The sequence below is a fragment of the Corylus avellana genome, chromosome 1 (genome assembly GCF_965113065.1).
Source record: "Corylus avellana chromosome 1, dhCorAvel1.hap1.2, whole genome shotgun sequence".
NCBI classification, from domain to species: domain Eukaryota; kingdom Viridiplantae; phylum Streptophyta; class Magnoliopsida; order Fagales; family Betulaceae; genus Corylus; species Corylus avellana.
This window is the reverse complement of record NC_142490.1, coordinates 22514315-22569551: the sequence shown is the minus strand read 5'-3', so window position 1 is coordinate 22569551 and position 55237 is coordinate 22514315. Positions and strand designations below refer to the sequence as shown.

Genomic DNA, 55237 nt, shown 5'->3' with positions numbered 1-55237 from the left:
AATATCATCCAACAGCTATTAGATCATCACTATATTTTGGATGACTACGATTACACTTATATACCATAGATCAAATTCAAATCCAAATTAAATTTAATAAAAAATTCAAAATTCAAAATTTATGATTTAGGAATAAAAATTGTGTTATGGAGTATTATTTAGAGTCAGTTTGTTATTTCAATTTCAATAATTACAATTTTAAAAATTGTGTTTTTTTCAATCGCATTTTTTTCTTCTTCTTATTTTAGATTAAATATTTTTTAAATCACAATGTAAAACGCTTTATGTCACACACTCACACACACTAATCACTATTATCATATTACATATAGTATTATTTAGTTAATATGTTAAAATGTTAATGCTTAACATGGGTCAAGTATATAATGTCAATATTAATATATATTGTATCTTATCTGTAAACATTTATATACTTATATAGTTATATGATTGTATCATTATTTAATTTATATGGGTAATGGGTCAATGTTAATTGTTATAACTTATATACTTATATTATATGTTCTCATTATCACGATTCATGATAATAATTTAAATTCAAATTGTTAAGTTTTTACTTAATGTAAATTGTGATTATAATGTATAAATTATAAGAAACACATTAATTACTTAATTATTAATCATTTAATCTAATAGTAATACTCAAACTCTAAGTAATAAATTCATATGACCTAGTGGTCATACACTTATACTTAAATTTTATGGTCATATTATCTCACAATTAATATTAATATTATCTTAGATCTAAGATCATGTGATACATCATATATGTTTTATAAAAATAAAGTATATAATTATAATGTATTGATTAAATAACACAATAACTTATGCAGATATACCATATGATTACTAATTATGTGATATACCGTATACGATTCCAATTTCCAAAGTATAAACTATCTAATTATAATATTTGTATTAAATGACACAATAACTTGTACGGTTGTACTACATGATTATATCATATGATAAAATGATTAATGATAATATCATATACTTCTTCTATATATACACACACATATGCAAAAAAAAAAAAAAAGGTATATAATATATTTGTTATTATTGAGTAAATGAGTAATGTTGATTATATATTGTTATTTGTTACTTAATAAAAAATATACGAGCCGAGCCTAATAAGCAAGGCGAGCCTTATACGAGCTTGCTCACGAGTTTAGCTGAGTCAAGCCGAGCTTGCTTCGTTTAATATTCGAGCCAGGATTTGTGTTCACAAAACGCTTTATTTAATATTTGAGTCGAGCACAAGCCGAACCTGAACTTGCTCGCAAGACGCTTTGCTCACTTAACAGTCCTAACTGTAGAGAACATGATCCGTGGGTCTCGGGTTTTGCGGAGCAGGGCGGGTATTGTGGGTACTACGGGGCGAAGCGGGTATTACAAACGAGCTGGCTTCAAACCATTCAAGGAGAAGAAGATGTTTCAAAATATAAAAATGAGTGGAACCAAATTTGAGAAGGTGGATCTTTGTTTTCGACTATCCTTTTTTTTCTCACTTTCAATCTTCAAAACCCACGCCTTTGTCTCTGGATCTTCGAATTCCTTCACTTACCTAGTGTTTTCCTTTCTTTTTCAATAAATTTTTCATATGGGATGCATCATGCTGGGATTTATGCAAACTAGTGAACTGATGAGAGAGAAAAACCCGAATTTATGTGTTTTTTGTGAGGAAAACCATGCGGGGCGGATGGGGCGGGTTTTGCCCACCCATAAATGTTACACTTACCATTTTTTTTACAACTTGTCAACTCATGTTAGCATGTAAAAATTGGAAACCCAATGGCCAAATTAAAATCAATATGCCTAAGGGTCTGTTTGTGTATTTTAAAAAATTACGTTTTTTAAATCACGAAGGCATTTGGTAAAACATGTTAAATTATTTTTTTTTAGGAAAAATTACAATTTACCCCCCAAAGTTGATAACGTTTTTCAATTCGAATACTAAAGTTTCAATTTTTGCAATCCACCCCTCCAAAGTTTCAAATTTTTGCAATTTGACCAAAACTACCCTTCTATTGGATACTTTGTTTTGTACTAATTTTAAAAAGTGAATCATAATATTGTTTGTACAATTCAACTAGTGGCTTTCCCCTTTGAAATTGTACAAGTTAATGCGTTGTGTGTGTATATATATTATGTGCTTATTGGATGAAATGATTATGTGAGGAAAAATAATATTTCCTTTCATGGATTCCTCTCTTTCAAGTTTCAAGCATGAATACCATTTGCACTAATCAGGTTTTTAGTTTGGCAATCATCATTTCCGTCATTTCCCTTCATTTCCCTTCGTTTCATAGACCACTCGGTCATCATCATTTCCGTCAAAAGTTGTGATGATCCAACGGCCACATCCATCAGCCTTTCGAATTTTTTATTTTTTATTTTTAGTAAAAGTTTAAATATATACCATTAATTATTTTCCTCCCATTTCTTTCCATTCAAATTCAAATTTAAATTTAAAATTAGAAAAGGGAGAGAGTAGAAGGGAGAGAAAAAAAAAAGTCATGTTGCCTGAGCCTGTGCATCTATCGGAGTCGGAGTCAGGGGCAGACGCAGCCTTGCCGAAGCTAGAGCAAGGGGCAAAGGTAACACCGTCAGAGTCGGAGCTAGGGGCAGAAGCAGCACCGCCGAAGAAGGCAACGGCGGCAGAGGCAAAACCGCCAGAGGAGGCGGGGGCAATGGCCTGGGCATGGGCGGAGACGCTACACTGGAAGTTGAATTAGGACCTACCTGAACCACCGCTACCGTGGGACTGGGAGGTGGGACAAGTGTCGGTACCACCAATTCCAGCGACGCTACCACCGGTTCCAGCGGTGCAACTCTAGGAATTAAACTAGTTTGATCCAGTGGAGCATGAGGAGAATGATGAGGAACTTCAAGATTTTATACTGGTATTCCTGATTTGCAACCAGGAGATTTTGAGAAACTGGAGGCGCAGGTGGAGGCCAAGGCGGGCCATGAATCTCATTCCTTGCACTCTACTGTTACTTATGAGGAGACGGCGGCTGTGGAACCTTTTTTGGCCGATGAGGAGGCGGCGGTAGATGAGGAACCTCATCTTGTTTCGGAGGAGGAGGAGCCGGAGGAAGCTGTTTTACATCCCTTACATCCACCAAGTCCCGGTCCAACACTTAGCTCTTCAAAGGAGAAATTTGTAATAATCAACACAGAGGAAAAACTTAATGAAGTTGAAGCAATGGATGTTGCGATGTTGGCTGGGCAGACGATATGTTTTCCAAGTTGTCTTCAAGTAGATTTGAGATGTCAAATTTTGCATTATTGCAAATTTTCAAGGTTGGAGTTTCAGGTGATTGTGGAAAATCTGAGGGTGGATGAAGAAGAGTCGGTAGGCTCGTGTGAGGGTGCATAACATTGGATTTACTTTCTTTGAATTTCTTTCTGGATGTTTAGCAGTTCTTGAACTAGAGTAGATTGGAGATTTATAAGTAGGTTCAATTTTTGTACGTAAATCTACTGCACTTTTCTTATTGTTTTGTTTTTTATTTATTTATTTATTTTTCATTCTCTGTGGAATTGTGTGTTGACTCCACCAGCATTATCCATGTACTTTTAATAGGCAAGATTCAAAACCTAAACAAACTGGATTTTAGAACAGATGAAAAGGGAGAGATGAGAGATGAGAGAAAAGTAGAAAGATGTTGCGTTTGTTCCGCCTTATTGTCGCAGGTAGAGGATTCAGGTGGATTCTCTTCTCAGCAAGAGGGAGAAGGACACTGAGAAGGAGGAGAAGGGCAATGAGAAGGAGAAGACCAGAACCACCACCGGCAGAGCAAGAAGAACTATCGGGCAATGAGGCAGAGGTCAATCCCTGTAAGCCTCAGTCTTAGCTTTAGCCTCAGCCCCAGTTGGAGCCTCAGCTGGCCCAGTCCTACAGGGCAATAGATAAAAGTGAAGGACCGCTTCATCTTAATAGGTCACGGACCGCAATAGCCCATTATTTAGATTCAAAAGTCTCAGGCCCAACAGCTTTGGCCCAGTCTACTAGGGTGTCAGCTAAATGTGAAGGACTATGTTGTGCTAATTACTTGTCTGTTTCAGCCCAGATTTAGGCCTACTCTCTAGTAGAGAGGACCCATTCTACTTCTACTGATATGCACCATTCAATCCATGCAGCGTCGACCCAGTCCAAGAGGGCAATTTCAAAACAGCTAGGATTTTTTTTTCTTTTCTTGAAATTTGAAAACAGTTGACAATTGCATTACCCATTAGATTTCATGAACGGTGAGTATTTGGCAAATATGAGATTCTCATATTTTCTACAATATGAGGGGATCCTGATTCAAAACCTAAACAAACTGGATTTGGGAACAGAAGAAAAGGGAGAAAAGAGAGGGGAGAGAAAAGTAGAAATATGTTGCGTTTGTTCTGCCTTATTGTCGACGGTAGAAGATTTAAGTAGATTATCTTCTCAGCGAGAGAGAGAAGGGCACTAAGAAGGAGGAGCAGGGCAGTGAGAAAGAGGAGAAGGGAAATGAGAAGGAGAAGACCAGAACCACCACCGGCGAAGAAAGAAGAACTAATGGGCAATGAGGCGGACGTTGATCCCCTTGAGCCTAAGCTTGAGCCTCAATCGGAGCATCAGCCAAAACAGTTCAACAGGGCAATAGATAAAAGTGAAGGACCGCTTTATCTTAATGGGTCAGGGACCGCAATAGCCCATTATTTAAACTTAGAAGTCTCAGCCCCTACAACTTTCCAAAACTACACTTATATTTGGTACTTTATTTTGTACTAATTTTAAAAAGTGAATCATAATATTGCTTGTACAATTTAACTGGTGGCTTTCCCCCTTGAAATTGTACAAGTTAATGGGCTGTGTGGGTGTGTGTGTGTGTCTATATATATATATATATATATATATATATATATATATATATATATATTATGTGCTTATTGGATGAAATGATTATGTGAGGGAAAATAATCTTTCCTTTCATGGATTCCTCTCTTTCAAGTTTTAAGCATGAATTTCACTTGCATTAATCAGGTTTTTAGCCTGGCAATCATCATTTCTGTAATTTCCATCATTTCCCTTCGTTTTGTAGGCCACTTGGTCATCATCATTTCCGTCAAAAGTTGTGATGATCCAACGCCCACATCTATTAGCCCTTTGAATTTTTTATTTTTAGTAAAAGTTTAAATATATAGCATTAACTATTTTCCTCTCATTTCTTTTCATTCAAATTCAAATTCAAAGTTAGAAAAGAAACGGGACAGAAGAGTGGGTAGAAAAAAAGTCATGTTGCTTGAGCCTATGCCGGAGCCAAAGCCAGGGGCATACACAACCTTGACGGAGCTGGAGCTAAAGGCAGAGGCAGCACCGCCGAAGTCAGAGCCAGGGGCAGAGGCAGCATTGCTGGAGCCGGAGCCAAGGGTAGATGCAGCATCACCGGAGTTGGAGCCAGGGGCAGAGGCAGCATTGCCGGAATTGGATCCAGGAGCAGACGCAACACCGCCGGAGTTGGAGCTAGGGGCAAACGCACCACCGCCGGAGGAGGCAACGGTAGTAGAGGCAAAACCGCCAGAGGAGGCTGAGGAAGGCGCCTGGGCCCAGGCGGGGCCACTACCCTAGGAGTTAAATTAGGACTTGTTTGAACCACCACTACTGTGGGACTAGAGGTGGGGCAGGTGCTAGTACAACAAATTTCAACGACGCAACTCTGGGAATTTAATTAGTTTTTTATCCAGTGGAGCATGAGAAGGACGATGAGGAACTTGAAGATTTTATATTGGGTATTTCTGATTTGCAACCTGGAGATTTTGAAGAACTGGAGGCATAGGCAGAGGCCAAGGCGAGCCACGAATCTCATTTCTACCAAAATTTGTGATGATCGAACGGCCACATCCATCAGCCCTTTGAATTTTTTACTTTTAGTAAAAGTTTAAATATATAGCATTAACTATTTTCCTCTCATTTCTTTTCATTTAAATTCAAATTCAAATTCAAGTTCAAAATTAGAAAAGAAAAGTGAGAGAAGAGAAGGAAGAGAAAAAAAAAAGCCACGTTGCCTGAGCTTGTGCCGGAGTCGGAGCCGGAGTTAGGGGTAGACGCAGCACCGTCGGAGCTGGAGCTAGGGACAGAAGCATCACCGCCGGAGCTAGAGCCAAGGGCAAATGTAGCATTACTGGAGCTGGAGCCAAGGGCAGAAGCAGCGCTGCTGGAGCTGAAGCCAAGGGCAAAGGCAGCACTGCTGGAGCCGGAGCAAAGGGCAAACGTAGCACCGCTAGAGTTGAAGCTAGGGATAGAGGCAGCATCGCTGGAGCCGGAGGCCGGGGCAGACGTAGCACCACCGGAGGAGGCAGTGGCAGCAAAGGCAAAATCGCCGGAGGAGGCGAAAGAGCCCGGGGCAGGGGTCTGGGCCTGGGCAGAGCCGCTACCCTGGTAGTTGAATTAGGACCTGCCTGAACCACTACTATTGTGGGACTAGGAGGTGGGGCAGGTGCCGATACCACCAATTTTAGCGGCGTTACCACTGGTTCTAGCAGTGCAATTCTGGGAATTGAACTAGTTTGATCAAGTGGAGTATGAAGAGGATGATGAGGAACTTGGAGATTTTATACTGGGTATTCCTTATTTGCAACCTGGAGATTTTGAGGAACTGGAGGCGTAGGCGGAGGATGAGGCGGGCCATGAATCTCATTTCTATCAAAATTTGTGATGATCCAACGGCCACATCCATCACCCCTTTGAATTTTTTCTTTTTAATTTTTAGAAAAAGTTTAAATATATAACATTAACTATTTTCCTCTCATTTTTTTTCCATTCAAATTCAAATTCAAATTAAAAATTAGAAAAGAAAAGGGAGAGAAGGGAGGGGAGAGAAAAAAAGCCATGTTGCCTAAGCCTATGCCGGAGATAGGGGCAGATGCAGCACAGTCGGAGCCAGAGCCAGAGGCAGACGTAGCACCGCCGCACCGCCAGAGCTGGAGCTAGGGGCAGAGGTAGCATCGTCGAAGCTAGAGCTAGGGACAGAGGCAGCACCACCGGAGCCGGACCCAGGGACAGAGGCAGCACCGCCGGAGCTGGAGCTAGAGGCCGATGCAACACCACCAGAGCTAAAGCTATGGGCTAAGGTAGCACCGCCTGAGTCGTAGCTAGGGGCAGAGGCAGCACTGTTGGAGCCCGAGTCAAGGGCAGACATAGCACTACCGGAGCTAAAGCTAGGGGCAGAGGCAGTACCGCCGGAGCCAGAGCCAGGGGCAAACGCAGCACCGCCGAAGGAAGCAACGGTGGTGAAGGAAGAACCGCCGGAGGAGGTGAAGGAGGAGGGGGAAGGGGCCTGGGCCAGGATGGAGCAGCTACCCTGGGAGTTGAATTGGGGCCTACCTGAACCACCGCTACCATGGGACTAAGAGGTGGGGCAGGTGCTGGTACCAACAATCCCAGCGGCGTAACTCTGAGAATTCAACTAGTTTGATCCAGTGGAGCATGAGGAGGACGATGAGGAACTTGAAGATTTTATACTGGATATTCCTGATTTGCAACCTAGAGATTTTGAAGAACTAGAGGCGTAGGCCCAGGCCGAGGCGAGCCATGAATCTCAGTTCTGCCAAAATTTGGGATGATCGAACGGCCACATCCATCAGCCTTTTGAATTTTTTATTTTTAGTAAAAGTTTAAATATACAACATTACCTATTTTCCTCTCATTTCTTTCCATTTAAATTCAAATTCAAATTCAAAATTAGAAAAGAAAAGCGAGAGAAGAGAAGGAAGAGAAAAAAAAAAAGCCACGTTGCCTGAGCTTGTGCCGGAGCCGGAGCTGGAGTTAGGGGTAGACGCAGCATCGTTGGAGCTGGAGCTAGGGACAGAGGCAGCACCGCCGGAGCCGGAGCCAAGGGCAAGTGCAGCATTACCGGAGTTGGAGCCAAGGGCAGAAGTAGCGCCGCTGGAGCTGAAGCCAAGGGCAAAGGCAGCACTGCTGGAGCCGGAGCCGAGGGCAAACGTAGCACCGTTAGAGTTGGAGCTAGGGGCAGAGGCAGCATTGCCAGAGCCGGAGGCCGGGGCAGACGCAGCACCACCGGAGGAGGCAGTGGCAGCGAAGGCAAAATAATATATAAATTACTAAAATTATAATGATAATACATTAATACTTAAATTGTGTTTATAAGTAACGCATCAGTCATTGTTTAATCCAATGTCAATTACTTAATTTGATATTATACGAATCATATTATTATTGTACATTAATAATATGATTCACTTGAAGTCTTGAATAAAGTATTTGAATTGTCATTGAATCATATGATTAAGTATTGATATTATACATTTATATTATTCATATGGATATGTAGACTTATATAGACTTTTATATAGACTTATAAGTTTATAACATACATTGGAAATAAGTCTCTAGATATTTAATTGTTGTATTAGTATGAATTGGTATACTTATAAGTTATGTCATATTATATATGTATAATTTGTTATTATATAATCAAATGATTTAATGATCAATCTCATGTGATATAATCATATAAATTATAGTGATAATATATTAAAACTCAAATTGTGATTTAATTATTATTTTTTTAAAATTGTGATTTAATGATCAAGTGATTATGTTATATGTATAAATATTTTTATAATTATAATTATAAAAATATATTATATAAAAAGACGGTTAGCGGTTAGCAGTTACGGTTAGTAAACCCAATAACCGCTAACTGCTAGGCGGTTATAGCGGTTAGGCGGTTAGTAGTTAATACGGTTAAGCGGTTAGAGCGGTTAACGGTTAGCGGGCGGTTTTTAACCGCCCGCCTTTGCACCCCTACATTATAGTTAATGGCGGAAAAAGGTGGGACATAAAATTTCAAGATGGCATATAAGGCGCACATGACAGGTTGACCGTCTAAAGACTGATGGAATAGGGGGTTTTGAGCACAAAATGGTAGTTTGATAGGGTCAGCCAGTGGGATTGTCAATTCATAGGGGCAAAATAACAATGCGTTGTAGTTAATAGAGGGAAAAGGTAATTACCCCAATCTATTTGGATCATGGAGAACATTAAATTCTCTGTTTTCAAGAAAGAAATTGCAAAATCAATGGTTTCACCCATTTGTAATTAGCTCATTGGAGTATAAAAATTGGCATAAAACTCTTTGTAGTAAGCCAAAAGCATAAACGGACGAAAGTGTGATGCGTCACTAGAATAAAAAAAAATAAAAACATCATATAAAAATCAAAAAACAACAAACAAAAGGAATACAAATTTATATGGTGGTCAAGCTACCCCTTGGTCATGAGGGTGACTCAACAATCCCTCAATTTATTTTTATTTTTATTTTTATTTTTATTTATTTATTATGAAATATGCCAAAATATAATTAGTGCTACCGTGACACATCAACAATTTCCAGTCACAATTTCGTACGAAAGTTGAGTGTAAGACCTTATTTATGTTTTTACCTAAACTACAGAAAGCTTTTGGCCAATTTTTATATCTCAAAAGAGGTATTGCAAATGAGTATAATCATAGAAATTGATTTTGCATGTTCCCCTAAATTTCGATAAGGGAGTTCATCTTGCAACTTCTTTTTTGCCTCCACCAACTTCTATAGCATTTTACTCAAATCACCTCAAAAATTGGGACAGAATAAGTTGTATGCAATGAAAAAAATAGCAGTAAGTTCATGTAGGATGCTAAAAACCCGTGAAAAAAGACCCGATTGTTATGAAATATTTGGTTATTGGGAAAGTTTATTTGCAAGACACCTAAAAAAAATCTTGCCGGCCGAACAAATAATATTGGAAAACCATTAGAGATTTGATATTCAGGTGACTTGTGAGAGGGGAAAGTTCTGTTGAGGGACCTATCTGGAAGCAAACAAGATAAAAGGAAACAAAGCAAGCATAGAGATGTACTCTAAAACAAATCTCCCTCTATAAATTTAACCCAAGAATATCATGTGCTCAAAAATCCATAAACATCATGAAGTCGGCACCTGTATCCAACAATAAAATAAAAAAATATATATTAAAAAAAAAAAAAAAAACTGTTAAGGACACAAAGGTATGCTATAAATAAATGAACAAAAGTGCACCTGGAAAGATCATAAATGGCATAAAAGATAATAGCAAACACCAAAAAGCTTAGACCAAAACTCCTTATTTATAAATTATACAATTAGGTGCATCAGGTTCATGTTCCACAAAGACAAACATTTCATTAAATTTACTACAAGAGTGAGTGTCCTAGAAGGAAGGAAATAAAGTTGCAGGTTCAGGATATTTGGTTTACTCAATTGTTAGAGATATGTATGAATCATTAATTTGTTCTCGAAAAGCAGCAACCTAAAACTAGTGCAATAAAGATTACTTGAGAAAGATACACGACTTTATTGGGAGCCATGAGCAATCACGTCATGAAGTTAAAATGATCTTGTGCTTTTTGGGAAGGACTTCACTCTTAAGATTGAATATCACTGTTGCCCATGGCTTCTGCTCATAGAGTGGTGGCGAAGGAGCTTTTGACTGCGAGTCCGGTGATCATCCTGCAAGACCAAATTCAAATCAATGCCATAAGGTATGAGACAAATGATAAACAAAAGAAAAAGAAAAAAAAAAAGAAAAAAAAAAAAAAGAGAGGAGTTTTAAGGATAGCCAGCAGCATTTCTTTGCATCAACAGTGAGAAATGCACTCATTGCAAAGAGAAAAAGAAACTCAACTTCCATAACAACAGAAACAAAGTTAGTTATATCTGCAGCAGCTTATAAGGACACCTTTCCTTTTCATATATAGTGCTTTATGAAGTAGGGTGTACACAAACTTCCACTCCATCTAACTCGTGTTTAGGCAGTAATTGACAAACCAACCAAGTAAAATTGGGATCTGTGACCGGGGAGTGGGTCAAAGTTATTCCAGTCCAGAACATTATACGTTATGCACGGATATAAAGTCTTAAAAAGCACTTGAGTAAATCCAACAAGTAACAACATTTATTATTATTATTATGCAGTTAACATCTCAAAACAAATGAGAAAAAAAAAAAAACAAACAAACAAACTAAAAAAAAAAAAAACAGAGAGGACACAATTTGCTCAAGGAAAATTGAGAAACAAAAAAATTTGAATTCATAGAAAGGGAAACAAAATCAAGACAAACCTTATACAAAGATGCTGCTGATTCAGACTGTACTGTCTGAACTGCTACATTTCCCATTGATCGCAAAGCATCCAGCGCATCTAGGGTCAGCTGCCACCCACAAAGTGCAATAGTATCAGCACTGGTGCTGGAACCATAGCTACTACAACCAGCGGCGGCAACATTTCCATTCACCCAAGGGCAGAACTGGTTGTGATGGACAATTGGATCAAATTCCATAGGTTCTTCATAATTACTCTCCCCTTTTGGAGGCCCTGAAAAATCACATGGTTTTCATGCATCACTACTAAAAGTAAGAAAAAACAGAAATGAGTATAATCTTGAAGATTTAAAATATTACTACTCATACAAAAGAATTCAAGGTGGTATATAAAATTGACAATAAACTGTACATAGGTGATAGAAGTAGGGATGACAATGAACTAGATTAAATGGAAAGCTATCATTTGATTTCTGAGCTAGGATATTACCAATACCAAAAGTGTACAAGCCAACTGACAACCCAGAATAGAATCAAACAGGGAATGTGTCCAGTTATAATGAAGACACATCTTGGATCTGCTTAGTCAAATGTTCTATGCAGATTTAACATACAATGGAATCAAGAAGGTGATGCAGCACAAACGTTTTTAGTCTTAGGTCAGATGATACATGATTTGACGGTTTACATCATGGTTCATAAAAAGTGCAGTGGTAGGCCAATGCAGTTTAAATTGAACGACAATGCAGAAGCTTTTTCAAACATAATAAAAACAACCCAGGAGAGAACATCAAAACATAACTAAATTGTATGCAGGTGAGGCATTAAAGGCTTTCCAAAAAAGGAAAAAACAAGAAGCAGCAAAGGAAAAGAAAAGGAAAGGAAGAAATGCACGTTACACCCATCAGGTGAGACACTCCACGCTGCAATACTTCATGGGATCTTGTATTAGAGGCTCTTTGCAAAACTATGGACCTTTTTTTTTAATAGGTAAGTTACACATGCACATATTGAGTCGATCTCATCCTCCACCTTGTTTTTACAAGGGGAGAAAGCATCATTTGAACGAGAGCACATTGACAAAATATGTTGATGATTAATACTTAATTATACAAGGTAAAATTCAGGGAAATATGTGTATGACGCGCACGCACACAATAAATACATATGTGTGCGTTTGTGTGGGGGTGTGCCGTGTGCATGTGTGCATGTGCACATGCGTGGGCATGTGTGTGTGGATTTATACCCAAGATAGAGCTGTGGAGGTAAAAACTCCCAAAAAAGGACTCTCCAATCAAACAATATGACATTGGATCTTGATTTACAGAGTATGTCCTTTACCCTATGTATATGAAAACAGATTGTCAAGCCAAAAGATATTTAAAAAAGGTAGTGGATCGCTTAGTTGACAGACTTGATTTGGGTAAGAGTAATATTAGCTCTGTATGGACTGTTGGCCCAGAGAGGAACATTGTTGGTGAGCTACAACCCAATCAAATTGAGAGGACCCATTCTTCCACCCTAGCAGCGTTGGCCCAGTCCAACAGGGCAAAAGATAAAAGTGAAGGACCCCTTCGTCTCAATGGGTCACAGGGCTATTGGGTCACGGACCGCAATAGCCCAATGTTTAGATACAGAAGTCTCAGCCCCTGCAGTTTAGGCAGTCCAGTAGGGTGTCAGCTAAATGTGAAGGACTATATTGTGCTTATGGGTCACAGGCTAATTGCCTCAGCCCAGATCTAGGCCTACTCTCTAGTGGAGAGTTAGGAAGGGTACTAGAGTTAACTGTGAGGGCCCAGGTGGAGCTCGAAAGGGGAACCCAAGCATCTTGAGGACCACTTCAACAGATATTTTTGACGGTGGCCCTTCGGTAACGCCGGCATATGATTCCCAATTGCCGTTGATGCTTCCGGTGCAACCCAACAACGAGCATATCCAGGCCAATGATTCATTCCAAGGGGGACTCGTCAACCAGTTTGAGTGGCCTTTAACCAGTGTTTACAGCCCTAATTCAAATGTTGATCACCGGCTGGTGTGGGAGGAGCTAGCGGGTTTGATTAGTTGGTGGGGTATTCTTTGGTGCATTAGGGCAATTATAAGTGAAGGATCGGGAGCGGCCAGTTTCTCACTTGCTATGGATGAGTTCTTGGACTTATCTTTGAGCAGGGTCTAGTGGATATCACCCCTCCAGGGTGGGAATTTCGCTTGGTCTAGTAATCAGGCTTCTCCTTCATGGTCTAGAATCGACAAATTTCACTTGTCTTTTCCTTTTGGGCCATTCTTCACTTTCCCAAAATTAGATACATATGGAAACACATACACAATACACTATGATACAGACAAATACAACACATTTATACATATATGTATATATTAAAGAGGGAAAAATAAATTGAAAAGTCAACACCAAAACTGTTTGTTTATCAATTTAGCAGAACAGTGCTCTTTATGTGAGAGAGGAGAGAGGGTTCATGATCTTCTCATCTTGTTGTATAGAGATTTCATATAAACCATCAAGGAAGACAAAGAAAGTAAAGACTAAGAACCTGAAAAATTGCAGGGCATGATACCTATGAAACCAATAAGGTCAGAGAATTTACCTAGACCATTTGCAACCACATTATCTGACTCTAGGTACACGCAGTTGTTTGTAAAAGAAGATTTACCGGCATTTGTAACCTCTTTCTTGGTTGTTTTATAACCAGACAGCACATTAGCATTGCAAGAAAGAGAAGGAGGCACATTGTTCTCTGGTAATAACTTGCCGCTTTGACTTATCTTTTGACCACTTTCAACTGATTCAGTTTTAGCAGAACCATCAATTTTTGAGCTGCTATCAGCCCTTCCAACAGATCGAGATAGCATTTCCTGGCTATCTCCATGGGGATCTTCCCTGTTAATTTCATCGGGGACAATCTCATCCATTAGTCCAGGACCTGGAGCAGATTCACCTGTCTGACCCTGATTTTCAGCATCTTCAACTCTGGGTTCCACATCACCAACCACACTATCTGCTCTATGGACAGATACATCAGCCCCGTGAATTTCAGCCTCATGACTAGCACACATCCCAACACTTCCACCACTAATTCCAAAACTAAGCCCATCCCTGGCTTGAGCAGTCACAGTTTCTGCGTTGAAAATTTCTTCCCCATCGTTCGTGCTACTGACACCCATTTCTCCACGGACTGGAGCAGCTGGTTGGAAACCAATGCTCTGCTGAGCTTGGTTACTATAATTCAATTCTGATGTATCATTAATGTCCAGATTACCATATATACTAGAAGAGGGGAAATGAACATCATCAACATCAGCAGGATAATTTTCAACACTTTCCATAGAGTCATTTCCACTATGGCAACCAGTATCCATTGCAATGACCGATGATGCACGTGTAGAATCCCTGGCCGATTGAATCCCTATAAGTTGGTCACTTCCTTGCCGAAACGAAGTCACTCTGTTACCATCTGTGTAAATTTCAAAACCCATTGAATGGCTAGGACCAGCACCAGATGAATCTCTATGATATGATGAACAGTATGTATCAAAAACATCAGAGTCACGAGCACGTTTTGAAGGCCCAGCTGAATCTTGTCTTCCATCTGTGACTTCATCACCATCACGATCAATGACAGTGCCTTCAACGCTATCAGCTTGCTGAATCCTTAAGTTTGGCCTATAATCTGAGCTTCCACCTTTCTCCAAGCTGCGTTTACGAGAACTGGGACCCCGTGATTCATATGAAGCTGCACGGTCACCAACCTCACTGCCTGCAGGCTGCCCAATTACTAGGTCCCTTCCCATTTCTGCATCAAGAATATTTTCAGATAATGTTGTCCTGCCCAATTGAATAAAAGGTAAACCCCCTGCCATTGTAAGATTCAAATCGACATCCGGGTTTGGCATCAATTTCCCATCGTTCGTCGTTGCGACTTCATCACGATCTTCAGTATGTTCTCTTTCCATATCATCAGCAGCAACCCAACCACTAATTCCACTAGCTGCACTTACTCCACGTGTCAATCCCATTTTTTTGCTTGTATCAGGAATATCAATATTGTTGGGAGTGAACCGAGCAGGTCGAGAAACCGTTAAGAAATCTGATATCCTAACTGTGGCACCACATAAGCTACAATCTAGCAAAGGTGACCTGAACTCGCTTCTAGAGTCCTTAACTAACACTTTATTCTTCCCAGTATCTTTTTTAGCTGCAGCAGACAGTGGTTTCTTGCTTGCTCCAGGATCATGCGATAGATGCACCTGGGCCTGGGTAGGGCCAACAGAATAACCATTCCTAGCTGATTGAGCGGAATGTTCTTCGCAGTCTTGAACATTTAAAAGCCATCTTGGTTCCCATCCACAGAGGCTTATAAGCTTCTGGGCCTGCCAAAGGAAAAAGACAATTAGAAATACATGAGCATATGGATAAATGGAAGAAGCAATGAGTCGGTAAGTATTACCAGCCAGCAAAAAGTACATAAATATATCTTACACGAGAATATGCACACAATGTGCCATCGTGAGAGCTTTCAAGTTCTGGTATACTCTCTGTTCTAATATCTACTTCCCCTGACAGAAAGCGATCAACCTGTGGGCCCCGAGAAACCCGCATTTGCTCGATTGCAGATGCAGCCACAATGGGAAGAGATTGAAATTGCAGAAGTCCATCACATCTATCCTTATATCCCCCAATAAGGGCAGGCTGAGGAGTTGGAGGAAACTGCACCAAGCTTTCCGGGCAGCTATTTCCCCTCCAAGGACAATTGACTTTGTGTACAGAATCCAGCTGTTTGGCAAAGGCTTCAGCAGCATTTTGGACTTCAGCCATGAAAGAAAGAATAAAAGAGAGGAAAAGGAAAATAAGTATTAACAAGGACCAGCTCATTCAGACCTAGCTGAATCATCAAGTAAAATTTTCCTAAATAAGGAGAAACTACCACATAGATGAATGTATCTGAAATAGGACATTAATGTTATTATGTATGGGACTAAGGAAACGGGCCAGCAGTGCAACTACTATGACTTCCACTAAGATATAAATTCTATGGCCCTGAAAATAATAAAATAATTCTATGGCCCTGCAATTTCTCTCAGTGTGGAAAACAAACACAGGGGAAAGGGAATTTTGACAGGAAGAAAAATCAAGGGAGGGGAGGTATGCATGGTGAACGAGAGAGAGAGGCAGAAGTGAAATTTTTTTTTTTTTTTTTTTTTTTTTTTAAAAAAAGGATTGGACAATAATATTTAAATAAAGTAGAGTGAAATAAATAATCTGCTAGAGTTTGTATTGAAAAAGGAATAGACAAAAATAAAAGGATGCTTTTTAAGTAGCTAAAATAGCTCTTCTTGGTGTAGAAGCTCTAACATGTGAAGGAAGGCATTTTGCTAATAATAACATACTGCAAAAGGTTATGGTGAGGAAGATTGTCATTGCACTTGTCGTGGAATATTAAGTATAAAATCAGCTTAGCTCGTATGCAATTTAAATATTATTATACCAGCAGTAATGTTTTTTTATTTTGAGTAATTTTCCTTTTGAACAATTGTACCTGCTGCTGCTGCTGCTGTTGTTATTTGAAATGTATCCCACAGAGTGTAATATGAGAATATTTATTAAAAAAAAAATGGAAAAAAGGAGAACAGTTGAATTGAATTTACTAACCTTCTACAGGGGTCCAAGATGGTAACAATGTGAAACTCGAGTATGCACCACATGATTCACATGCAATTTTATCAACATCAGCATTCACCCAACCTCTCTGTGCACAAGTCAATGAATTGACAACCTGCAAGAAATCAGAAAGGAAACAATGAGAATGCCTCAACGTGGTCCTGGGCCTATATCTGAAAGCCCAAAAAAAGGGAGCAGTAATGTTATAATGCCTGCATATGCTAACCATCAACTTAGAATCTACAGTGGCTCCTGACCAAAGCACAAAAAAGTCTGCTCGACGTATAATATCTTTACTTCAAGATATGAACATATAAAAGTAAGGCTCAGTCAAAGAAGAGACTCCCATAAATGTTTCAAATTTTGTTTTTAAAATATCTATTCTTATTAAAGAGTCCCAACTATTGGTATTTCAGTATTTTGCATTAATATGGAGTAAAGTTCTGGTTTAAGAAACAATAGGATTATGGACAATTTTTGATAAGTAATGTTGTATATATCAAAAAAAAAAAGCAATATGCCTCTAAGCACACAGTGAGAGTTTCAAGCACACACCAAAAAAATCTCTCATTGGATAATCTAATGAGAGTTTCAAAGCTTTTACTTGACTTAAAGGCATGAATAACAGACTTAAAATCTCTCTCTCTCTCTCTCTCATACGCACACACCTAAAAAAAAAAAAAAAAAAAAAAAGAGTTTCAAATTTCAGAAGCTCTTGCCGGCTCCTCCTTAGGAGCCGGCACTCCTGTGGAGTGCTGCCCCCAACCCCACTTCTTTTTTCTTTCCTTTCCCATTTCACCCCTCCTCTCCCCTCTTCCAGCCCTGGCGCCCTCCGCCACATCTCCGCTGCTCCCTGCCCCTTTCCTACCGTTTCTCCTTCTGCCTCTCCTTCAACCATCTCCCCTCCTTCCTTGTTCCCCGTTCCACCACCTCCCCTTCCCCTGCTGCAACCCACCGCCACCAACCTCTGCCACCCTTTTCCTATCAATGTACACTCTCCTCTCCCAAATCTAGCCTTCTCTCACTCGAATCCACCCCTTCTTCCAGTCCCAGGATTTGGCTTATATGCTGTTATTAAAATAACAGCATGTATGCTGTAGTTTAATGAACGGTCAAAATTGAATTTTTCAAAATCTCTTTTCATTTTCTCTCTCCTATTAAATGCTTCTAAAAGTAAATCAACTTTAAAATTCAATCTTAACCGTTGATTCAATTACAGAATACATGCTGTTATTAAAATAACAGCATGTAAGTCGGATCCCACCCTTTTCAGGTACTCAAGTTTTTGGCTTGAGAGATCACAATAACTGGCATCCAAATCTACAGCGCATTAGGGCACATTGCATTCACCTCAACACAGGTAGTTTCCCCTCATTACGCCTCAAGACCAGCAAGTATCAGTGCGGCAAGATCTGTTGTAGTGAACAACTTTATTTTGCTCACTCCACCATTTGTCTCCAACAGTCCAATCAGGCTTCCTCTCCAATCGGTTACTGCTTTTAAATCATTGGGTGCTCCTGGGACCCTTCTATTAGACTGGGAATTTTTGCCAATTTCCAGTTGAATTGTGTTCTACCGGTATTGTTTCTGGTTTGTTTGATGTCTTAGTAGGGGTTTCCACACTTCTTGTACTCTAATTTTTAATGAATGTTATCTGCTAATGGTTGATTGTTTCAACTGTAGCTATGCTCATGCCTTCATATTACAAGATCACAAGATCAACATTTCTATATTCATCGAAAGCAGACATCACAAATGGGAGTTAGCAGATCTCCTGGGCTTTAAACCACACACACCCCCCCCCCCCCCCCCCTCCCAAAAAAAAAAAAAAAAATTGACCCATTGTTGTTATACCAAAGCCATTGAATTCCTTCAAGATTCAATCTGTCTTATAACTTGAGCATGCACAAGTCCTTCAACATCAAACCCCATTAAAAAATCAAGAGCTCAATTAAATGCATCAAATTGGAAGTAGAGGATTTACCATGATGTTTTCATATTATGGGAGGTCTTACGCGTGGTGATTGACTAGGGAAGAAGGTAAGCTCTCTTCAAAAAGAAATTCTTCTAAGAGATCTCCAAGATGATCTTCTTAGTCAGCTGAACACTCTTCAACAAAGTGATTTTTCTATGACTAATTTATGCAGGGAAAATTACAAACTATTCGTTATGGACTAGTTTTTTTTTTGATAAGTAAATGTATTATAAAGCAAAGGCGCAAAGGGGCGCAACCCATTTACACGGGCGGTATAAAAAGAGAGCGCCTAAGAGGGAGAGAAATGAAAAAGAAAATCAGAAAAGCTAATCTCTATAGGAGCTAGCCAAGCGGCCGTCCAAGAGTAAAGAGTAAAGAGGAAAAAATGGGTCAGTTCCTCTATAGTCCTAGTGGAATTATCAAAACATCTAGCATTTCTTTCATTCCATATACACCACATAAGACACAGAGGGATCATCTTCCACACAACTGCGCTCCGGGATCGTCCTCCCGACCACCAACTCTCGAACAAAGCTCTCACCCTGCAAGGCATGACCCAATGCAAACCAAACCGACTAAAAATCGAATGCCATAGAGCACTAGCGAGCTCACAATGTAGAAGAAGATGATCGACTGTCTCTCCGGACTTCTTGCACATACAACACCACTCCATAACCACTATATTCCTCTTACGCAAATTATCATGTGTCAAGATTTTGCCTAGAGCCGCTGTCCACCCAAAAAAAGCCACTCGCATAGGAGCTTTAGTGCGCCAAATGCTCTTCCAAGGAAACACCTCTTGACTGGATTGGGACAAAGCCTTGTAGAGCGACTTAACCTCAAACTTTCCTTTCTTAGATGAAATCCAGCACATACGATCTGCCACTCCTATGGAAATCTTGCAAGAATACAACCGATCAAAGAAAGGAGAAACCATATCCATCTCCCAATCTTGGACGGGCCGAACAAAAATGACATTCCATTCAACTCTCCCACTCCTCCAAGTAAAATTATCCTTCACCCAAGCTTCTTTGTGTCTGGCGATATTAAATAAGGACGGAAAAGTTTGCTTCAAGGGACTCTCCCCACACCAAATATCATGCCAAAAACGAACTTTCGAACCCTCCCCCACCTCAAAACGAATCTCTTTGGCAAAAAGATTCCAACCTTGACGAATGTGCTTCCATAGGCCCACACCATGGGCACCCGACACCTCCTTAGTGCACCACCCACCTTCCTTGTCTTCATATTTAGCTTTGATAACCTTACTCCAAAGAGCCTCACTCTCATTCGCATATCTCCAAAGCCATTTTCCCAAGAGAGCTTGATTAAAAAGGTGTAACTTTCGAATGCCAAGGCCACCATAGCGAAGGGGACGACACACTTGATTCCAACTTACAAGATGCATCTTAGACTCCTCACCCATTCCTCCCCACAAGAAATCTCTTTGGACTTTCTCAATCCTTTTAGCTACACTTATAGGAAGCGGAAACAGAGACAAAAAGTAAGTCGGAAGATTAGCCAAAGTGCTCTTAATAAGAGTTAGGCGACCTCCTTTAGAGAGATACATCCTCTTCCAACCCGCCATCTGGCGCTCCAACTTTTCAATCACTTCATTCCACATAACCGTATCCTTGTACGACGCCCCAAGAGGGAGACCCAAATACTTCATAGGCAACTCGGCAACACTACACCCAAGGATACTAGCTAAAACCCCCATATTCTCCACCTCTCCAATAGCCACAATCTTTGATTTTCCCAAATTCACTCTCAAACCCGATACAGCTTCAAAACATAAGAGGATGAGACGTACATACCGGACTTGCTAACATATTCGTTATGGACTAGTTAAAAAGAAAATATGGCTATTACGCAATGCAAGAACTGGTTGAGATCTGAAATCAAAACAAGGTTTATGTATTCAGAAGGTCTTGAAGATGCTATTGAAACAACTATAGAGTTTGAGATGTTCATAAGATTTGTGAGGAAATCTACAATTTTCCATCCTAAACAAAATCCAAAATAGCATGCAGGAAAGCTCAAAAAGCAAGAAGAGGCAACAGCAGAACCTAAACAGAAAGCTGAATTTCCTAAACCACGCATAGAAGAGTTGGAGTCAGTACTTCTCGCTGAAGGTTAAAATCAAAAGTTTTTGATGAAAAGAAGGCTTCCAAACTGCTTAAAAAATAGGAGATTTAACGTGAGAGCAAAAAGAGGAGATCAAATACTCTGTTGGAGTAAAGGAAATGAAAAGTTCAGCTTGTGTCAAATAGACCTCACAATATTCAGGGAACTGCAAAAGATCCAAGAAACCATAACAAAAACCCATCAAGAAAAATAATCTGTTGCTGAATTTCTAAAGATCCTTCAATAGATTTGGTATCAAGCCCAGTACTCTTTCTTTCCTATGTCAAGGATATTTCATTGAAATCTATACTGTGGAAGAAGAGAGATATGAAATCTAACAACGAGCAAACAGTCAAGAAGTAGGACTGGGCACCGAGCCCCTCCAGTCAATAGCCAAACATTTTCAACACTGAGGTGTCAGCCGCCGAAAATTAACCCTCAAACCGATCAATCAAAAAACATTGTTGCCAAACGGCACTGACACTAATGGCTGTTGGTTGATTATCAGTCAGCTAGACGGTTTGGGCCAGAGAAAAATCAACGGATATCAAGTAACGAATATTCCAAATTGAGAGGAAAATTCTTTAAAAGATTGAAAACGAATGATAATGACAAAGGAAAACTCTTCAAACCTAAAGACACAAAGGAAGAAAAAAAGAGGAAAGAAACAATAAAATGAAAGTTAATGAGATCATGAAAATTAGAATCTGGCATCACTTTTGAGTTGTAGAGTCAAGTGTGAATCAAAAAGAATGTGAATACGATGCCATTGGTAGCTGTGGTTAAGGGTGGATCCACAGAGATGTCAGAGGATTTGACACCATTAATAGGACAATTAGGACAGATAGGGTTGTTGAATGAAGGAGGTGGACAAGACCAGAGTCTACAAAGATTATGAAGATGAAGAGATTCAGATCTGGTGGTCAAGGGGATGAGCAAAGGTGATCACTCCCCCAACCACCATGAGGACACCTTCAAACAAGTATGACAGAGACAGAGGCAAGAAAAGCAAGAGGCAAGAGGAAGGTCTAGTGGCAAACCCTAAGGATAAGTATTTATACAACCTTAAACCTTGGCCTAGTTGATATTGGACAGATTTTTGAGACACTACCAAAACCTGACTTCTCGATCTCAAGCTTTTAAAATAATAATAATAATAATAATACTTGACACTAACACCCCAATCATTGTAACCTGACTGGTTTTGGTCAATTTCTGGTGAAAATAAGTTTTTTGATATTTTGCTCACCCCCATCAGCGAGGAAGTATTTGTAACATCCTTAAAATGGCTAAACTGAACTATTATGTTCTCTCCTTACTTTCTTTTCATTCCTGAATAACTTCTCTACAACTTAATTGACAAGGGAAATGTACCCCTAGGGGTGTATTTGACACGGGATCATACTTAACCAAGGGTTAACTTAATTTTCAAGCAAAGCTACAAGTGATTAAAATTAAACAATTTTACAGCTTATGGAAATAGACATTAGGTTAGGTTAAATTATACTTTCCCTCACCCAAAACTACCATGTAATCACGCCTCCAAACTACACTTAGTACAACTCAGACCTATAAACTACCAAAATGCTTCAAGTTACCTCCTTCTTCAAATACGGCCATTATTTTTTAATGGAAAACATTACAAATGCCTAGCATGAGTGTCTGAACCATTTGTGCTTCCCAAATTACCCCCATTTTGGAGGAATGAAATTACAAAAGTGGCATCAACTATATGGTGAGGTGCCACATAACTGAGGGGAAAAAAAAAAAGAGGAATAGAGAGGGTGGCTCACAGCCTCCCCCTAAAAGAGTAGCTCGGGGTGGCCGAACAACTGCACCCTAACAAAATAGATGGGGTGGCCATGTGGCCAACCCCAGTAGAACAAGGGGATGGGGTAGCATGGCCACCTAATAACAAAACAGAGGAGTGGTCATGTGGCCACCCCCTACAAAACATAGGGGGGTGCCCACGTGATCACCCCCTAGCAGAACAAAGGCAAGTGGTTGTGTGGGTACCCCCTACTAGAATAGAGGGGGTGGTCCTCTGTCAATAGGGGTGCTTTGGCCAACCCTGATTTTTGTTCTTTTTTCACTTGTTGATTACTTGCAGCAAACAATGATTTTCCAAGCGACATGGGGTCAAATTAGTAACTCTGAAACGTCTCAAATGCGTGCTATGCACATGTGATATTTTCCATCCAAACTAATGGCTAAATCTAACATAGGGTATAGTAGTTTATAGGTCCAAATTGTAGTGAGTCATAATTTGGAGGTATAAGTGCAATTTAGGGTATTCAACTCTCTTGTATACTTTTCATGTATGAGGGCTTTGCCCTTTTCTTTCAATAACATCATTATTATTCATTAAAAAAAGATTGGAAGGGTAAAGTGTAATTTACATAAAAACTAATATAATTTAACGTTTAGCAAGAAAGATATGTTTATGCCTAAACTATGTAAGCAATACATGTTGCTAAAAAAACCGAAACAAAAAAAAATGCAACCGATATATCTTAGCAGGATTCTTGTGGGCTATTCTTGAGGTAACGCACCTATAATACAAACTAACCTACTTAACCACTGCAAGCAACACAATGAAGAAGCACATACAAAAGGATTCCAAGAGATGCTAACTGGGGTAGCAGCAACTACACCTGGAGTATACATACAACTAAGTGTCATACAATAAACAATGTTTAAGACAATAGTGTCTAATGTTTAACATTTCTCTTGGAACCGATTGGTTCCATGCTCAACAATACAAATTCTCTTAAATCTACTATTAATAATATCTTTAGCACATTTGCACATAACATTCTGCAAGTTTTTTCTATAAGCTTCAATACCGCCTTTATTCTCAATATGTTGAAGTGTATTAAGTTATGACTAGAACCCAAAAGGCATACTCTAGATATATTCATTTTTAGAATTGAAAAGCACAATAATCATTTGAATATGACTTAAACTATAGTGATACGTATTTTACTACATGATATGGCATTTTATTAGCAAAAAGGGTTTCACTATTAACATTGGGATTTTCTTATAATTTAACCCACCAATCACAAACAGATTCACAGATAAAATATCATGGACCAATCCAAGTTCAGACCTTAGGCTTCCCAAACCAATTCGAAGGCTTGAAGGTACCCAAGCGCCTTAGTAAATCCCCTCTTTCCCATGGTCTACATGAAGGTCTTGATGATCCAAAAGCTGAACCACCAGCACTTGTGCTCAAGGAAGTCCATGGTGGTTGTGAACCAACACAGGACAAAGAAGCCGCTTTGGAGCCATGTCCAAGACTGGAACCATCTATACTGCCAACATTTGTAGGAACAGCAGGTGAGGATGCCCCAGCAGAACTGAAATGCATAAAGCATTAAGCTTTTTACCAAATAAAAAAAGCATATATATAACCATACATGAACTTGACAAAATTCATAATCAGCTGTGTAAAACAAGAGACATTGTAATCTACCTAAAGATGTACTAGAAGAAAATACTAGAAACTGTTTCTTTAGAAAGAGGAGGTTAATCAACATTGAAAGAAATCAGCATACACTAGATAACCACAAACCCATAATTCTATCCTTAATAATAATAATAATAATAATAGGGTGCGGGCATGGTGGTCATCTTATAATTTCTTTGGCACTCCGAGTTTCATTTTGGCCCGGAAGCTTAAGGCTTTAAAGATGGACATCAAAAATTGGAATGAGGTCGAATTTGGAAATGTGAATGCTATTTGCATAGAAAAAGCGGAGGAATTGAAGGCATTGGATAGGTTGGAGGAAGAAAAAGGATTAGGTGAAGAAGAGAAGGAAAGAAAAAAGGTGATTGTTAGAGAGTTGGAGATTAGTTGGAGACAAAAATCTAGGATCCAATGGCTCAAGGAGGGTGATAAGTGCACTAAGTTCTTTCATCGGATTGCCAATTCTAATAGAAGGTGTAATTCCATTGAGCCCCTACGTATCAATGGCTATCCTTCTTCTAATCAAGACATCATTAGGGATCATGCAGTGCAATTCAATAAGTCATCGTTCTCTGAACAATGCAATTGGAGGCCTAGGTTGGATAACCTTGATTTTGAATGTTTGGAAGCGGGTGAGGCTGATCGGCTAGAAATTCCTTTTGAGGAAAGGGAGGTGTTGGAGGTGGTGAAAGGTATGGATAGAGACAAGGCTCCTGGCCGAATGGTTTCTCAATGGCTTTCTTTCAAGATTGTTGGGAAGTGATCAAGGAAGACATTATGGCGGTTTTTTCAGACTTTCATGCTCGTGGTAAGTTTGAAAAAAGCCTTAATGCTACTTTTATTTCCCTTATTCCAAAGATTCCTGGGGGGTCCGAGCTTGAGTTTCGTCCCATTAGTCTCATAAGTGGTATTTATAAGATTATTGCCAAAGTTCTTGCTATTAGGATGAGAAGGGTGATGGATAGGGTGATTTCAAAGCCTCATAACGCTTTCGTTAAAGGAAGGCAAATCATGGACTCGTTTCTTATAGCAAGTGAATGTTTAGATAGTCGTATCAGTTCTGGGAAACCAGGGGTGCTTTGTAAATTGGATATAGCGAAGGCCTATGATCACATTGATTGGAAGTTTCTTTTGTATTTGTTGAGGAGGTGTGGTTTTGGTGAGAAATGGTGTTCTTGAATAGAGCAATGTATTTCGACTGCTCACTTTTCTATGTTGATCAATGGCACTCCTGTTGGCTTCTTTAGAAGCTCTCGAGGGGTGAGACAGGGGGATCCGTTGTCTCCGTTTCTGTTTGTCATTGTTATGGAGGCTTTTAGTATGATGATTACTGCTGCCATCGAAAGTGGTCTTATCTTGGGTTTCTCAGTGATAGCTAGTTTATCTGAGAGGGTTAACATATCTCACCTTTTTGCAGATGATACATTGGTTTTCTATGGGCGAATATTGATCAAATCCGTTCCATTAAAGCCTTACTTGTCTGTTTTGAGGCTGTTTCAGATTTAAAGGTGAACATGGCTAAATCAACATTGGTCTCGGTAGGTGATGTGGCCAATATGGGAGAATTGACTGGTGTTTTGGGTTGTGAAACGGAGTCTACGCCTTTGAAATACCTGGGGCTCCCCTTGGGCGCATGCTTTAAGGCCAAAACCATTTGGGATGATATTTTGGAAAAGATTGATTGTAGGTTGGCAAGTTGGAAAAGATTGTATTTTTCTAAGGGAGGTAGGGTTACTCTTATAAAGAGCACTCTTTCTAATCTATCTACTTATTTTTTGTCCCTATTCCCTGTTCCTGTTTCGGTGGCCAGGCGTATAGAGAAACTCCAACAAGATTTTCTTTGGGGAGGTTTAAACAATGAGTTCAAGTTTCATTTGATTAACTGGGACAAGGTTTGCCCTCCTATCTCAGAAGAAGGACTAGGGATCAGAAAGTTGAGACTGTTTAATGAGGCTTTGCTAGAGAAGTGGCTGTGGCGTTATGCACACAAAAGAGAGGCTTGGTGGAGAATTGTAGTGGAAGCCAAGTATGGTTCTGAGTGGGGTGGTTGGCATTCTGCTAACTTCTGGGCCTCATGGGGTGGGTCTTTGGAAGCATATTAGTAGGGAGTGGCAGTTATTTTCTAGCCATACTAGATTTGATCCAGGTGATGGATCCAAAATTAGATTTTGGGATGATGTTTGGTGTGGAAAAGCGTGTCTTAAGGAAGTTTTCCCGGGCCTACACAATATAGCTTGTGCAAAAGACACGTCTGTTGCTGACAATATGGACTTCACGGGTGGTGCTCTTCAATGGAATGTTAGCTTTTTTCACTTGATTCATGATTGGGAATTGGAAGTGTTAGCCTCATTCTACACTTTGTTGTATTCCCATAGAATGAATAGGGAAGGAGAGGATAAACTTTGGTGGATTCCGTCTAGTAAGGGGAAGTTCGATGTTAGATCTTACTATAATGTCTTGGCTAGCAGAGAGGCTAGTCCATTCCCTTGGAAGAGCATTTGGCACACCAAGGCACCCATGAGAGTGGCCTTCTTTACCTGGACGGTGGTGTTAGGGGAGATCCTCACGATTTATAATCTTCGAAAAAGGAATCTTATTGTGATCAATAGATGTTGCTTGTGCAAATCGAACAGGGAGACGATTGATCACCTTCTTCTCCACTATGAGATCGCTCGCTCTTTATGGTATGCTATTTTTAGCCGGTTTGGATTGTAATGGGTCATGCCTAGTAAGGTGGTGGATTTGTTTGCTTGTTGGTGGTCGGGTGGGCGATCTCGAAACGCTGTTGTGTGGAAGATAGTTCCCCTATGCCTAATGTGGTGTTTATGGTTAGAAAGGAATGCGAGATGCTTTGAGGACTCGGAGAGATCTTTGGAGGAACTCACGGCTTTCTTTTTCTACACGCTTTTCACTTGGACTATAGCTTGGCTTGCCCCTTTAGTGATTAGCTATCTTGATTTTCCTGTTCTTTTCTTTTCTCCTTATTAGGCGTTTTCTCTTGTATACTCTCTGTGTACTTGGGTTGCGCCCCTCTGCGCTTTTGATATAAACATTACTTATAAAAAATAATAATAATAATAGTTAAAAAAAAAATTATAAATTAATAACGTAAACATTTGATCCTCATGAAGTACAAGATATAGCAAATGAACAATGAAATGGAAAGTTTAGATTCAAGTAGATGCTAAAGCCCCAAGGAATTCTATTCTCTACATTGAGACACATGTAAAGAAAAGCTACTAGTTCAGCAACGCCTCTCCTTTAGCAGTTCTTTTTTTGAATATTTAAAATATCTTGTTTTCTTTTGTCCAAAATACCCACATCAGCATATGGATACTACAGGACCATGCAATCTTCCGCCAACTAACTATCCACCACTTTATTGCATGGGAAAAGGCATAGACCAAAAACACCTAAATGTTCCCAACAAACAAGACCTTATCTTGTTAGTGATTGGCAATGTCAGAAAATCTAATTAACAATTTCAGAGCATCTCCTGCTGAGCCTTTATATATTTAGCTATTATGAACCACTTTACCTCTCACAAAAACCCTTCAAAATAGAAGGTATTCATCCAATTTGCTATAGTAAACTTTCATATGCTACAGTAAATTTCATGTGTGAAAGTTTACTGTAGCAGCCTCTACTAATATAGTATGAATTTTCTCTCATATTGTTTCTCTCCCCCCTCATCTAAAGATTAAAAAAATCATATTTAAAGAAAATAGAGAGTACAATAAAGAATTTGTTGGAATGTGTATAGAAAAGTAGCTAAAATAGAAATTTGTAGTTTTTCAGTAGCTATTTTGGCTACTCTCGCTAAAGATGCTCTTATAGCTTTAAATATACAAATTCTAAAGCAGTTTAATCCTGGCAGCAAGTTCTTAAATGTGTCACAGCTTCCAAGAAAAGAAATAACCCTAGAACTAAAGTCAGCACTTGAAGTTGCAATGTTAATTTACCAAGGCCTGTGAGACCATGACGGTGATTGTTTACCACATAACATTAAGTATATTACTCCAGAGTAAACTGAAGTTGTTAGGCTCAATGATGCTACATCACAAGCATATTTTTCTCCAAATTTGTAAGTATTTCCAAGGACCTCTTCAAAAGAAGACACTTCGTTTTTACTAAAAGATTTTGTACCATGAGAGCCTTAATAGGCTCAAGGCAAATAGTTAAGGCATAAATTGTTGGGAGATTAGACATTGGTGTTAAAGCTCCAAACATTAGTTATCTTCAATTTGTGGTTGATCTACAGCTTTCTTTATGAAACCCTTAAATACTTGAGGGGGCTAAAGCACTAAAAACTCATTCTACCTAATGTATGGTCAAAAGTTCTCATCAAAATATAGTTTTAAGGCTCACAGACATTCTAGATATCTCATAGTTCCATCTGACTTAAAGATTCTATAGATGGCCTACTTCTTTCCTTCTCTAATCTCTCTTTCTCTGTATAAATACAGGAGTAATCTGAAAATTTGGCAAACTATGAGGAAGATCCAGATGTTGTCAATAATTTTAAAAGCCCTTAAGGCATATGTAAATGTTGCTAATACTTGTATTATAGCTTCTGTGCAGTTCCCCTAGCGTTTCTATATTTTTTTTAATAAAATAAATAAAATAAAAAAATCCTCTAGTCATCTTCAAAGAAGGAAAATTAGAAATTTAACAAATAAGACAGACCTGGATGCTTTCAATGACTCTATACTAGATTGTATGCAGTGCCCCAGTGTTTTTCTTACAAAAGAATTCTTCAAGACCCACATGTTTAAACATCATAGAACTTGGAACTACATATGTCAACACAATCTCATTCATTTTATCCTTTCTCAATCATGTATTTTTTAATGTTTCTATTACTTCTCCACTAATTTGATCTCCCTTCTCCCAGGAAAAAGGGTAGGAAGAAAAAATAAAAAATAAAAAGCAAGTTCTATTTCAAAACTCTCAGTCCACCAACTCTACAAAAACCTCAACAAAACTATCAGACTTATGTTTTATGCTTTTCTGTTTCACAAAGATGACTAAGTACCTCAACTAAACCCATGAAAAAAGACCTTCATGTCTTACAACATGAACAGTCAAAACATAAAAAATACTCTTCTTTAGCATTTCCTCAATAAACAATGGAGCCTAAAAAATTCTCAAAAAAAGTGAGTATTTCTTGGAGTAAACAAACACTCAAAACTTTTTTTATTTATTTATGATTTATAAACAAACACTAAAACATAGTAGATTATATTTAGTTAACTAAATCCCATTACCCTGAAACAGCTGAAATTCAACGTTTTATCATACAATGCCCATTAAATTCATGCAGATGTCATAAAGGTGAAATTGTAAGGAATCAAGCAGGAAACACAAAGAACTACACATTAAAAAAAAAAAAAAAAACAGTAAATGCCAAAGTCCGGGATTATATCTATCAAGAATCTCCACTCAAGTATGAATAGCATACAACTCCAATTTACATAGTTAAGCGAAACCGTTCATTTTTAAGAAATCAAAAGACTGACAAAAATTTTACTTTCAACTCCTTTCCCACAACTTCCCCAGCAACTAAAGACCACAAGGACGACAGAGAATTAAGTCCTCATTGCAAACCTAAAGACCACCAATATAACAACATCCTAGGCAAAATTCACACTGCTAGTGCAAGAACGTTCGTAAATACAAGCTACTTGCAGTGCAGAAATCAAAAAGTGTGTGCCAATACAACTTCACTAGTAAGAACACTACCCTATCCACTGTTTTGAACCCCCTTACATCAACTAAAACACAAGAATGTACCTTTTAGTGTACGCATGTTTACATACACACACTGGTGACTGAATTAAACTTACCAAACCTATTAGACCAAGCTAAACTGAGCTTCCCATTTTAGCAAGCACATTTACAGCTCCAAATGCTAGACAGAAATTCGACTCCCAATTCCTTTCCTCCACTTTCTCGGCAACCAAGCAGAGACTTTTGAGCTCCCAATCCCGTTACCCAAACAACCAAATCCCTAACGTAGAAACTCCACAAAAACCAGAATCACATCGCACCCAGCTTATTCGAAACCCTAATTCACTCAATTCACAGAATTCAAGTGAAAAAAAAAAAAAAAAAAAAAAAAAAAAAACACAAAACCAGAATTCGAGATCATGCATGTGATTGAATGAGAGAAAAAGAGAGAGAATAGAATACCTCGCCGCAGGAGCAGCGTCAATGGTCCCTCCGGAGCTGATAACCTCCTCTCTCATCTCTGCTTTGCCCCAAATTTCGAAGCGAGGAAATGAGAGAGAGCAGAGGCGACTGCAATTTATACCCTGGAATATTCCTGCGTGCCTAAATGCGAGTCAAAAGCTCCGTTTGTGATGACGTGGAAACGGGTTCGGATTGCGCGGATCGGGTTGTTTAGTATCCAGTATTATATTTACGGGTGCTTGGGCACTGGAAAAACAATGTAATTGTAAAACACTCAAACTGTTTGAAGCCTGGTTGCTAAATATAATTGTTTGTTTTATATGTATATATATAATGGCAAATGTTCTTTCATGATATTAAACCTAGCAAGTTTTTTTTTTTTTTTTTTGGACGTATTTGCACACGGGAAGGAAAATGGAGGAAGAGAATTCGACCTGTTGACATCCGCTTCTTGAGACGTAGTCTCCAGCCAATTGAACTATCCCGTTAGAACAAATTGTCATTTTGTTAGGGGAAGTAAAAAAGTTGCCAATAATCTTCTTTGTTAGTTTTGTGTTTATTTTGAGCATATATAGTTCTTACATATTCTAGGACAATAAAATTGGACCTGTTACATCTGTTACCTATGTTTGGTAATTAGTTTTGGATTTTTTTATTTTTTTATTATTATTTTTTTTTTGAAGATATAAAAATTAATTTTTTTTTTCCTGGATTGTTTTGATTAGATAATTCTAAGAACTTATATTTGACTGTTCTTACTCTATTGCCTTGTTTTGCTTTTGAATTGGTGAAGGTATTCGTAGTATTATTCCATTAATTCGGTCCCAAAGTAAAAAATTTAAATAAAATAAAAAATTTAATTTCATTCTTAATTGTTGTTTGTTAGTTTAAACCAATGATTGTCTACAATTTGTCATCATATAGAAAAGTTGTACGTTCATTCTCATGTTGAACTTGCACTCACATTAATGCAACTTGTATCTTCAACTACATTTGGAGTAAACAAAATTCTTCAAAACCTAAAAATAAATAAATATTTTTTGTTCAAAAGATAATTACCCTATTAAATATTAAATATTATGATATTAGAATTTGGGTCCTCTCGAGTTCATTTGAATCCGAGAAGAGCCGGTTGGTGTAAATAGAAGGGCAAAATTGTCAACCAAAAAAAGATTTGCAAAATGATAATTTCGCCCTTATTTTATAACCAACTAAATCTCCTCTAATTCAAATAAACTAGAAAAAATCCTTGTCTATAATATTAGGCATACACATTCGCACAAATGAACAGAAAAGAATCCTTGTCTATGATATTAAGCATACACATTCACACGAGTACTCATCAAACTGTTTCATTATGGCCTTCCACATATCACATTGATTATGGAGAAAAGAAGCAGATAGGTAGAAACACCAAGACCAACTCCAAAAACAAAAGAAATCTTAAAAATAAAATTCACACAGATTCTATCCTTGTCTGACTCAAACAAAAGCATAACATTCCTCTACATAAACCAAATCACAGCAGACTCAAATATAAATCACATTGTCCACACAAACCCTAAAAGGACAAGACAACACATTGAGACTTGTAACCCATTAGATTCACGCACAAACTCCTTCACTAATTCACATAGGAAAGGAGGTCGAGCATTGTCAAACAAAAGGTAGCCATAACACAAGACTGTGTGATACAGCCTTTTAAACAAAGAACATTTCATTTTCCAAGTCAGTGTGCAACTTGAAGAAGTTCTCAAATGACGCCATTGACAAAAGAGATGATGATGCTGATGCTGATGATGAGGAAGAGGGTGCTATTGAAGCTGGAGATTGCCCCTCCTCCACCATTGCCTCATAGTAGAGTCGCCCTCTATAAGCAACAAGGTCGGCATAGTACACGGGCGGGACCAACGATACAGGTTTAGTGCACCGAGCAAAGGTGAAACACAAGTCATATATAAGCTTTTGCAATAGGTCGGAACTAAACCCATGTTCATCCCACAGGACATGATAGTGTGTAAGCTTGCTTGTTCCAAGGCTTCCATAGTGACTACAAAGATAGAAGTCAAACTCGAATGGGTGAACAATTATTTTATCAACAACTGTACCTGGAAACACATTGCCAGTAGAACACCCATCACTTGTGCTATCAGGAAAGAAACGAGTTTGGTGTCGCTTTTGGGCTACTATAAGTGTGATGGTTGGATAGTATTTGATAGTTTGAAATGCCATCTTCAAATCTAACAACTCCTCATTAAGAGCCATATCAAATTGGCTGTCACTAACTCCGTCACGAAATACCACAATCTTGTTCGGCCTGACATGATTTAACCCAGCATAAGCTTGAACAAGCTCCAAACACATATCACCAAAGTTTAGAATCTTCTCTGTTCGATGGTCTTGCGCACAGACCCGTGCTGCATAGCGGTTTGCAGCAGGCCAGTTCATAGTTGCAACAACAGCTGCTATCGATGGACTTGTGGTATTCCAAGCACCCGGATGATTGACATCAGCTCCCAAGAACATAACATGGTCTTTGCCTCCAAAGTGGGGGAACGGATCATTTAGCTCTACATTACTGCCTCCAAGCTTAGCATTTATCTTGATAGCAAGATTTGCAAGAAACTGGTCTTCCTTTGATAGGTTGGCACGAGTGGCTACCTTTGATAAGTTCGCACAAGTGGTTAGACAACACTGTGTCATCATACCAAGTTGGGTCTCAGAGATCCACTTGAGAGATTTATAACCAGGATCCTTCTTGGACATCACACAAAGAACAAATTGTAAATGACCACCACCACTGATCTTATAAGCTTCTTCATTGACACTTTCAAGTAGTTGACGAAGATTGTCAACCTTTGATAACATACGCATTGTTGCACGCTTATATATGAGAGGCTCATCCATGCGGATCCCCAAATTGTTGCACTTATTAATAAGCTTTGGAATGAAATGATTAGGATCCAAGCAGTTGTATTTATCAGAGGAGCTGAAGTCAATAACACACCACCGGTCAATTATTTTACCTTCCACCACCGATTTGCCAACAAGATTCCATTGGCATTTCTCTTCATCAACTTTTACCTTCATCATTCTGCCATTTGGAGCAACTAACTTCAACTCAGGTGGGTCAATACGGCGTCCGGGAACTATTGTCATGTTTGGGTTTACTTCAATTCCAAAATTGTGAGCTATGTCTCCACTGCCAATAAAACAAAACCAAATTTGAGAAGAAAAAAAATGTTATAAAGGTTTAATTGTCACATTATTTAGATTGCATTAAGTAATTTGATCCAAGCCAAAAAAAAGTATTGGCTGCTCATTAAAAATAAAAAATAAATTGGTTGTATGTAAGACATTCACCTACAAATATTAAAAGCATTCATGCACTTCAATTTGTTGGTTTATGAAATGGATAAATTTAGGAAAACAACAGATGTTCTACCAAAAAAAAAAAAAAAATCATATAGTAATGATATAAAAAGGCTATAAATTTCATATGCACTTACCCACAAGGACCATCTTCTGAACGTACAATTCTGCATATCTCACTCTCCCTGACCTCTGGTCGTACAAGTGACAGTTTCTTCAACATCTTGGCTGCATTTTTATCCAAATACTCCTTTGGATATCTTTGCCCCTCAGCTAAGTTGCAAAACTCCATAGGTACATAGTTTTTCTTGTTTCCTTTTCCCAAATCCAAGCAAGGAATATCCTTATACATAATATCCTTGTCATATTTCTCTCTAAAGTAGTCAACTATTCCAAGCTGCCTTGGTGGATTCCTGCACTCTGGGTCTTCTGCAATGAATGATATTCGTCTAGTATTCTCCTCGGTTAGCCCTCCAATGGTATACTTTTGTTTACTTTTTCGATGAGTCACGGTGACTTTCAACCCCCTCAGCACATCATTTACTTCTCTCCTAAACCTTTGGAAATTTTTTATGTCAAACTCGTTAATATGCTGCCCGAGGAAATCAATAACTGGCATTCGCTTCCAAAATGCCAAAATTGAATAGTCCAAGCACATGGCTAGACCCTGAGACGTGGCCTTTAATCTAGGTTGAAACCCTCTAGATGCTGTAATGCCCCTTCCAAGATCATCTCCTTCCCTAGGTTCTCTCGGGAAAAAACTCCGACCAACAGAGGTCATGTGTTTTCCTGGATTTTCCTTCATTACAAGATCCATTCCTTGTAATATATCACGCGGGATTGACATGAGATGCCCGCTTAAATAATCCTTCAACTTGCAAAGCTTGAGCTCATTCACATGCTTGATAGTAACTATATATGACCGGCCCTTCATGTCTTCTCCATCCGAGACTTCCACATGAAAACTTCCAGTGGGCAATAATTTTGCACTAAAAATGTTCTTCTCACCATCATATGCAGTCGTTGACAAGGGAAATCCTAAAGGATCATCAGAAGATAATTTGTTCCAGATCAAAGACAAAGTAGATTTTGATATTGCCATAGGCCGACCTTCCTTGAAAGGCACCTTAGGTTTGACATCAACATCATAATGCATTATCACAGTCTCTGGACTAAATATGACAAGAAAATGATTGACGCGAAGCTTAGCAGTTCGAATAGCAACTACGCCACCATTATCCGGTCGTTTTATTGGGAGTTTTCTATCTGAAGATTCTGGAGAGCCAAACATAAGAGGGTCAATTTTTGAAGTACTCAAGCCAATAGGAATTATCCATAAAGATGAAGATTTGGTTAATAGTGGCATATTTTAATTAATTACAATATTATATAGAAAACAATTAATAGCACAAGTACTAGAAACATTACTAGTAGACACTATTGAATTATACCTTTTATTGTTTGGGAACATTAATACTCCTTTTAAAGTAAACCAATCTTAATGAAATGATGATCAATCATCCCACATATAAAAAAAAAAAAAAAAGAATTATATATATAAATAAATTTCTACCATTTATGAACTCCGAAAACCAATGCATTATCAATAATCACGCACTCCATTAGGTACAGCTTTATCTAATAATGGTGTAATAGTTAAATTAAATAAGAATGCAAATCATGTGTGATGATGTATAATAGTTCAAGCATGTCATAATAAAAGCACTTCAAACTCGATCAATTCTGTACTAGGTTCTAAAAAGCAGTGATGGAATTAGAATTTTTTTTTCTCTTGGGGGCCAGACTAATGAAATAATACTATTAGAAAAAAAAAAGGTTCAAACATTATATGAAAGGAAAATTCTTCATATATTAATATTACTTACAACTAAATAGAAATATACAAAATGATATCTTGCTAATTTGGATAGATATATGTAAAAAACAACACAAAAAATTCACAAATTAAATTTTTATACAAAGAACTTCTCTGTTTTATCTTAACTTTCAAACTAATCCAAATCATTGAGAAGTTCCTACTAAATCTAAATGTAATTATAATAAAATTTTCATAATAAGACTGTTTAATCTCCTATTTAGTACTTTGTCCACTTATTGTACCCAAAAAAAAAAAAGAAAAAAAAAGGTCAACGGCATTGTGAGGGCATTCTAATGTAAATATGAGGTATGAGATTTAAAGGAGTCAAATTTGATCAAAATTATAATAGCATTAATATTAAACAAGATTTTAAATTAATAAATAAATATATCTAATTGAAAAACCTAAAAGTGTAATGAATTTGTGTAATTGCAGTGCCATATAGATTTGTTTTTTCTTTTGAAAATTTTTGGGGTCAACCCCTTGAATTTTGGGGATTTGAGTTTCAAAATATTCATAATTTTTAGTTTTTTTTGCAAGAACTTCGGATGGAATAGCAATAGGAATTCCATTCCAATTTTAATACCTAAAGAGTTGCTTCCAGCTCAATAATTTTTCCCCTTCCCCTGGGTTAATTACTTATCAATATATATAGAGAGACACACAATATACATAACCCCGAAAATTGTAAAACGCCCATCGCCCATCGACCCAATCTTCCCAAGAAATGTCACACATTCATCTCTTGCCTATCTATTTTAGAAATTTACGAGACCCACATGTGGTTTCACATATTCAATAGTAAATTTGCCTATCTTTTATGTGGAGATGGACAGAAGATAGGTAAAAAATAGAAAACAAACATTTTTCAATTTTTCCGTTCACTTCTCTCCATGAGTTTCACAGACAAAAGAAATCCTACATGGGACTAATAATAAGCTAGTGTGTTTAGAAGTAGTTGTGTGCTAGACTTTTGTAAGTCGTGGGATAGAAGTTAGAATCAACAACAATAGCAGTTATTATGTAGTGGGATCATCATGGGTGAGTTATTGAGTCTTCCATTGGAGTCCTGCTATTTAGTTGCCAATATTTGGTAGTTTAGCGTCCGACATATATTAAAAAATAATAATAAAAAAAAATTTTGTTATATTTTTTATTAGTTAAATTTCTATGAGTTAATATTTAATTTTTAATGCCTCAAAACTTGTTTTTTGGATTCAAAACTAAAATCTAGGGATAAAAGGTTAACCCTTTAGAGATTGTATCACCCAAAAGGAATTCGATCATCTTAAATTTGGTGCTAATACCTCAAATTTAGATTTTCCTTTAATATCTCTCTTCTTCAATAAAAAATAAAAAAATAAAAAATCTTGGCCACGTCAGACTTTGGCAGACCTCAGGCTGCCGAAAATCTCTATTCCTTCCATTGTATTTAGAGTAGAGATTTTCGGCAGCCTGGGGTCATCCCAGCGTCTACCAAAGGCTGATGTGGCCAAGATTTATTTATTTTTTAATTGAAGAAGAGAAATACTAAAGAGAAATTTAAATTTAAGGTATTAGCACCAAATTTGAGGCATTAGCACCAAATTTAAGATGATCGAATCCCTTTTGGGTAATACAATCCCTAAAGTGTTAACCTTCCATTCCTAAATTTTAATTTTGAATCCAAAAAACAAGTTTTGAAGCATTAAAAATTAAATATTAATGCATAGAAATTTAACTAACAAAATAAAATAATAAATTTTTTTTTATTATTTTTTTTAATATATGTCCGACGCTTTGGCAGCCGCATAGCAGGAGTCTTGTATTTAAATCTAGCTTTGCCATCGAGAATTATCAAAGTAAGTTGTATCAGCAAAGCTGTGAGCTAGAGCAGGGCTTGGCCCCTTCTAAGTGCCAAAGTTACTTGTTATTTACCATTTAAATTTCTCAAATATTTAGGCCCATAGATGGAATCAGTTTTACCACCACAATTTTTCAAGATTTTTAAACAATTTCATAATCTCCCCATGAGCCAAAACCAACAATAGTGATAACTTATTTCAGAAACAGAATCCTATAAAAACAATTTCAGAAACAAATCACATACCTTCAGGCCGAGATATCTGAGGTTGACGCTGAACTTGTTGAGCAGATTCCACCCACGAACGCTGAACCGGTGGAGCAGATTCCACCCACGTACGCCGACTGGTATCACTCCTCCCCGCTCCACGACCACCATCACCACCACGCCCACCCCTCGTCGCTCCTCCGCCCCTACCGTAACCATCACTACCACCTACACCACCACCCCTACCACTGTTGCTCCACCCCTCACCGGAACCATCTTCCTTCGATATCCACTGCTGCGGTTGATGATGATGGCGACCACCACCACCGCCAGCACCAGGACCATAACCCTCTCTTCCTCTCCCTCTCCCTCCTCCTCTTCCACCGCCACCCGCTCCATCTCTAACCCTCCCTCCTCCTCTTCCACTGCCACCCGCTCCGTCTCTACCCCTCCCTCTGTTCCCACCTCCTCCTCTCTCCATCGAATCTTGGGAGCAAATCAGAAATCAAAACAAAGAGAATATAATTTGAGGACTAAAATTTGGTTACAAAACGGATAGAGAGGGAGTCTATATATACACACGCACACTTGCTTGGAGTGCAAGGAAGTAAAGGAGCTCTAGTCCACCGCGCGTCAAAACCCAATGCGTGAGGTCTGACTCACTCAGACTTGGGAAAGAAGAAATCTCTAGGATATTCCAGAAGGTTCGGTGTAACCTATGGAGATTGGTCGGGGACTGAGGGGAAAGTGCCGGGAAACGACTTAGCAATTTATGGGAATTTTATAAGAAAACGGGACGAAACAAATCCTTGCGCCAATGGGCAATGGGAATACCACCACCTGTGCAATACGTCATCGTTATACTTTTACGTCAAGGATTTGAATTTTAAAAAATAAATAAATAAAATAAAATAAAATAAACTATGGGCTTTTTAATTTTTTGAACGGACTCAGTCAGGTTGTATATGTAATTTCTGAAAAAAAGTGATGCATCTCCTGGACGTCCATTCTGTCGATATGGAGTTCCCGCCATAGGGACAGTCTTCATTAAATCATTAGAAATAATTTTGGTACAAGGGTTTTATGGTTGTGTAAACTATAAGGTAATTTTTTTTTTTTTTGGAAGATACAATTTACCCCTTGAATTATTCATCAATTTGTATTTTTAACCCTAATATTTAAAAAGTGACATTTTACTCTCCAAAGTATTTGACAATGACATTTTTAACCTCAATATTTAAAAGGCGATTCTTTACCTCATGAATTATTTTGCGTTGACACTTTACTCCCCCAAAGTAACTAAGTTTTGAGAGAGGGTAAAGTGTCAACTCAGGGGGATAAAGTGTCAATTCAATAATACTTTGGGATGGTAAAGTGTTACTTTTTAAACAATTGGGTTAAAAGTGTCAATTCAGATACTTTGGGAGGAGGGGGTAAAGTGTCACTTTTTAAACATTGAGATTAAAAGTACAAATGAATTGATAATTCAGGGAGTAAAGTGCATTTTCCTCTAATTTTATTTTATTTTTGGTAATTAATGACATTTTTTCTGAGACTTATTAGAATGGGTGGGCAGTATAATCGTTATTGTGACTTTTTTTAAATTTGGGTTGATCAAGAATTGACAAAATAAGGCGAACATGAGAAGTCAATTTACTCAATTTCGACTGCAGTTTAGCTAAAATACCAAATTAGGGAGAAGATTTACCAAGCTGCCTTACTTTCTGTTATTTTTCTTCTGCAATTTTTATACTTGTGGTTACAACAATACTGTTAGTAAGATGACGTTAGAAAATGAACTTTTTCATTTAGCCATGGGAGCACACAATTTATGAATTATTCATTTCCAAGAACTTTGTATAGTACTCTCAATTCCCCTATACACGTGTATCCGGTTGGAGTGGTAACTATTTTGGATTAGTGTTAACACCCCAAATTTTTTGGATTAGTGTAACACGTCACAATATGATTGGTGCTAACATGACACTGTCAACTTACATCAAAATTTTGGACAGAAGACAACTGCAATAACCTATTTATTAATTTTGCTTACCGCAAGGATTTTTTTAGTCACTTTTTATACCACAATGAACTATTTGCAATCGGTGAAACTTTATGGACTGATTTTGCATTCACTTAAATATTGGAGGTTAGCAAAATCTAATTATCAACCAGAATTGGCTATATAGCATTCTATGAACAATATATAAGAGAGATGTGCCAACAGGCAACAACAGACCTCTAAATAAAAATGGCAGGGAAAAAGAGAAATTTACCTTTGTTTTTCACCAACACATGGAAGAAGAAAGTATGCAATGATACCATTCAGAATGTCTAAAAATCCAAACAAAGGCTTGGTATCTAACAATCAAGTTCTCAATGATAGGGTCATCAAGTGAAGGGCGACACAATTAAAAAAACAGTGCAACTGTGCAATCCATATTACATTACTTTGAATAGTTACACCCAAAAAAAAAAAAAATACAACCGTGCAAACCACTTATTAAGATGCCACAACACCATCAACACCTGTAGATGAAAACCCAAAGAAGAAGAAAAGTAGTTAATCTTACTTATATTATAATTGACAAGGGAAAGCAAACTTAATTCATCCTTAACAATAGTTTATATATATAATACTAAAACATGTGTAGTGTTTTTTTTTTTCACGGTCTAAATTTAATTACTTTTTTTCTCTCTCACAAAAAACTTGAAATTAAATCTGAAGTTGAAAACAGAGAGATTTTCCAGGGAGGAAAAACCAGTATAACAATAGTAATTAAAACTTCAAAAGAAGAATGCATTTAACGGCTAATAATGAAAGCAAACCTTCTTTTCTTTCATCTGCTCCATCCGTTGTTTTCCAAACAATATCTTTCAGCCCAGTCGTGAGACTCTTATAGAACTGCAATATTAATACAGAGCGAGTGCAAACTTGAGCAAACAGGGAAACAAATTTGTAAAATGAAACAATAATACTGTCTACAGGTTCGGATTCTAAGTCTAGTTTGTTAAGTCAACAACCAAGCCTGGATGATGTTTGGTCCTCGGCTATTGCTGAAGTCCCATGGGGCTCAAAAAGCCCAACTCCATTTCCAAATTTATGCATTCCTTTTCTTTTCTTTTTCTTTTTATATATTATATATATATATATATATAAGTAATTGAAATATCATAAAAAGCACAAAAGGCGCAACCCAAATACATAAGAAGTATACAAAAAAAATATCTACCTAGAAAGAAAAAATATCAAGAAAGTCATAAAAACCAAGCACATTAGGAAAGTCTAAAGCATTTGTCTAGAGGTAAAGAGTATTGAAAAAGAAAGGCTTAAACTCCAAAAACCGTTCTCTCACGGCCAACATCTATCATTTCTTTCTTGCTAAAAGACACCACAAACACCATCTTCCACACTACTACATTCTGAGGTCCGCCAAACATCCCCCTCCAACAAGCAAACAAGTCCATTGCTTATCTAGGCCTCACCCAAGTCAGCCCAACTTGACTGAAAATAGCACTTCATAAGGCACTAGCAATCTCACAATGAAGAAGAAGATGATCTATAGATTCCTCATTCCTCTTACGCATACAGCACTAATCGACCACAATGACATGTCGCTTTCTTAGGTTATCCAAGGTGAGGATCTTCCTAAGGGCGGCTGACCAAGCAAAGAAAGCTGCTCTCAAGGGGACTTTACTCCACCAAAAACTCTTCCACGGGAAGTGAGTGCCAATATGAAGAACAAGGACGTTATAGAAATACCTAACATCAAACAACTCTCTATTGATCTTCTACGGAAGCATCCCTAACATGAGTAATACTATATAAATCTAAAAAAAGATTCCTTTAGAGCTCAATCTCCACACCAAAGGTCATGCCCGAATCTAATTTTGGTGCATCTCTCACCACAAATATGATATGACTTAAAAATTCGCCCCAACCCTTCCAAAGGCCCAACCCATACGAACCATGAACCTCAATAGAACACCATCCACTACGACTCTCCACAAAGCCCGTCTCTCATGCATATAGCGCCAAATCAACTTCCCCAAAAGAGCATGATTGAACAACAGGCTCTGACTAAGGGATAGTAACACAGGTTGGACCTTATATCCCTCGAACCCAATAGAAATTAGAAATCAAACCCTCATCCTCATCCACTATTGCTAAAGCCCGATCCATTTCCCCTTCTAATTTCTCATGTTGACTACTCCAATTTTGAGGGCTCCAACAGATATCCACCACATCACCCTATCATACAACATCGTCTCCAACCGTAGGGCGAAAACAAGGAACGGATGTGTCTACAAACGAGCCAACTTCTCGTGAACTTGAGGAGCACCCTTGCCTCTGCCCCACCCTACCCAACACCTCCACAAAGATTCTTCGGCCACCATCTAACATCTGTTCCTTATCCATTGAAACCAAGGAAGAACCACTCACATCGATTGACTAAGAGCTGTCAATGAGCTGGCGTGGAAACAAGACGCTACTCCCCATACCTTGAGAGACATCAAAGAAAGCCACCACCTTTCTCAGCTCAACCGCAAAACCTTTCCATCCCCACCCTTCACACCCCTCCGGGATTACAATAACACGTCCACAACCACCCACCACTCAAACCTGTTAGAGCATCTCTAAACTATGAAGGCCATGTTCCCATCCCTTGACAATTTGATAAACTCAGTCATCTCAGTCTTCAAACCAACACCTCCACTGTGGTTGTCAGTCAAACAACACTCATTTACCCAATAACATAGCTCATGAAACCCCTCGTCTCCTTTCAACCAAATAAGCATTCAGCCACCGAGAGCTCAAAAGCTTTATAGACAACCAAAACCAATGTTAACAACCATGCCAACATCAGAGAGCACACATAGAAGGAGAAAATGTTGACATGCGCAGACAAGATAGAGAGGGAAAAGGGAATCAAACTCCCTCCATTTTTTTATGCATTCCTATAATTTAGATAGGTAGTTCAAATCAAGAATCATGTGCCAAGTCCAGGCCTTGCTATCAATCTCATAAAGACATAAACTGTGATCAGTATTGGCCAATACATCCAACATATTGCCAACCCTAGCAAGAAGGTCAAAAGGACCACCAACCTAGCTACACACCATATGGCACAAGTAAGGAGGTCAATTGAACAAGGGAGGGGGGGATGAATTTGAGAATTTTGACAGTGCCCTATTTCAGCATATGATGGGGCATATTTGGGCTACATCATCTTCCCATGCCTCAAATTTATATAAAAATTTTCCCTTAAAAGTATTAATAACTACTAAAATACATTGTTCTATGTATAAGTTATAAGACCTTGGCTCACAACAACCACGGGATAAATCGCCAGATTCTCTCTCTCCCTCTCTCTTCTTTTTTACTTATTACTATTGAAGATTTGAATTTTTAGGAAATTAGACATCTGAACAACATGAAATTGAGTTTGGCCTTAGAAAAATTCTTTTCTTATTGGCTTAATTTGTTTTCTAGCAATTGTCTTTTCCTTCTATCAAGAACAAGAAAAATCAATATATAAACATCTTTCTTTAAGTCAAGGCCAAAATTAGGTCTTGAGCCATTCCTACCCGTTATTTCTTAATAGGGAGGGCAGGGCAGATGTGGGATGGGGATTAATATGCTCCCCATCGCCCATCCTAGGTACGCAAAAGATAAGGGAGGAGACTTTGAGGTGGGTGTGGGGCAGGGACAGGGAAGGAGAAAGCCATCCACCACTCCACATTTTCATTGTTGGACCCTAGTGCCTTTGCTTCCCTAGCTTTGTCCTGCCGCTAGCCATTAAAACCATGAAACAAGAACCTAGGTATAGCCCATGGTTGCCACTACACATGCATCCATGGCTACATGGCAAAGAAATCACCACTACATTGCGTGAAGCAAGTCAAGGAATCATGGCCTATGTGTAACAACTAGGGAAGGCATTGACTAGTCACAATTTGGAGCTCCCTAGAATCGCTTATAAAATCCAATCTCATCTAATAAGAAAACGATGCAAAACATAGCACATGAGTGCGTTAATAATTTACTCATCCTACGTAGGCTATTTATATTTCTAATATGGGACTGAAGTGTTACACTCTACTGCCAATAAAGTCCAAAATTTTTGCAAATGGATAAATAATTGTATAACATAGATGCCAAAAAAAAGGCAACGACATTGTAATACCATACCTTGTGAAATTCTAGAGTATCTCCTCCAGACTTCCGAAGCTCAACCATGTAGAGTGAAGGTGCCACCTCAAAAATCTGAAAATAGAGAATTGTAAACAGTTCCTGATTGAACTACTTCTAAAGGATGTGTTACAGGAAAAGGGGAGGAGGGGGTGAAGAGTTTGAAATATATGCACCTCCGTTGAAACAGATAAATGACCTTTACGTCCAGTTTTTTCACCTTGAAGCTTCATCTGCGATTAAGTAAAAATTGAGGGAGAAAGAAGAGGGATATCAGAAGTGGAAGAAAATTAAACACTTGATTTATTTACATTAAAAAGTTAAGTTCTAGTTAACTCCATTTTCATCTCGCTTTCATCCAATATTCTTTGTCCTTCAAACGTCACCAACTATGAGAAAGTGAAGTGAAGAAAATATGAATATCACTTGGAGCCAGAAGATTACACTATAATTTGCATGTTAATACAGTATTCTGGCCCATTAATTATGTCACCATGCACTGAATATTCCACCTAACAAAGCTAATAAACTCTGGTTCCAATGGCAATCCCCTGAAAGAAATTGCGGTGAAGGGCACAGTAGTAGATTCAAGAGTGGCTATGCGTGTAACTTATCAATAAAAAAAATATAGACCATGTTTGTTAAACATTTGGATAACTGTTTTCTTTTTTTGATTTGCAAAAATTTCTAATGCGACAGAAAGTTGAGAAGTTTTTTCGGTGAGGTCCACATTTGAAAAGCATTTTTGTGGGGTCCACAGAAGAAAACTCTTTGGTAAACTTTTTGAAAAGTATTTTGTGTTTTCAAATAAACAAAACCTAAACATGTTTATTTTGAGGAAACACATGTTCATTTTTCCAGGTGTAGAGCTTGACCTCTTTTTTATAAAAAATGAACAAAAAAAAAAAAATTAATTTTTTTTTTTAAAAAAAAAGGAAGGCTGCATGGCCACCCTCAAAGAAGGAGAGGGGATGGCCACCAAAAAGGCAGATGTGGTCAAGTAGTCACCTTTGTCCTGTAAAGATGGCTGATCAGCCACATATGTCCTGTTAGGGTGGTCTGCCCTGTAGGGATGGCCACAAGGCCACCTCTGCTCTGTTGGGGAGGCCGCACAACCATCTCTGATCAATTAGAGTGGTCGCATGGCTACCCCTGACCTGAAGGGGAGGGCTGCGCAGCCCCCTGTCCAGTTCGGCTAGTTGCACAACCACCTCTAGCTTGATGGGACAAGGATAGAGGTGGCCGCACAGCCATCCCTCTCCTCTATCGGGGGTGGCCATGTGGCCACCTCTCTATTTTTTTATTTATTATTATTTTTTGAAGTAAAAAATCCCTACAAAAATAAGCACATGTTTTCTCAAAATATTCCAACAAGATTGTGTAAAAATTCTTCTTAAAAGTCTGTTGTGTTTTGTTGTTTTGAAAAATGTTTTGTGCTTCGAAAAGCGAATTGTTTGTTAAATGTTTAGTGAAAAATGTGTTTTTGTTTTTGAAAACAAAAAAAAAAGTGTTTTCAAAAAGCTACATATTTATATATTTCATTCAGATTCTCATGTATTTAACCAACGAGGGAAAAATCCATTGATATTTATAGAGACGGTAACATAAAAGATTACAGTCATTCCATGGATATGAGTGAGAAGGAGAACATTGCACCTTGAAGTTATTCTTCTTTACATCAAAACCAAGTGGCATTGCAGCTTGCTCGATTTTTGAGATTATCTCATTGGCAGGACATTTGGATGTGAATCTTGTTTCCCTTTTAACAAGTCCCTAGTTACCAAGGAAATGTTAGGAGTATGTTAGCCATTTTCTAAAGTCTTATGCTTTAGAACCAATCCAACATCAAAAGATAACTAATGAGCTAGTTAGCTCTTTCAAAACTACAGAATTCTAAACAACATACACTATAGTATAACAACAACTCTCGACTCTTTATTTCAGCACTTAATTTGAAATATTAACCAGGCTTTATTTTCACATATAATATGAGAATATCAGAACATACAAGTGAACTTAGAGCACAAGTGTACCATTTATCACATCCTTCAGCCTAGTAACAAAAAGAGGGGGAAAAAATTCATATCCTTTTGAACTGCCTTAAGTAAGCAGTAAAGCATAGAGATCATCATCCCGACCTCACATATATATATATATATATATATATATATATATATATAGTGTTTCTCACATTCAAACAACTGGGATATCAGGTTCTCATTTCCAAGTTTTTCTCCATGTCAGATATCTTACTACCAAGTCCAAAAACCAAAGTCAAGCATACCATTTGCTTTTCAAAGAGAGTACTGAGGTTGAGGCCCTGAGATGTAGAGATAAGCTCAAATGCATTCATAGTGATGGGTGCCACAGGTCCTTCTTCCCGCTTCTCCACAACAAGCTCTGCAGAATCCTGTCCACATGGAAACAGCAAAAACAAAGTCACACGCTAGTTCTATATGGCCAAAGAAATAAATAAATAAGAGAACACAATCTCACCCCAATATCATTGAAGATAGCATCCACATCACCCAGACTAACATCAGCTTGCTCAAAACTAGGCGGCTTGTATCCTTTCTTAAACCATTCATTCTCAATGACCTCAGCAATTGTAATCCGCTGTTTCATGTGTTTAGCTTACAAGGTAAATACACAAGAAATACATGACATCAAAAAATACCAGTGCACAAAAGACAATGACGTACTGTTGAGGGATTAGGGTCCAGGATTCTTTTGATCAGTTTCTTTGCACTTGAGGAGAACCATGGAGGACATGTGAAGTCAGCCTTGAATATCTGCAGTCAGATAGATTCCTCTTATAGCCAGAGCTTTGAGCTTATAAATATTGGAGCCTTATAAAAGAAGAAATGCAATAAAGTTCCTATTTCAAACATAGCAAAGCACTCATTTGGCAGATCAAATAAACATAGACCTGTTAGTTTCTCCTTTGTCAATTAGTTTTAGTGATTTCTTGTTCGTTTTGCCCCTACTGGTTAGGTGGCTCCTTTTGTATACACCCAGTATACTCAGGAGCGTCTTACGCTTTTTTATGAGATTGTTTCATTACTTATCAAAAATAAAAAATAAACATAAACCTGCCATTTAATTACCCATCTAAGAGTGCAGTCCCCATAAAAACTTAATTGTCTTTATGCTAATCAATGTGATACCACAAATCTCATCAAAGCACACTGTACAAGTGAAGATTATGGGCATGAAATTAAATTTCCTATGTCTGGTAGCTGCACTCTTTTCCATGAGTATGTGTACATAACATTATTTTTTTGATAAGTATGTGTACATAACATTATTTAAGCAAGGATACATACTAATGCCATAAGATTTATGAATTGAACAACTACAGCTTTACACTTGAACAAAGAATGTTCTATAGAAGACCACTAGAACCTAAAAACTCAAAGCAGGGATGTAACTTGGATTGGGCTCAATCAATGCAACACAAGCTAACCCCATCTTTAGTTTTAGTAGTACTGACCTGAAACAATGAAGCAGAACATCAAGACCAGATAAGTCAGGGAAGGCTTTAGTCACTGGTTTGGCACTTTATGCCATCCCAGCAAGCTAGAGTGTTAATGTGCAGTATATTATATACACTCACCACATACACACAGACAGCCACACTCACTCAATGATAATTTTATGCAGAAAATACCTCAGTGATGATGTGTTATAATACAAAGGTAACATCTTTAACTCAGCTTATGTATAATTAAATTCTTCACATTAGTGTATAACCATTCTGGTTTTTTTTTTTTTTTCAAGACAGAATAAGAAGCCAAAGCCCACCAAAAGATTATTTTGTGTCACCCGCATGCTGTCTTATAAGAGACATAGCTTCCCACAAGCAAAACCCAATATATTTGGTTCATAACCCCCATAAAAAATAAAAATAAAATAAAAAAAGGAGCTACAGTCAACAGCAACTCGCTTTTAGGTTTGAAACTGGCAAATGTTAACCCTACTTTTTTGCCAGGAATTCAAAACACCATTGTTAACAACTCTGGACTACTTTCAATGAACTTCTAAGTCAAGTTTACATTCAAGGTCAACCCAATCAACAAGTTATCTGCTTTCACATGATGGGAAAAAAAAATAGCTACACTATTGTCTACACCAACTCACTTTCAGAGCTAACAAAGTCAAATGGCAATACAATTGCACACATCACTTCATTGACCAGCTACCACTGAATTTTGTCAAAACGATTTATAGTGTAGGAAATGGTCTACCTACTTCTTCATCTTCTTCACTTTCATCTGTCACCACAAGTTCCCAGCCTTCACATGTCTTCTAATTCTAAGGTATATTCTGCACTATTACCTGACCTCTTCCATCACTATTACCTTAAAACATATAACAAATTGATTTAAAAGTGAATTTCATAGTTTTTTTTTTTGGGGGGGGGGGGGGGGGGGGGACATAAATGATCATCATAAATCACGTACTAGCACATAGAGGATGTCACAAAATAGGATTTCAAACTCAAAAACAGACGCATACATATACACAACATAACAGATTCTTAAATTACTTCCTATTTCTTCATCAGGCAATCACTAGCATATCAGTGCAAGTTTGACAGATTAAAACAGCGTGAATGCATATGGGGAAAAAAATACTTGCTATGCATTTGGATGAGATTCCCACTTGTAAGAATACACTTTTTTAATTATATGTGTCAATTAATTATCAAAAAAATAATACTCTTGCAATATAGTTTAACTGTATGAACAAAATAATTATTTCACAGAGATATTTAGTTTATGAGGATCAAAATGATGACTGCATGCATAAAATAATTTATACATTGAAGAATGAGTTAAGGCAGAGAGAGACAGCAAGCAATTAACCTTTTTATATAATGCCATGAGGTTGGATTCTTCAAAAGGTAAATAGCCAGCCATTAAAACAAAAAGAATCACGCCGCATGACCACAGATCTGCCTTTGCTCCATCATAGCCTTTGTTGTTGATCACCTAGAAAGATCAGGTGCCAATGAAAAAACAAAAGGTTGATGAGATTAAAGATATAGTCACTAGCACTTTGAACCACAAGCTAATATACCTCCGGGGCAACATAATTTGGTGTACCACATGTTGTATGAAGCAAACCATCTTCCTAAAGAGAGAGATAGGATAATCAGTTATAAGAACTGCACAAATTGATTGTGTAAAGGTGTCTAACAATTCACCAAAACTATCAATAAACCCAGAAGCAGTGTGGTAGGCTTTTTTTATTGATGAAAAACAAGAAGTGGGGCTTATAGGGGTCAGGTGTCACCAACACCACTTTAGGTCAACTTCTGGATAACTTTTATCCTGAAATACTTTTCGTATAAGGCATTAAGTCATAATGCTCACTCGAACTTGTTGTGGTAGGGCACTTAATCCAAAATCCGAAACTTTAAGAACTCCATTAGCATCCAGCAGTAAATTCTCTGGCTGAGAAATGACAAACCATAATAACATCATTTCCTTTTTCTTGGAATAGGTGCAATAACATTCAGAAATACATACAAATCAGTTCATCACCTCCAACTGCATTATTTAACTCTAAAAAAAAAACATGAGTATTAACATTATCAAAACAATGAAGGGCAAGGAGGATAGCAAAAACAACAATAAGGGATCACACCTTTAGGTCTCTATGAAATACACCTCTGCTATGACAGTAGTCCACAGCGTTAACAAGTTGCTGAAAATACTTTCTAGCTTCATCTTCCTTGAACCTCCCTTTACTTGCCTGGCACAAGAAATATAGCACCAAAACCAGTTAATTTAGGCATTTTATTCCAGAATGCATAAGTTAGTCGTCAGCAGGAAAAAACCACTAGCTTACAATTTTGTCGAAGAGTTCTCCACCAGTAACAAATTCCAACACAATGTATATTTTCGTCTTGCTAGCCATCACCTACACCAGGAATACTGCCGGAAGTCAATTCAGATCCAGAAGATAATCAAGAAACCCTATGGTTAAGAACCACACATGTGGATAATCTAGGACATAAAACTAGAGCACATTAAAAATTGATATAAAATCTCTAGGAGCAGAGCATGAAGAAGATCCTGAAATGACAAGTCATGCCACTACATTAAAATTAGTTAAAACCAAAATTAGATAAGGCGGCTGTGTTCTCTTACCTCATACATACGGATAACGTTTGGGTGTCTAATCAGTTTCATCGTCGAAATTTCACGTTTAATCTGCAAATGACAAAGCAGCCAGAAAATAATTAAGATGAGACACGTTGATATTCAGATTGAAACATAATAACTTCAGAACTTCTAAAAAATAGTCTTTGCAGAGCCACATATGTGTAAGTATTAAATAATTTTCAGAGTGTCAGCTTGGAGTGTGAAGAACTCATCTGGCAATCACAATGATCTTTGCATTTCTTTTCTTTTCTTTTTTTTCCTTTTTTTTTTCTTTTTTTTCTGTTTTGGTATTTCAGCAGCAACCATACATTATATTTAAAACACACACACAATAACCAATACAAGAGTCTCAATATTTTTATACAATATTGAAACAAAACAACAACAAAAATACATGTCCACATTTTAATATTACACAAAATTTCCTCAAATTTGGCTTCAGAAAAGATTGTGTCGTATTCCACACATTTGATTCACAACCAAATCATATAAACCTAAAATAAAATAAGTTCAATAGAATTCAATTCAATTGATTAGCAATTTAATTCATCTGTTTGGACTAAAACCGAAATAAACTCAATTCCAAGTCTCTTCAAATCAGTTTTTGGATCAAGAACGGAAATTGAAGCAAAAATAATACTTTATTTTTTTTTAATAATACTTTATCATTTTATGAACAAGCACAAAACAGTGTTTAAAATAATAATTTTTTTGATAAGTAAAAGAAATAGTGTTTAAAATAATAATTATAAAATCAACAAACCTCGTTAAGTCCTGTACAATGCCTTGGCCACAAAATGGCAAACTCAAGTAAGCCGTGTACAGTTTTGTTTTCTTCTTGTACTTTTTTCCGTCAAAAGTTTCCGATTAAAAAATAACAAAAAAATTATTTTTCTCCGCAACCAAACAGTCAGTCATTCAAAAATTACCACTCCATAGAGAAAAAAAACAAAAAATTACGAAACACATAATTCAAACAGAATTCCTTCGAATTCACGGAATGAATCCGACGGAAAAAAAAATAAAAAAAAAAAAATAAAGAAGCAAAAATAAGAATTAGGATCGAGACCTGGCCGATCATCTTGTGCTTGAGGACCTTTTCCTTGTCCAGAATCTTGATAGCCACGTTCTCGCCGGTCACGACGTTCCGAGCGAACTTGACCTTTGCAAAATTGCCCTCGCCCAGGGTCCGTCCAAGTTCGTACCTCCCCACACGCGTCCTTGCCCCATTGCTCGACCGTGACGCCATCTCCCCCGCTGTAACCACCACCACAATCCAATCCCCTTCACTTCCTCAACTCCTTCACTTCTCTAGAATCGGAATTCCTCTCTCTATAGAGCTTCCGGATCAAGACCTCTTCTTCTTGCATGGTTGCCAGACCTGAGACTTCGCGAACCTCATTTTGCCTCGAAAAGTGAAAAAGAAACCGCAAAAGGAAACAAAGTAATAGCAGCCTAAGATCCTTCTCTTCGCTATCAAAATCAATCCCGGGCTTGCATCTTTTTCCGGAGTGCTGAAGGCGAGATTCTGGCCGTCAGATCACCCATAAACCCCATCGATCAACGAACGGAAAATTATCACAAAAAATTGTATGCAATCAGAGGCGTCGATCAGATCTTTTCCTTTTCTGCTTTTTGTTTTCGCTGCTATTTTTGGAAATGAATGAATGGAAAAGGAGTCCTTGATTGATTTATTGTTTGTATCGGGTTGGTGCTATTGCGCATACGAGGCAGTCGGCACTGTGGCTGAGCCGTGATGAAGTCGCCCACTTCACGCGTCATGCAGAGGCGTCAACCTGGGATTGTTTGTCCACGTGTCAGCACACCAGAAGGCCCAGCTCGTGATGTGGGACTCAATCAGTACAGGTTGGAGATCAGCCGTCCAATTGTGACTTTGATCAGTTTGGCGCCTGGCGGAGTATAAACGAATTGACTTAATTAAATATAATTTAGGAACTTTACAAAAAATATATATATATAAATATATCATTAAGGAGTATTTATAAATTAAAAACGTAGTGCTTATCTCGTATTAATATTTTTTTAGTATTTATCCTTGCGTGATTACAAATTGGAAAATAAAAAAATAAGTCATTTTTGCAACCATTAGGTGACGTTTACTTCACGGAGTGACGGAAGGGTCACTTATTAAAGAATAGGAATTAGTTATTATTGAAAATACAATGAGTGGAAATAAAATTACTAGGAATATTCTTATTATTTAGTTTAGTAACAATACATATTCTTTTTTGTTATTTATTTTATATTGGCAAATTCGGTGCTCAAACTTTATTAAGTTTTTCTTTTAGAGCTTTGGTGTGCAAGAGCATTCGGTGAAGTTCATACGGCAATCATTTGCACATTTTCGAGAGCATTGTTCGCTAGGCTTTTGTAGAGCCGAATGGATGCAATCCATAGTAAAACCCGATAACTTTGTTTGCTGGGTGTTTGTAGAGCCGTCCGAACGGGAGTTGCACTTAGTGAATCCAAATAGCTCTGTTCGCAAGGCCATTCGTTATGGGTTCAGACGAGATGTATCAATATAGAAGTTTAACCTAGCAGTGTTTGAACGGGTTTCCAACTCATCCGAACGAAAGCTGTCAGTTGTCGTTTTAGGGTTTTCCAACTTCAGCTGGGATTCCTGCATAACCCTAGATGTGTTCGAATGGGACCTTCTATCGTCCGAACACAACTTTGTTTTTTCCATATTAAGGTTTTTTCAGCAAGAAAACTTAATTATTAGTTGCCAATATATATGGCTCTTTAGAGCACGAAATTTCTTAAGCAACTAAGGGGGCAAATTTTATATTGTGCTAAGAGATAATTTTTAGAGACTTAGAACATGCGTGTTATATTTCTCTTAAAGTGTTGTTGATATTTGAAAAACTGTTCTTCAACAACAATCAAGAAGCTTGTTAGAAGTTCTAACATGGAAATCAATATAAGAAATTTCCAGAAGTTCTAGGGGAACTTGCGATAGAAGGCAATAAGTCTCATCTGTTTAGACAAGTCTATGTCAACTACAGAGGTTTTATAAGTGTAAACAACTTGTAATTTCTCATTCTTCTATAGTCCATGATTTTCTTGGTTTAACTTCCCCATAGTGGTTTTTCCTTTTGAAGAGTTTTTCAAAGGTTTTCACTTCGTAACCAAAATATCTGTCTCTATCTGCTTTATTGTTTTACATATTTTGGTGATTGATTGTTGCATGCTTCTTAGTTTTAATTCCATATTATTTTTGTTAAACACATATTCACCCCCCCTCTACGTGTATTTTGGAGTATGTTTTATATTTTCATTTTTTTACTATAATTGAATCAAAAAATTTAAAATATTTAATATTTATAAAAAGTAAAAAGAAGAAGAAGAAAATTTTAAACAAAAATGGAAAACCCGGTGGTGGTGCAACCAACCATGTGGTTCTTCCAAGGTTGTCTCGGCCACCTCAAAATTGGGTTTCTATTTTTCTATATATATATATATATATATATATATATAAATTTTAGGTTATAAAAAAATAAAGAAACTAGTCATTCTATTTCATGAATCTATTATGTATATCAAATGTGACCTTATAGCATTCACATCCGGCTCATAAAATTTTAGCTAAAAAAAAAAACTTTTTTATTTTAGCTACCTATTTTTCTAACACACATCTCTTTATCTCTATTTGAACTATATACTTTCATTGTGCTATTAAAAATCTTATTTATTATCAACTTTTACTATTTACAAAGTTGAGAGAGACTCATATTTAATTTCTTTTATTAGCTAAAATGGCTAGCTCAATTGTGTTAATCGGTGCTGACTCAACGATACGTATGTGTGTCAAGCTTTTAGCGAATATAATATAACCAACAACCTACATGTCATTGTTCATGGTTAAAAAAATTTAGTAGATAGTGTTCTGAAAACCATCAAGCCTCCATGTAGGCTCAAGCAAATCCACTAGTTGCAAAATAATTTGAGCAATCTTCCAATTTTGGCAAGAACTCAATTCTTGAGTTCATCTTGATTTGGTTCACTTTTTTTTTTTTCTTTTCTACATTTATACTTGTTAGAAGTGGGTCTTGGGCCTAACTCAACCCAAAAGCTAGCTCTTGAGTTAAGGTTTCCCCTCACATTATAAATGGCCCATCTCCTTAATACCCAGACAATGTGGGACTTCCAACACGCCCCCTCACGTGTGGCGGGAGGACATCCAAGCCAACACGTGCGACAATGGGTGACGGTGGGCCACAGCCAATTAATTGGGTTAGGCTCTGATACCATGTTAGAAGTGGGTCTTGGGCCTAACTCAACCCAAAAGCTAGCTCTTGAGTTAAGGTTTCCCCTCACATTATAAATGGCCCATCTCCTTAATACCCAGACAATGTGGGACTTCCAACTTTCCTTATCTTTCATAGATTTGTTCATTTTTTTAATATTATTTCTATAATTAGTTTCTTGCCTTTCCAAGTTTGTAATATTGTTGTCCCCAAGGGATAATTCAATCGGTTGTGGACCACGCCTAATGAAGCGGATGTCACTAATTTGAATCCCTTATCCCCCTTCCCTTGTCTGGACATTCTTAAAAAAAAAAATAAAAAAAAAAAAAGGTTGTATTATTGTTATAAGTGGATGATAATTGTCATGAAAATTCAGTTTTTGAAGAATAATTAAATTTTGAATTTGTATCCATTTTGAAATTTTTTTTCATATTTTGTTAGAGTCTACCATTGAAGAAACAAATCTCCCTCTTCTTCTTTTTTATCGTTTTTGCTACGTTAATTGGTATCAAAGCCTTGACTAGTGTGGTACTCCAATTCATAATTATACAATAAGAGTTCATCTACGGAAGATCGAAGCAGTTTAGAATAATAAAATTTTAGATAGAGTATTCACATCTAACTCAATAAATATCTAGTTAAAAAAATACATTTTCTTAGCTACTTTTTTTTTTCCAAATAATATAAATTCAGTTTAATATTTTAGCTATTAACTTTTACTATT

The 55237-nt window shown here is 37.7% G+C and overlaps 2 protein-coding genes and 1 pseudogene across 4 annotated transcripts; all 3 read right to left on the bottom strand.

The window, feature by feature from the left end:
• Positions 1-10149: 10149 nt before the first annotated feature.
• On the bottom strand, positions 10150-30696 carry LOC132168895 (IAP-like protein 1). Of its 2 annotated transcripts, none has more exons than XM_059579980.2 (7): positions 30579-30696; positions 24027-24276; positions 16804-16927; positions 15634-15959; positions 13742-15524; positions 11162-11415; positions 10150-10550 (listed from the first exon to the last, which is right to left on the bottom strand). In XM_059579980.2, the coding sequence occupies exons 1-7, from the start codon at positions 30632-30634 to the stop codon at positions 10479-10481; spliced, it is 2865 nt and encodes a 954-aa protein (XP_059435963.2). In that variant the 5' UTR covers positions 30635-30696; the 3' UTR covers positions 10150-10478. The 2 variants fall into 2 exon arrangements, with proteins under 2 accessions (XP_059435963.2, XP_059435964.2); XM_059579981.2 differs by having other exon boundaries at positions 13808-15524; positions 30579-30695.
• A 1241-nt stretch (positions 30697-31937) lies between these two features.
• LOC132169466 (protein argonaute 2 pseudogene) lies at positions 31938-38360 on the bottom strand (annotated as a pseudogene). Its single transcript, XR_015911679.1, has 3 exons — positions 37919-38360; positions 34088-35225; positions 31938-33780 (listed from the first exon to the last, which is right to left on the bottom strand). The product of XR_015911679.1 is annotated as a protein argonaute 2 pseudogene (transcript).
• A 1815-nt stretch (positions 38361-40175) lies between these two features.
• Positions 40176-51994, bottom strand: LOC132172672 (CBL-interacting serine/threonine-protein kinase 23). Its single transcript, XM_059584215.2, has 15 exons — positions 51315-51994; positions 50231-50293; positions 49929-50000; positions 49725-49832; positions 49451-49531; positions 49155-49208; positions 48941-49066; positions 46775-46864; positions 46569-46688; positions 46357-46482; positions 45729-45845; positions 44249-44305; positions 44073-44147; positions 40709-40784; positions 40176-40408 (listed from the first exon to the last, which is right to left on the bottom strand). The coding sequence occupies exons 1-15, from the start codon at positions 51492-51494 to the stop codon at positions 40383-40385; spliced, it is 1371 nt and encodes a 456-aa protein (XP_059440198.1). The 5' UTR covers positions 51495-51994; the 3' UTR covers positions 40176-40382.
• Positions 51995-55237: the final 3243 nt, after the last annotated feature.

What these genes read in the sequence shown, in the direction of transcription:
- LOC132168895 (XM_059579980.2), bottom strand. Translation starts at nt 30,634, where the DNA reads ATGAGAGAGGAGGTTATCAGCTCCGGAGGGACCATTGACGCTGCTCCT. An exon ending in ATTGGTTTGGGAAGCCTAAG is followed by an intron (nt 16,928 to 24,026) that starts GTCTGAACTTGG and finishes GATTTCTTGCAG; the next exon opens with GTTGTCAATTCATTGACTTG. An exon ending in ATCTTGGACCCCTGTAGAAG is followed by an intron (nt 15,960 to 16,803) that starts GTTAGTAAATTC and finishes TCATGGCTGAAG; the next exon opens with TCCAAAATGCTGCTGAAGCC.
- LOC132172672 (XM_059584215.2), bottom strand. Translation starts at nt 51,494, where the DNA reads ATGGCGTCACGGTCGAGCAATGGGGCAAGGACGCGTGTGGGGAGGTAC. An exon ending in CAAATTATGTTGCCCCGGAG is followed by an intron (nt 49,067 to 49,154) that starts GTATATTAGCTT and finishes TGATCTTTCTAG; the next exon opens with GTGATCAACAACAAAGGCTA. An exon ending in ATACTCTAGAATTTCACAAG is followed by an intron (nt 40,785 to 44,072) that starts GTATGGTATTAC and finishes TTAATATTGCAG; the next exon opens with TTCTATAAGAGTCTCACGAC.